Source organism: Bidens hawaiensis, unplaced genomic scaffold (assembly GCF_021521415.1).
Source record: "Bidens hawaiensis isolate Kalapana, Puna unplaced genomic scaffold, B.hawaiensis_p1.1 tig00001961_1, whole genome shotgun sequence".
Taxonomy (NCBI): domain Eukaryota; kingdom Viridiplantae; phylum Streptophyta; class Magnoliopsida; order Asterales; family Asteraceae; genus Bidens; species Bidens hawaiensis.
In genome coordinates this window covers 1,091,666-1,163,754 of record NW_027491109.1, presented here as the reverse complement: position 1 = coordinate 1,163,754, position 72,089 = coordinate 1,091,666, and the positions used below count along the sequence as shown (strand labels likewise).

Here is a 72,089-nt window from a genome sequence, read left to right as displayed (position 1 = left end):
CCTTTTATTGTACTTATTTGTACCTCTTAATTATAAGTATTTACACATGAATGGACTTACTCGTAATAATTTGCACGTACTAATGAATTAACAACGTTACAATATTATCCCGTAAACTATGCAGTTGATATCGCCGATATATCAGTGATATATCGGTTATCGGTCCTTGGCGATATATAAATCAGAATATCGGGTCAGAATATCGGTACCGATAATATCAATGATATTGACTGATATTTGACCGATATATCATCGATACTCCCGATATTAATGCTTTAAGTCTTAATTATCAACTTTTATTGTTCAATGTTAGTGTTTCAAGTCTTAATCAATTTTTACTTTGCTATGATTGTTAGCGTTTTGCAATTTGCAAAAGGTTAATTTGTTCATGATAGGAGACTATATTGAATTATTAGTGTTAAATTGCTATACATATATGAATTTTACATGATATTAAAATTAACGATATCCCACCGATATCTCACTGCGATAACCGATATCTCAGATATCGGTCCTTGACCGATATCTGATATTTTTCTGCATTAACTGCTTAGCCCGTAAGATCCCTTCACGTCCATGTCATAACACATGGGTTAAATACTAGTAGTTAGTTTTTATTATGGGAGTTAACGTACGTACCCTTGTTATATTTAATCGATAACTGTTGTCAACGCAACCTAAAACTTTTATACTGATATTGAACAAAAGTTGATAAAACGTTGTGACACTAGGACTCACCTGTTGATATAAGACAACTCGTGTTACGCCTTATTCTACTACCACCTATTTGTCACCAACAAAAATTCTATTTATATATGCATTTGAAGTTTTCGTAAAACAAAAAAAAAATAATAAAAATAACCTCATGAAGAAACACTAAGTGAACCCTGGGCAGATTATAGATAATCTGGGGGTTAAGTAATGTTTCCCACGAGGATGAGGTTCAGCAGAGAAGATTGTTCTTCAGATGACCTGCAAAACAGACACCGTAAGCTCGTCACTGAGAAGGGGGGGTTCCTCCTTGTGACCACCCTCCGGCGTGAGAATCAGACTACATTGCTCTGAATATAAGTGTATATTAAGAGATTGCTAGATAAGATGAGATATCAGATGATGTCCTTACCATTCCAAGGTGTTGGAGTATTTATAGCCGAAGGTAGGTTTCCTAGAAGGTACAGCCGGCTGAATAGTATTCCTGTTCCACCAACAGCGGACTACGCACAGGCCATGCTGGTTGGTGGATAGGCTACGGCCGACAGTAACAAGGTCGGCTGTACACTGTTCCTTTACTGCCGGCTACGCACTGTTCCACCAACTGTAGGCTGCGCACGTCCCATCGTAAGGGTTGGTGAGTAGGCAGCGGCTAATAGTGACAAACAGTACTAGATGGTGCTCCTCCTCGTACTGTTGTCGGTGAGCTGTCACCCTGTGATTGGTTCATGGGCTGTTCTGGTCAAATCGTCTGTTCTGCCCATACCTTAGTAGGTATAGTACAAAAGATCTTCCAGAAGCATACGGACTGGCTCATTTAGGCGGGAGTATTCCCGCCTTGCTCATTCCTTCATGTGACTACTGAAGTAGCTAGTGCCTTGTGCGTGTAGCTTTGCTGTTAGTGCGGGTAGCCTTCCCTGATGGCTTGTATCCGCAACTGCGGGAACAGGCGGGGTACTTCACCATTGTGAGGCTTTCCCTGCGGGTACAGCTGGCGTACTGCGCGTAAGGTTTTCTCTGAGCATGGTGGGTCCTGCGGGAGCAGTTGGTCGTTGCGCAGACGTCCCTGTTCAAGGTGAGTCTTGCGGATCCAACTGGGCTCTGCTGGGACCTACCTCTTCAAGTCCCCCCAGTCCAATGTTCTTCTCATGAATTATTAATAAGTGAGATGAACTTTTGGACTTAGCAAGGGGTTTTGAAAAGGGTTTAGTTTTTAGGTTTTCCGTGGTGATTCTTCCCGCGGAAGTCCTATGTCACGCAGAATTTCCCACTGTTCTGCTTGATCTTTGGGTATGATGCGGGTAGGTCTGTAACTTCCTCGCAAGTCAGGAGCGTTGAGTACCTCTTGTGTAGATTCTCCATGAGGTTTTGGTAGTTTTGAACATAGTGATCAATTATGTTAAAACCACCAATTCCATCTTGAAGCTTCATACAATCTAGTTCTCGACGTTCCCGCTATGCGGGGATGTTATTCCCGTTTGCGCAAGCATGGCCCAGAAGATCCTTCTTGGTTTCATTTCCCTGCGAAGTGCTAGGTATGTGAAGGGTTTTGCCTTGACACTGTACCCGCACTCGTCTTATAGTTACTTTACTTCCAAGGTATTCCTGGCGTCAATTCCCTGCGGGTGCTAAGTATGTGAAGGGTTTTGCCTTGACACTGTACCCGCACCCGTCTTATGGTTACTTGGTTGCCAAGGTAAGGGGTATTTTCCCGCTTACTTTTGAATCTTTTTGAATTTTGAAATTCGAAGAGTTGGTGAAAGGATAAGAACAGTCCAAACCTCTGAAACGTCGTGCGACGGTTTCTTCTGACTGTGTCTGGACGTGCAGGAAGTTATGGTGACGTGACAGTACCTGGTCATTCCAGACGCTTTTTCAGGCGCGTGGGCGCGATTTTTCAGGCGCGTGGCCGCGAAATTAATGGTACGCGTCCTTTCAACAGCTGTTGCCAGCTTGCTTTTTGCCACGTGTCATAGTTTCATTGCACCTTCGATTTCTCTCTCTTCCGCATTAAATTCATCGCATTAATTGCGATTAGTATATAAAGGGGGAGAGGGTGCTTTGCAATTCACACTTTCACTTCTCTCTTCATCTTTAACGATTTCCGGCGAATACTCACATTTTCTTAGTCGAGCATTCTCTTGAAATCGTTTTCTTCTTTCATCTGCAAGATGTCTTCTCACGATGTCGAAGCTACAGCCGATGACAAGAGTACTGCTGGTGAGTGCCAGTGTGCTCTGCCTGTCGATCTGTATCAGTACGTCGTCAGGAAGTTCATGCTCGAGTCTCTCGAGCCTGAGTTTCCTGAACCCCATCAGACGGTGTACGATGCCCCCAGAGGCAAGATCGGGGTATATGCTGCATTCTTTGTTTATGGGAATCTTAGGTTCCCATTGACAAAGTTTGTGTACCGTGTCCTGGAGAGGCACGGTGTGCACCTGACCGAGGTGCACCCGATGGCGATTGCCAAGATTCGGCACTTCGAGTGGGTGTGCCGGATTCTGGGCATTGAGCCCTTTGTCGACCGCCTGATGACCTTCTACTCTTGGAGGTGCATCCAGGGGTGGTATACCCTGATAACCCGGATAAAGGGTTTGAAGATTTGCGCAACCGAGCGCAGTCTTCGCGCGTGGAAGCGGGAGTTCTTCTTCATCTCCGCCCGTGCCATCCCCCTTGCCATGAAATTCAAAAATGGGCAAGCACTTCCCAGCCTTCACGCCTCCAACTACCAGGAGGCGGAATGGTTCTCGAGGATATCCCGAGTCCAATCTCCGGTTTACCGGTTTGCGGAGTCCGGGATGGTGATGCTCGGGATGAGCCGGGTGTGGAAGGATGCGGATGCGCGAAAGATCCCGATCATCCTCGAATATGGTTTGAACTCTATTCCTTATGGTATGCTATGTTTCTTTTTGTTGATTTAGAATCTCTTCTAACTTCTTTCCTGTTTATTTCAGAGGGGAACGACTTGCAGTCGCTCCTGTATCCGCGGGAGGCTGACGGTCCCGCTCGGATGGGTACTCGCGCTCTAGACGAGAACGAGTTGCCCATCCTAGAACAAACGGCGGATCGGTTCGTGGAGGTCTACCCGCTAGGCCACGAGATCCTGAGCGCCAGGCGGCCAGGTAAGGCGCTATTCAACCCTCGACCCCTCAATGTTGAAACCTCTGCTGGAATTCCTCTAATCTTATGTTCTGATGAGGAATCCGCAGATGGTCCTCCGTTGGTGCGGAAGAAGAAGGCTGCCGGCGGGAAGGGGAAGGAGAAGGTGGCCTCCACTGCCGATCCGGTGCCTCGGTCTGACTCCGAGGCCGAGAGCGAAGAGGTGGCGGGGAACCCCGATGGTGAGAAGACCACCGCTCCGGAGGCTGTGACGACTGTCACCTCCGGAGAGCCCCGGATGACGACGGTGAGCGGCGCAAAGAGGCCGGCTCCATCGGGTTCATCCCCGCCTGTCCGCACTTTCAGGCTCAAGAAAACCCGTAAGTACAAACTTTATTTTTAACTTCATAGTTTTCCATCTTTAATACTTTTCTTTGTGCAGGCGTGGATGTTGACGCATTTCAAGGTGGAGCGGGGAGGAGTACCCCTCCGCCCGTGACGGTAGGCTTGGTCAGCCTACCTGAGGCGACGACCCAGGCGGCTGCGCCTGCTTCCGCTGGTTCAGTTGCTCATTCCATTGAGCCGACTGTTCCAGCTGTGATGACGTCACCGCCGGCTGTGAGTGCCATTTTTACCGCATCTTTCACCGAGCCGGCGGTTACTTTTGCTGCGGACTCCGCAGCGGCGACCGCGGCGGACTTCACCATGCCTCCTCCGTCATCGGCCTCGACGGCCGATCCTTCAGGTATGCATGGGGCTTCTCGCCAACCTCTGCCTCCTTCCCATCTACCTGACCTCTTGGACGGATTTCCCTTGGGTTCAGGTGACGGGTTTGGCGGCTATCGGCCTGTTATTGACCCTACAGGTGCGTAGGGTTCTCTTGGCCTATTATTATATTTTTTTTTATTTTTTTTTATATCATCTTTTCCTAACTGCTTTTTGTTTTTTGCAGTGTCGGATTCCAATGAAGTGTAAGTTCCACGATGGAACATCCGCCGAGGAACAACCCTTCGCACCCCTGTGGAGTGCGTGGATTGGGCTCGTCACGCAGCTCCCAGTGGTGCGTTGGGGGAAGCCATGGCTAGCTACCAGGAGGGTAGGCTAACCAATGAGCTTCGGGTTCTCCTGGCCCGGATGCAGCCGCGCGTCGAGCTGCTTTGTCGTGAAAACGACAAGTTAAAAGCAGCTCGCATTCAAGAGGTTGCTCAGGCGCGGGCTGTCCGGGAGGAGAATAGGAGGCTCTCCGCCGCGGCTGCAGAGAAGGAGAAGGTGTTCAAGGCCCTTGAAGTTGAGGTTCAGGCCCGTCTCGAGGCCCGTTCCAAGGCTGCCCAAGCTGTTAACGAACAGCTTCGGCTGGCTAAGGAAACTGCTAGGAACGCAACTGAAAGGGCCACCAAGGCTGAAGCTGTTGCTGAGCCTCTACGCCTCGAGAATGAGGAACTTAAAGCTAAATTAGAGGCGCTTCAACAGGCTCATGATGCCTTGGCGATGGAGGACGCGAAGAAGCTCCAAGAGATCCTGGACCAGCGGGCCGTGCTTGACCACACTGAGCGGAAGCTAAAGGGCGTCAAAGAGGCTGCTGCAAAGGAAGTGTTGCTTGCCAACCTCAATAAAAGTGAAGCCGAACGCGCCTGTAACCAAGCTCAAGCCGCCCTCCAAGAAGCTCTGGTTGCCAAGGAATGGCTTCTTCGAGAAGCGTTGTCTCAGGTAAGCTTTTCATGTCTTTACGCTTTTCTTTGTAAATAGAAAAGGTTCTGATGTATTTTTTCTTTGTAGGTTGTGCATCGGGTCTTCTCAGAGACGTCTTATGACGATGCTATGAGCGCAGCCCTCAACGCTTCTCATGAGGATGGGGAAAAGGCCGGCTTCCTGCTTGGTCTAGGGTTCGTTGAGAAAGGCATCCCGCCTTCCAACTTCCCTTTGTATGATGTGGATACTGAAGCTGTTTATGACCAAGCAGTGAATCAGTATGCCGCCTTCCCGCATCCGGTGGTGGAGAAGGTGAACGAAGTCGCTGCTGCTGATGATGGGCTAGCTATCCTTAAAGCTTTTCTTGAACCACCACGCTCTACTGATGGAGCGGGTCCAAGTGGAAGTGGTCCTGAAGCTTGATTCTGAAGATCCCTTTCCACCATTAGCGTAGATTTTTGCTTTTGTATAGCTATCTTTGTAATATTTGAATTTGATGGAATAAAGATTGTGTTAGTTCTTTGCCTTGTTTATTTTACGCATGTTTTGATCTAACTTAGCAATTTCTTTAGTACTTAGATAAGTTAACTTTTTAACGTGGTAAATTATAAGTTTGTTTCGCTTCCTCTTTTATGATTGTGCGGGTATGACCGTCACTTACACTTAGTATGATGGCTTAACTTTACTTATATCTGACCTGCGTGGAAGTTTTCCTCATCTTTTCCTTTGAAATTTTCTAAGTGTTCAGAATAAGTTAACCTTTGAACGTGGTAGATGATAGGTTGAAGTTTTGCTTCCTTGTTCGTGATTGTGCGGGTAAGACCGTCACTTGCACTTACAAGGATGGCTAAACTTTACTTACATCTGACCTGCGTGTAGGTTTTCCTTAAAACTTGAGATTTCTAGCGTTGTGTTTATGCGGGTTTTGCCGCCTTCCACACGTAACGACTTACTTCTTCCCCCATTTATGCGGTGAATACCGGCACATCAGTGTGGGAAGTTCATAAGTATAAAGGTAAGGCTATCAACACATTGTGAAAGGAGAATCATTTCCATTAGAAGTGGCTCTAGGCCTTTTCTTTACAAGTTTGGAATTGATCTACATATAACATTTGCGTAATTGAGCTCCATTCCATGTTCTTGGGATGGGAGTGCCATCGAGCCTTTCGAGCCGGTATGCGCCCTTTCCCAGGACTTCTTTGATAATGTATGGCCCTTCCCAGACCGGGGCCAGCTTTCCCGGGCGTTCTTGGTTCGAAGCCTCGTTGTTACGCATTATGTAGTCTCCTACATTGAAGTTGCAGAGTTTTACCCGCGTGTTGTAGTACTTTTGCATTTGTCGCTTGTAGTTCTCTTCACGCACTGCGGCTAAGTCTCTGCGTTCCTCGGTTAGCATAAGGTCTAACCGTCTTTCCGCATCATTGTCTTCTGGCTGAATCAAGACCCTTGGTGAGGGTAAACCAATTTCGACCGGGACCATGGCTTCAGTGCCATAAGTGAGACTGAACGGGGTTTCTCCCGTACTGGCCTTCTTCAGCGTTCTGTTTGCCCAAAGGACGTGCGGAAGCTCGTCCACCCAGCCGGATCTGTGTTCCAAGAGTCTTTTCTTGATGCCTTCGAAGATGCTCTTATTTGCTCTTTCCACCTCACCATTACCTTGCGGGTGTGCCACTGAGGTAAAGGTGTGGGTGATTTGAAGTTCTTTCAGCCACTGTTGTAGCTTCTTGTCAGCAAAGTTGGTGCCGTTATCGCTCACCAAATTCTGTGGAAGTCCAAAACGACAAATAATAAATTCTCAAATAAATTTTTTGATATGTTTCGCGGTTGTTTGGGCTAAGGGTTTTGCTTCTATCCACTTGGTGAAGTAGTCGATGGCTACCACTAGGAACTGAACATTTCCTGCTGCTGTAGGAAATGGGCCTGTCACATCGATGGCCCACTTCTGAAATGGCCATGAAGAGGTGACTGGAACAAGTTCATTCTTCGGGCGGTGCGTGTTGGGTGCGTAGAGCTGGCAAGACCTACATTTTCTGATGTATGCCAGCGCATCCGTATGCATCCCCGGCCAAAAGTATCCCGCGTTGTTTAGCTTAGCTACAACAGCGCGGGGACCTGCGTGTACTCCACAGATGCCTTCGTGTACTTCCCTTAGGAGGTAGTCAGCATCTTGGTTGTCCACGCATCTTAAGAGTGGGCCAAGAAAGTTACGTCTGTAAAGGATGTCATCGATGAGTTGATAATTCAGTGCTTTACAGCGTAATTTTCTTGCCTGTGCTTTTGACTCTGGTAGTGTACCTGCCGCAAGGTATTTTATTATTGGTGTCATCCATGTTTCTGTGCCGGTTTGGATGACACAAATTTCCTTGTGCGGGACCGAAGGTGTCTCGAGGAGTTCAATGCGGATGTCCTTTCCTAAGTGGGTGAAGGCTAACGATGCAAGCTTGCTTAACGCATCTGCAGATTTTTTTTCACTTCGCTTGACGTGTATGACTTTGCAGTCGTTGAAATCGCGCATAAGGGATTTTGCTTGTGCGAGGTACAGGGCCATTGTGTCGTTCACGGCCGTGTACGTCCCGTTGATTTGATTGGCTACTAACATGGAATCCACGTGGGCTTCCAAGTGTTTCACTCCCATCTTGCGCGCAATTCTCAGCCCAGCCAAGAATGCCTCATACTCGGCTTCGTTATTCGTACTTGGAAAATCCAGTCGAATAGCGTAAGTGTATTCTTGGCCTGATGGGTTGGTTAATTTCAGCCCTGCGCCTGAACCCTCGTTACTGGCTGCTCCATCAGTGTAGAGTCGCCAGACATCATTGATGTCTTGTGCTGGAGAGGGTTGAGCCTCTTCCTGGCACTCTTTTTCCCGCGATGCAGGCACTTCTGCAATAAAGTCGGCAAAAACCTGGCCTTTTATGGCTGGTCTTGGCTTATACTTTATCGCGTACTCCCCCAACTCAATTGCCCATTTGGCTAGGCGTCCCGATAACTCGGGTTTGCCTAGAACGTTTGCAAGTTTGAAGTTGGAGAGAATGGTGATTGGGTGACCCTGGAAATATCGTCTTAACCTGCGTGAAGCGTGTATAAGTGCTAAGACTAATTTTTCGAGGGTAGAGTACAGGGTTTCTACGTCTGTTAGGATACGACTGACATAATAGATTGGCATCTGGATGCCTTTTCGCTCTACTAGCAGGACTGCCCCGGTTGCTCTATCTGTTGCGGAAAGGTATAGGATTAACTCCTCTCCCGCTTTTGGTGCTGTGAGCGTTGGGAGTTTGATCAAGCGTGACCGAATCTCCTGAAAAGCTGCTTCTGCTTCTGGTGTCCAGCGGAAGTGCGTTTTCTTTAAACAGTTTCTCAACGTTGACACGAAGGGAAACGACTTATCCGCGTGGTTTGCCAAAAAGCGATTAAGTGCCACTAGTCGTCCATTCAGTGTCTGAGCCTGTTTGATGGTAGTAGGTGATTCCATTTTGATAATGGCTTCGACCTTTTCAGGGTTCGCTCTGAAGCCATCTTTAGTAACGATGACCCCCAAGAACTTCCCTTCTTCCATTCCAAAGGCACACTTGCTCGGGTTGAGCTTCATGTTTATCTTCCTGAGCGTGTTGAAAGTTTCTTCGATGTCTTTCAACATCGCTTCTGGGTCAGGGCTTTTGATGACCAAGTCATCCATGTAGACTTCCAAGTTCCTCCCAATTTGGGCATGAAACTGGTTGTCCATCAGGCGTTGGTATGTGGACCCGGCATTCTTAAGTCCGAATGGCATCATTTGGTAACAAAATGTGCCATCGGGCGTCCGAAAAGCGGTTTTGTCCTGATCATCAACGGCCATGTGGATTTGATGGTACCCCTTATACGCGTCCAAAAAGCATTTAAGGCGGAACGATGCCAACGAATCCACCTTAAGATCAATTTCGGGTAACGGATAACAATCTTTGGGGCATGCTTTGTTCAAGTCCTTGAAATCTATGCACATGCGCCATTGTTTGTTATTCTTCGGTACCATAACGGGATTTGCAACCCAAGTTTGATATCTACTAACGCGTACGATGCCTGCGTCAAGGAGTTCCTTGACTTGGGTTCTACACGCGTTAGTTTGTTCTGGCCCCATTACTCTGCGCTTTTGTACGATTGGCGTAACAGCCGGATCGCATTTGAGTTTATGCTCTGCCTTACTTCGGGGTACACCAGTCATGTCAGCTGGTGTCCACGCGAAGATGTCAGCGTTTTTTTGTAATAAGCGCTTGAGTAAGGTGCGTGTGGGATCAACAACTGTTGGGCCAATGGAAACGGCCTGGTCAGGGTATTTGCCATTGAAGGCCCATCTTTCTGGTTCGGTGATGGTTGGTTTAGCCATCTTTGGTTTGGGTTTAGATGAGACAGATGCGATGCATACCTGGGGAATGCCGGTGATCATCGCTACACCCTCAGCTGTTGGCCATCCCATCATGCCGTGGACTGAGGATACCACGGCGTTGAATCTTGCCATCCCATCTCTTCCGAAGAGAATGTCGTATGTGTGGTGTGGCTTCCTCATTACGACAAAATCCACGTCTTCTGTGCGTGAGTGATTCCCGTCCGTAAGAGTGACGGGGAAAGATAGGATGCCCAGGGGGGTGTTTGTGCTGCCATCGAACCCTTCCATCGAGGCGCTGATCGTTTCCAGGCGCTCTTTGTCTTCGTCATCTAGCTTGTCGAAGAACTGCCTGTACATCACCGTTGACGAGGCGCCGTTGTCAGCAAGAGTGCGAGAAGTGATGTAGTGCCCCGGCTGGCTTTTGATGACGATAGGGCCTTCTTTGCTGGGTCCTCCTGGCACTCGCGGGAAGCGCACCTCAGCTTCCTTCCACGCGCATGGTTCTGTCGTTCGCCTTTTTCTTCCTCTGATCTTACCATGAACCATGTTGATGCTGATGTCAACGGGCTTTCGTCCGTTGCCTCGGTACCGGTTGTCGTTCCTTCCTCCCTTCTTGATTGATGCCACCAGGTTTGCCAGTCTTCCATCCTTGACGAATGCTTCAACAATATCCTTCAAGGATGTACACTCTTCCGTACTATGACCTTTTGTCCCGTGGAAGTCACAGGATTTACTCTGATCCGCATTAGGTCGCTGCCGGATCATTGGAGCTTTTGGCCATGGTAGCTTTTCAGTGGCAAATATCTCCGTGACGCTTTTGGTGAGTGGCGTCCACCGGTGTTTTTGGCTTGAAGGGTGTGTGTTATTTCTTCCGCCAATAAGAGGGTGAGAGCTGGATGAGGTGTCAAAGTTTACCCTTGACTGCCAGATACCTAGCTTCCTCTTTCTGTTCTGCCGGGCGATCCGAACATTGTTTTCTCTAGTCCTCTGCGTGTAGAGGTGTGTACTCTGGGGAAGATCCCTTCCCAGTTGCTTCTCCGTCTCGGCAAAGCGCTTGGCCGCCGTCATGATGGCATCCCATGTTGATGGCATGCCGTCCTTACCCGTCAATGTGCGGATAAGCTCTGGGTATTCGACGCCCTGGATGAAAGCGGCGCGAACAAGATCTTCACTTATGTTGCCGAGACTTAGCTTTTTGGAGTTGAAGCGAGTGATGAAGTCTAGTAAAGATTCATCCTCTTCTCTAACGCAGTTGAGGATCGTCCACTGTTGTTCAGTATATTTCCTTTGCTGGCTGAAGTGCTGGCTGAACTTGTTCTGAAAGTCCGCCCAATCATAAATATGGTGGACCGGTAAACGATCGAACCATGCCCTGGCCGCTCCAACCAGAGTCATCTAGAACATATAACACCACGTGGGTTCCGTCCAGTTACTGACGGTTGCCCCCGCAATGAATCTGTTCAAGTGGTCATCTGGGTCGGATAGACCATCATAAGTGCCGATGTTGGACATTTGTTTGGCACTTCTCGGGGCGATTGCTTCCGCAATGTCCCTTGCGAACTTAGACTTTCCTGCATTTGCAGCAGTTGGTCTAAAGGTTTTGGAGAAGTTACGCGGGTTTCTCTCCGCATTTGTTGGTTTAAAGGCTTCCCCAAAATTCCATGTCGGTTGGAAGTTCGTTTCCTTACGCTTCCCTTTTGCCTTATGGCGAGGGTTTGCGTCGGTATCGGATTCTTCCCGCTCATCGTCTGAGTACTCGCACTCACTGTTCATATTGAGATGTTGGCGAGTACTGCCGAATTCGTCAGCCTGTTGAACTGAACGCAAGCGTTCATCCAACTCAGCTTGGAACTCTTTCTGACGTGCTTCGGCTCACGCCTTAACTTGATCTAGTGTTCGGCGAGGGACCCTCGTTCGTTTCTCCAACTGGGCATCAGTGAACCCCAGTGGAATATTTACTGCACTTGCCCCGGCTTGGGTAACCGGGGTAGTGTTCGTAAGATTTGTATAACCGCCGATGTTCCCAGTTGCTGGGGTTGTGGTCACCGGGGTTTCCTGGTCACTTACTAGCCTTGGGACCGGAGTAACGTTAACCATTTCTTCAGAAATTTTGAAAAAACTAAGAATTAGTTCTAGCTTTTATGCACGGATGGCGCCAATGAAGAAACACTAAGTGAACCCTGGGCAGATTATAGATAATCTGGGGGTTAAGTAATGTTTCCCACGAGGATGAGGTTCAGCAGAGAAGATTGTTCTTCAGATGACCTGCAAAACAGACACCGTAAGCTCGTCACTGAGAAGGGGGGGTTCCTCCTTGTGACCACCCTCCGGCGTGAGAATCAGACTAGATTGCTCTGAATATAAGTGTATATTAAGAGATTGCTAGATAAGATGAGATATCAGATGATGTCCTTACCATTCCAAGGTGTTGGAGTATTTATAGCCGAATGTAGGTTTCCTAGAAGGTACAGCCGGCTGAATAGTATTCCTGTTCCACCAACAGCGGACTACGCACAGGCCATGCTGGTTGGTGGATAGGCTACGGCCGACAGTAACAAGGTCGGCTGTACACTGTTCCTTTATTGCCGGCTACGCACTGTTCCACCAACTGTAGGCTGCGCACGTCCCATCGTAAGGGTTGGTGAGTAGGCAGCGGCTAATAGTGACAAACAGTACTAGAGGGTGCTCCTCCTCGTAGTGTTGTCGGTGAGCTGTCACCCTGTGATTGGTTCATGGGCTGTTCTGGTCAAATCGTCTGTTCTGCCCATACCTTAGTAGGTATAGTACAAAAGATCTTCCAGAAGCATACGGACTGGCTCATTTAGGCGGGAGTATTCCCGCCTTGCTCATTCTTTCATGTGACTACTGAAGTAGCTAGTGCCTTGTGCGTGTAGCTTTGCTGTTAGTGCGGGTAGCCTTCCCTGATGGCTTGTATCCGCAACTGCGGGAACAGGCGGGGTACTTCACCATTGTGAGGCTTTCCCTGCGGGTACAGCTGGCGTACTGCGCGTAAGGTTTTCTCTGAGCATGGTGGGTCCTGCGGGAGCAGTTGGTCGTTGCGCAGACGTCCCTGTTCAAGGTGAGTCTTGCGGGTCCAACTGGGCTCTGCTGGGACCTACCTCTTCACCTCATAATCAAATTGCCTGAACCCATGACTGCCGAGACCAGCCCCCCTCACCCACCAACACCATCCAAACCCTTAAAATATGGGATAATATTTTTTTTCGTGTTATTTTTATTACTTCCATTTCTTAAAAACTCCTTTAAACTATATGACCTATAATATCTTAGTTTAGTTGAATGAGGTTAGCTACAAATTTGAATATATTATATATTAACTAATTAGATTTTTTATACATACATCACCAAACATTTGAAAGGGGTGACAGCGCAACTTATTGACCGCATATTCACCTTTATTGTAATTGGATCATTTTAAAAAAGTAATTAATGACTATTGTGTCAAAGCTTTGTTAAAACAAAAACATGCAATAACTATATATAAATTGTAGCTTGTATTTGTGGACGTTGATGGTTTGTTAGTTTCTAGCTTCTGTACTAGATCGATCGAATCGATTCAACCATCAATAGAACCGGTGTGCATATGCCAAATGTATATTTTTACATAATGATATACGTACTAAATTATTAGTATTGTGATTTTGAAATTATATCCTAACCCGTATTCCTGTATTAATGTTCAGGACTTCAGGCAACGTTGTTGTTGTTACTAATAAACAAAAAGTAGTTAGGCTTTATTTTGTCTTCTGAGGCTTTTAGTGTCACACTAGGGTCTCCCTAGCTTATTATCTTTTAATTTTGTTTATATCTATAAAACTCAATTGTTTATTGTAAATAAGAGAGTAAAACATAGAAAGATAAAATAAAATACTTAACCAGGTCTCTATGTTAACTTTCATGATTACAAACGCACCCACTATCACTTTACATGTTGGAGTAATATATTTTGAAATTTTATTTTATAACAACAGTTTTTAGGTTTCCCTTCCTTGAGTCCCTCTTTTATCAATTTATTCTCCAAAGCATAATCTAAATTATTTAAGAACCAACTATATATGAAATGCATATAGGGCTTATAAGAGCAAGAGCATGATAGATTGCCGTTAAACAAAAAAACTATATACGCAATGCAATTTTGTTAATAGCAGCAGCTCCCTATGTATTTTGTTTTTATTTTGATAGAATTATAGGTTTTTTTAGAGTATCTTTCAAGTTTTTTATTGTGTTTAAATACTAAATTATATTAATTATAAATTGTTTTAAAGTACGTCTTTAATTATAAGTTTGTTAATAGTTATTAACATGGGTGGTTTTTGATACTAAAGTAAGGGCTTTAGACCCTTATTTTCTTAGATTCTGAGATACTAAAAGAATTATGTATAGGTAATATGGATTTTTGATTGTTGATGGGTTTGTAGCCTAAATATGCATACAACACGTGTTTATGATAGCTCAAATCAAGTCGAATTTGTATTTGAGCTCAAGGTTAAATTGAAGCAAAAATAACTCGACATCCGCTACTTGAATCATTGGTGGTATGTTTGTGCAAAACAATAAGGCCTTGGAGTACACTTTAATGTCATGGGCGTGAAAGCTGATTTGGCAAAGGTTAACGAGTGTGATACCACTCCCTTCATGGATGAAAGTCTAAGGGACGTTAAAAGTAACTTGGGTTAATGTGTTAACGAGCTTTATAATCTTCCACACTCACACACAGTAATTTAATAATTGTTTTAAAACTAAAACCAAGGGGTTACGCATGGTCTTGAACAATTCAATTATGTAAGACATGGTAAAAACGGGTAAAATGAGTGATGTGACGTCAACGTAAGGTTAAAGTGCATGAATATACACACTATGGCCCGATATGAGCAAATAACAAACACCATATGTGTAAAAGATCACATTTACACACCAATAAATTTATAGTTTTTTTAACGGTTAACGAATCCTTTAAATGGGCTACTGACAAAATTCATCATATCGAGATATACTCATCTTTCGATCCGAAAAAACTGTCATCTAAAGCAAACGTTTGTGTACACTTGTCTGAAGGCACGACAATCCGCTGAGATAAAACTCGTTCAGTTCAATTATCCAACTAGTGAAATTCACATACTTGTCTAGTCTCACATTATCACCTTAGTGCCTCTAAAACTTAATGTTGGGGGCAAGAATCGAACTTGAGTAAATGAGTCACATGGAACATCTCAACCACCAGTTCATTGGCTAACTAAATTATTATTACGTCTCCGGTTCTTAAAAAATCCAGTTTATCAGTCCGACCAGTTAGATGTGTGCGTGGTGCGGTGTTTGGCTAAAACCAAAACTTCGGTTTTTGGAGTTTTTGAAACCGTTCAGCTTCGGTTTTTCGGTTTTCGTTTTGGTTTTTTCGGTTTTTGCCATTTGAGCTTGAAATTTTTAAGCTGAAAAAAAGTTGGCAAAAAATAATGAATTTAGGTATAAATGATTTTGTTAATTGTAAAGTAGTAGACTATTATACATTTGATAAAAAAAATATTTGAGTTACATATTTATTAAATTCTTAAGATCACTTAACATAAAATATAAAAAATAAAACAAAAATTTAGGAATTCGGTTCGGTTTTTTTACATGCAAAACCAAAACCAAACCGTTAGTGCGGGTTTTACAAAAACAGAAAATCAAACCATTGGTTTTTGTTTCAGTTCAGTTTTTTTAGTTTGAATCTTTCGGTCTTTTCAGTTTCGAATCGGTTTCTTGCACACACTACGACCATTAAACCGGTAAGAGTTTATTTTAGGGGAATCCAAAGCCATAGTATGCTTACTATTTAACCAAACCCCTTCCCGTCCCCACGTATTTACACTGTACGTACGCTTAGCTTAGCTTACCATCATCAGTTTAAAACAAAACAGACAGATTGAATTGAAATTCAACTGCCTGTATCATCTATATAATATATCACCTACTACTACTCATTTTGACTAAACAAATCTCCACCAATGGCGATACATCATTCAACTCATCTACGCCACCTTACGTCGTCGTTTCATCTAACAAACCGCTTCCGAAATCACTAATTAAGGTCCGTTTTTATTTGAATTCAATCGTAATTTGGGGATATTTCAGGAGTATTATAATTATTATTATCGATCGATCAATTTACTGAAATCATCATATGCGTATGCAATGCCGCTCCATTTCTTCATAATCATACTCATATTCTTCATTTTGTTCGTTACTTTTGTTTTCCGTCATATTATTATTAATTATGAATTAAAAGCTGATGATGATTCTCATTATTGAGAATGCAAATCGTTTTTAATTCATCTATTAAATGATATACATATATATAAATATCATAGCTGTAGCAAGCATATATATCTAACGATTTCAAGTCAATTTCTTTCACATAATATTACTCTATATTTCAATTAACATTTAACGATATAAATCTATAATAGTTGCAGGTAATATTAATTGTTGAGGATGGTGTTATTAGGTATGAGGTTGAGTTGTTGTACATGGAACAGAGAAATCAGCAACAGCAACCGAATGGAGTTCGATCAACCACCGGATAGTACGATTCCTTCCTTCTTTTACTTCTAATGATGTCATTCAGTTTCAGTACTACTCAATCAATACAAATCTTAATGAAATTTGAATTCAAACAACTACATTAGCATACTCGAGTTGAGTCTTATAGCCTAAAACTCGTTTAAATATCTTGACCGAGCTTGAGCCTTGTCGTGCCTTAACGAACCTAGTGTATTCTTAAGTATTAACATTTTTTTAGACTTCATCATCATCATCATCATCATCATCATCATCATCATCGTACTCAGTATATCCCACCAATAGCAAAGCTATGGTAGGGTCTGAGGAGGGTAAGATGTAGGCAGCCTTACCTCTACCCCATAGGGATAGAGAGGCTGCTTCCGGTGAGACCCGGCTCAATAGTAGTTTTGCATCAAGCCTTAGACATAAGGCACATAGCACTCAATCATCGGGACACCGGCTGATCGGTGCATGTACCCTTATCTTTCAGCTATCAACGCCACTACATGATGCCTGATTAACCGTCCGTCACTTTTAACGTTATTTTCACGAGATTAGTAAAATAACGTCAAAATTAGTGCAATTTCACTTTTGCCCACCCGAGGGTTCACACATATATACATCATATGTGCGCACCGCAAGCAGGGCTACATTTTTTTAGACTTGTATGTATTAATGTCACATTGCACAGCCGAGCTTTGGATCGTTACTAGCTCGAGTTGAGCTTAGGCTTTGTTAAGGTTCTCTCAAATTATATACAAGTTATTAAATATGCATTAAATTTGAAATAATAAATATGAAATGAGACAAGCTCGAGACTGAAAAGTTGATTTACCAACAAAGCTTGTGCTCTTGTAAGTTAAAACGAGCCAAGCTCTAGGCTAATCCAAGTCGAGCCAATTGGTCATGTAAAGCTTAACATGATGATTGCTGATATATAAAATTTGGCATGATATGGTCCATGACATAATCCATAGAAAATGGCAGGATTCTTGTTTTAGTTTAAAACTTTAAATTTGACCCGGACAAATATTGAGCCTTTATTGCGTTATGGTATGTTGTGTGACATGGTAGTACAAACATCCCAACCAATTCCATAAATGATGGTGGGGACATAAAAGTTAAATTGATAAAAAGGATATTTTATTAAAATATTATAACACTTTTTACGTCTTTTAATTAATTAAATATATACAAATAACATGTAGGCCAAATAGTATAATAACATGTTGTACCAACGTCTTGTAAATATGATTTTAACTTTGTCAAAGTTATGGTTCAATACTTCAATGGGCGTCATTTAGTGAGTGCATTATTTGTCAATTAAGCGTATCATTATTAACCTACTATGTATCTATTAGTCTAATAAAATAAAGCAATGCCAAAGGTTTTCAAGGTTAACATTTACGAGCAAGGGTGAGTCTGGCCCGGCACCTACAAGACCCCAATTATTAAATGTTATTATTTTTATTTTATTTTTTTTTGGGGGGGGGGGGGACGGTGAAAGGGGCATTTTAATATCATTTAAATTGCGAAATAGTCGAAACAAATATATTGCTTGTCTTCCTCACCAGTGCTGCAGATCCAACATGCATAACACATTAAAAAAATTCTTAAACACACAGATCTCTAACCGCTTTCAGATCCAACAGGTTAATAAGAGACATAAAATACATTAAATATGAAACCAAGTATCTTTAAGTAGATATTTAAGATGTGGCAAACAATTTAAAATGCTCAAACTTAGCATATAATTATTAGTTGACCAACATTAGGCTCAGGTTGCAAGGAGCCGTTTAGAAAACATAATATATATAAATATTGGTTCATTCGCTATTTTTTTCATGACAACTGATATTTACCTGATTTTAATTTTAGTTTAATGTTTAATAGATAGATCAACATATAGAAAAAATGAGTACAAGATTGTTTATGGGTGTTTTTAATAAAAATGACTATGTTTAACGTTCAGGAATTATGACATATGACGGGCTTGAAAGCTGCATTAATAATGCTAATAACAACTCTCATGAAGACGAAAGTGTTGTGAGTAAATTAGGAGATGGATGTCCAACTGAGTCACCCTCTAGTTGTTGTTCTAGCAACAATCCTTCTGGTTCCTTTTTTTCTCAGTGGAGTATGACGAAAAGAGATGAACATGAACATGAATGGGATAGTTTAGATGACAGTGTCATAATAAAATTCTCAGATGTTGATGTAATGAAGGAAAAATATGCAAAGCTTTTGTTAGGTGAAGATACTACAGGAGGACGTAATGGAGTTTCCCCTGCTTTGGCCTTGTCCAATGCCATAACAAATCTTGCTGGTATTTTTTCAACAATATTTATAATTGTTTGGATTATCAGAATTTGCACCCTTTTAACCTATTTTAGACACTTTTTCTAAGTTTATATTATTTTATACACAAAACTGTCATTTGGTTGTTAACAGTGATTGTAATTTCACATGATAACAAAAAAAATTAGGCTTTGGATTGTCGTATATAACTTGAATTCATATCCCTTTAATTAGACGAGTCATGTTGACCTATTTAACTCGTTTAAGCTAACAGGTTGACCCGTCAACCCGTTTAAAACTAGATAAAAAATTTTCAAGTTTATACTGCCAACCTGTTTTAAGATCCATTTAACTCGTTTATTAGTTAGTACAAGTGTACAATGGCTCAACCCGTTTATGAACCATTGAACCAGTTTACCACTTGGTTACAACCCGTTGAAAAGTTTGAATTGTTTAGATAATTGGTTACACGAGTCAAATTTGGGTTTTAAGTGCATCTGGTTTTGGGTTGATGTGTTTGACTCCCGGCACGATTGCCACCTCTGATCATTATCTATTAGTTCATCAAATCAGAATTTTCCAAATAGCAAAATGTTATTAATTAATATTTTTATTATTATTACAATTAAAAGATATTTTGCACGTGAATGTAGGAAACGTTTTTGGAGAGCTATGGAAACTTGAACCTCTGCCTGAGGAAAAAAAGAGCAAATGGAGAAGAGAGATGGAGTGGTTACTTTCTCCAACCAACTACATGGTTCAGTTAGTTCCAGCTAAGCAACGCGGGTCCGATGGCAGGACAATAGAGGTAATGACACCAAAGGCTCGTGGAGATGTTCATTTGAATCTTCCAGCACTACAGAAGTTAAGACTCAATGCTACTTGTAGGTGATCTCGTCACTCTCATTAAAAACCATTTCAACAAAATGCGGTTATTTGTTCAAAGTTATTTAGTGTGCATAAACAACATTATGACAGGAAATACTGGATTCAATGATCAAGAAGGAATTTTCGTATGATGAAGGTGGCAGCCGAGCAGAAGGAAGAAGCAAAAGATGGTGGCTTCCGGCCCCACAAGTGCCGGTTGGTGGTCTTTCAGAAGGTCAAAGAAAGAAACTGCTTAATCAGGCCAAATTGGTTCTTCAAATATTTAAAGCTGCCAAATCAATTAATGAGGATATCTTGCTTGAAATGCCGATACCAAAAGTCATCAGTGACGCGATACCAAAGGTAAATCCATAACATCATGTTTTTCCTTTCTCTGTTCTTCGATTATGATAGGGTTGAAATGGTCATACAGCCATATAACTCTGCCGCTAGGTTGTGCTTTCACAACAGTCATATCTGTTGATATGCAGGAAATGGAAATAACAGAAATGCAACCAATATAACCGAACACAACCAAAACCAACGGTTTGGTTTTATGTTGTTTTTTCCCAAAAACAGAATTTCCAGTTTGGTTTTGGTTTTGCATGTACCGAGAATCGTAAAAAAAAACGAAGCAAGCCAGTAAATTAAAAAAAAAAAGGAATTTTGTTATTCAGTTTATGGACTATATTTTTTCATAATTGAATGCTAGGTAACTTGGGAAAAAATAATAAATGGTATGGTCCTAAAAATTTAAGGTTCAAATGTGTAAAAATCAATTAATAAAAACAAATAGGCCCAAAGTTCAGGACCATATTTATTATTTTGGGACATTTTCTCAAGCCAAAAAGTTCAAGCCCAAATGGTAAATATGGAAAAACCGAAGCTAAACTGAACCCATTGTGAAAACCAAAGAAACCGCACGGTTTTCAAAATTCCAAAAACCGAGTTATTGGTTTTTGGTTCGATTTGCCCAAAACCAACCCATGCGCACCCCCTGGGTGAAACATTATAACCTTCCTTATTTTGAGTAATAAATAATAAGCATTATTGGTTCATTGTTTTTCACTTTTGCAGTCAGGAAAGGAAGGCCTGGGTGAGGATCTGTACAGGATACTAAACAAAGGCACCTTATCAGCAAGTGACATGCTCAAATCACTAAGTTTAAAATCTGAAAACAGTGCCCTGGATGCCATTAACAGACTAGAAGCAGCAATATATGCATGGAAAGACAAGATTGAGGAACATGACAGTGGTAAGTCACCAGCAAGAACATCATGGTCATGCACTGATTACGTTTCTGAACTTGACAAGACCGAGGTGTTAATAAACCGAGCTAAAAACCTTGCGCGGGAAATTAGAATCCAGTATCCAGACCTCCCTCTAAAGTTTCTTGATGCCATGAAAATCCAATGTGGCAAGGTGAGTTAAATCTTAAAATCTATATTTGTTCTGCATTCAGGTAGTTAATATTTGGTTATTTCAGGATGTTGCACATGCAATCATAGAAGCTTATTCTCGGGTTCTTGGAAACTTGGCATTCAGCATATTAACAAGAATCGGGGACATCTCTCAAGAAGACGTCTTAAGCGATCCGGATTCCCCATTGGCAACAAATATCACTCCAGGGGTCTCGAATGTATCTAGAATGAATATAAAGGCAGGACACACTAACTGATAAAATTGATGGCATATTGGTACAGAGGGCAAGTTGAGTTTATTAAGAACAGAAGCTTTTTTTACAGAAGATCGGTGACAGCAATACCAGGTAGAAGCTGTGGATGTTGTCTTGGCAAAGAGGCTTATTTTTGGTCCCCAATGGACACCCCTTGATCATTATAACATCAAAGTAAAATCAGTTGTAAATGTTATACGCTTTTAACTAGTCATGCAAAACGGGTGGGTTTAGGTCACGGTTTAAAGAGGGTTTGGATTATAGACAAGTTCAACTTGGTTCAGGCGAAAAACAAATAGCTTCAAAAGATATCAAGTGAAGTGATCAAATTATAATTGGAAATTGTTAAAATCGGACATCTGAAAATTGCAACAAAAATGTTCAACTTCGTCAGCATATTAGAAACTTCTGACAGCAACCAATTGTCAAAAATTGTAACTTGATAGAATTTGACAACCATTTTATTTGTTATTTCAAGATGGTTGTCAAGAACTCCTTTCAATAATAATACAGTTTGTTATATTGTAGCTTCAACTAGTGAGTATGAGTAAATTCTCATTATAATTTAACCTTGATTAGCACCTATCTTCTTCAAAGGTACAACTAATCTCGGAACTGTACATAGTTAAGAGTAATGATCTAATGAGTGGTGAACTGATGATGAAAACTTGAGAGAAGACCCTAAAACGAACACGTTCTTTTTTTCATATAGCTCAACTTGGCTAGTTGAGTATATTATCTAACCCAAAGTCTCCCATAACGATTTAATAAAAGTCTAAACTGACAGATGTTTAAACCTTTGGGTTAGGATTGTTACTAAACTTTTAATGGATTAAATCATAGCTGGATTTAGTCAACTATCAGTTAGATAAACTAGAAGTATGGATGTAATCATGTACATGAACTGAGACGTTATAAACTGAAAATTGGACTGTTATGGGCCTCAGTTGACACTATTAGTTAGCCGAAGCTAGGGAGTTTAGACTTCCCTTAAATCTCAACTAAGCCTGGAAAACACAAATGGCCGGTTCGATCAGCTAATGAGCCAAATCAAATGAAGTATAGTGGCTGGCAATTTAATTTATAACATGTAGATTTACGTGTGTGACAACTTCCAAGTTAATATTCACACAACTTGGCTGAAGCTACTTAAGTTCAATCTTTCTAAACATTAGCACTTACAATTACTAACTGATGCTGCTAAACCAGCCTGCAATGGTTCTGGCCATGACTTTGGTCTCGTTTAGTGAAAGATTCTTAAGTCCTTGTGCAATCGCGTCTGCTGGTGTGTACACATCACCCACTTGCAGTTTTGGTTCCTGATCATGCACAAATTATCAGTACATGATAATAATAGTACCTTAATAGACCATGTAAAAATCAATGCACAAATATGCTGACCTGGATGCATGGTGTAATATGGTTACCACTTAATGAAACTTTTTCAAGTGTTCCTCCAATAGCTTCCACACGAGGCCTCAAAGTCTCCTCAAGAAGATCCGTCTCATCAATGGCATCAGTATTGAACTTCACCTGAAACAAAGAATTATATCTATTTTATAACACAAGGATACATGTAAATTTTTTTTCTTATAAGTTATAACCCATGAGAAGCAGTAAAGGTACCAGGAGTGTTTTCTTGACATTATACGAGTTCTTGCAACATTCACGGTTCTCGGTTGGTGTTGGCTTGAATTCTGATATTCCTTGAGCAACCTTAAAGGTTGGATAAAACCATAATATTAATTTGCAAAAGTAATAACAGATAACAATTAGCCACGTGCAATCATACCTGATTAAAAACTGAAGGCAACTGATCAACAAATTTGTTCAATGAAACCCTAGCTTCAGGATCATAATTAGGCGTCATTGATTCCGCTGTATCAAGCAGTGCTTTCCATGAGTCTTCATTAAAAGAGGACAAACAAGATGAAAACCAAACTAATAATACCAAAATATCAATATCTTTATAATCACATGTGATACCAAAACAGTATCAATTATGCATTCATGAGAAGGATAAAAAACAGAGTGTGGCTACCTGCAGCACCCTTAGCCATGGAAGATACTGGAGACACTTCCACAACAGGCATCAACTGACTTACTAGAGGACCTAACTGCACAAGTGAAAAATTAAATAATGAGTTATTATTATTATTATATATATACTTTGTTTATAGTTCATAGTTGAAGCAATCACATTACCTGCTCAAAGTAGGGTACCGCCTCTGTTGCAGGCCTGTTGTTGTATGATATTATGGCATTAGCCTTCCACAATACAAGAAAATTTACATCAATTTCCAAGAAAATTTCATATTTTTTTGACAAAATCTTAAAGAACAAAGAACGCATCAAACAAACCTTTGGTAGCTTATCTGAAAAATAGCTCCCGGTGAGTACTTGAAGTAGGGCACCATTGCTGCACATTTTCACATAAATGCAAAATACTGGTGAGAATGTGTGACATTATATAAAAACCTAAATATAGAGCATAAACACCATTTTATAAATAAAAAGCTCAAAATGAACCTATGCATACCTATGACCAACAGAATAAAGAGGAAGATCAACAAGCTCGGATGCTAACAGGCCATCATCGGGCAATCCTGATGTTAGTATTGAATTTAAGCAAGAATGAAACTTCTCAAAGACTTCTCTAGTAGCTTGTGAGTGATCAAACGTCACATTATACGGTACAGAAATAATAAGATATCCTTCATTTGCCAATAGTCCAAGAAGATAGCTGCATATAAAGACCAGATTTTATTAATCCAAATTAAAAACCTATATATTAAAATAAAGAATTAAAACAACTCACCTATAAGTAACTTCAGGAACCGCACCTATAAAGGCGCCACCAAGGAACTTAATAATGGCTTTTGGCTTCTTGCCTTTCGGTGGAGGAATAATCAAACAAGTATCAAGCCTCCTATATATCTTATCATCATTATCCTTCTTGATTCTGTAAGTGTTCCTTCCAACATAATCATTTGTAATCATCATTCTCACTGAGCATGCGGAACGATTGAATTTACCTATATATTCACGAGAAGAACCAAACCACCGAGGCGGCTTCTGCTGCAGCCACTGGGAACTCAAAGTTTTCATATAAGCACAGTTGTGTCTGGGACTGAATGAAGATGGAGCTAGTTCCATTGAGCCACAAGTACCGATTGTAGTAGATGCTATAACCATTTTTTACTGTGGTTGAAGACACGTCTTATTGTTGGATCATTGGATAATACAACAATCAATCTAATCTCATAATAATGTCTAGGGCTGTAAACGAACCAGATGTTCAGTGAACTGTTCGGCAGGAAGTTCAATTATGTTCGGTCATTTATAAATGAAGGAACATGAACAAGGAATTTTTGTTTGATCACCTAAATGAACGGACACGAACAGAGGCCATATTCTTTCAAATATGTTTGTAAAAATGTTTGATAATGTGTTTCGCTTACGTCTGTTTGTGTTCGTTAATGTTTGTTTGTTCATTAAAGATTTTAATTTAATGACTTTTCTAATCTTATCATATATATTTGAGCAAAATTATTAACTATAAAGCAATGTGATTAATTTATATGCAAAATGAACATATGAAATTATGAATTAATAAAAAACACCAACACAAACTTGTGTTCATTTGTGTTTGTGAAGCGTTCACAACAAGTTCATCGAACACAAACAAAGAAACGTCGATCAAAGCTATTAGTGAACCATTTGCTTGTCCGGTCAAAGCTTAACAAAACGAACATGAACAAGGCCTAGTTCGGTTCGTTTACAGACGACCTAGTCAATGTCAAAACCCAAAGTCTGACCTAAAATTCAAATTGATCTAAATTAGCACTAGTTAGCTTGCTAATTTTAGTGAAGAGGAGAGTAATTTGAGAACTAACGTTGAGATTAAAGTGAGAATTAACCCTAGGTCTGCAAACATCGGTAATTAAAAGGGAATTGATACCTATAAACAGTATAATAACAATAATAATAATAATAATAATATGTTGCCAAATGACGAAAAAAATCAACTTATGGATGGATGGAGCAGGTATATAATTCGATTGGAGATTGGTTTACAGAAAATTATTATTACCTGAAGCAGTTGAGTTGATGGTGAGTATGTATGTATGTGTGGAGCCACAGCCACACACAGAGGTTGAATACCTCAACGAGACACGGAGGCAGTCTGTACTTGTATACTTGTATTGTATGGTAATGGTGTGTGCAAATTTAGACATTTTGCAATTAAGCCGCAGAGCGTAACGACAAAGCTTAAACAAGTACAATCTCATTGCTAAAATTAAGTAAAACTTTTATTTACTAGTTTATGTTTATAACTCAAGTATGACATGTTTGACACGTTAGCTGAATGTGTTAAAACGGTTTGTATTCAAGTTCATATTTCACTTTGTGTGTGGGTTAGAGTTTGAAGGTTTTGACACTAATAAAAATGCGGGTTGTCGGGTTGTAGTCAACCGGATAGTTTGTAAGTAAAGTCAATAACGATATTATTTTTTTTATATTTTCTTTTTGTTATACATGAAAATGAATAATTTATGATTTTTTAAACACCTTCAGTTATACTAAACAACGACGTTTTTCTTGATAACTCATGACTTCAAAGAAATTGTTGGCTGCGTTATGCATTTCTGATTTCCTCTATTCAAAAAAAAAAAGAAATTTGATGAGATGAAATCTAAGGTTCTAATAATAAATACATAAATATGATATATTCTACTAGTAAATAAGAATATATTTTAAAAATACATGTAATAAAATTAACCTATTGATAAGTTTTGTGTTAAATTTATCTTTTTAATGCTATTAAATAAACAAAAAAAATAAGAGATACTTAAAATGAGTAACGCTAAACTAACGTCTTATTATTTCGGAACGACAGTTCACACACATAACTATAGTATTCAATTACACATTTAATGATAGCGACGATAAAAATAATGTTTTATAACAAAATAGCAATATCTTTATAATCACCAAAACAATTTTGTTTAAAATCAGTTTCAAATTCACGAAAGTTTTATGTAGAAACCGTTTGTTGGACAACTTGTTAGAACTAGTTTATTTTACATAATTGTGTGTTCCTGATAATTTGGGTCATTCTTTTATGTTGCCAAATGTGTTGATTTATGCAAATCCTCGTCTTGTTAGCTTATCCAATCTAGTTCGGCCATGTGTATAGGTATGCAGAGCCGAGCCTCCGCTTAACTTATTTGGACTTACGAGAGCTCGAGCTTAGCTCCTGAGTTGTTTTATCAAGTTCGTGCTCCGCTCGTTTATTGTTTACTAATTAATTTATACATGATGTTATTATAAAATTTTGAGAAAACCCATAAATGATTTAAGTGTGTGGCACGAGCTCAATTGTGTAGTGTGAAATTAATATCTAAATGACCAAAAGAGGAAAAAGACTTAAAAATACAAGGCTCGACGGACATAAACGAGTTTCCACACAGGGTTCAAATTTAGGCTTAATAATCAAACAAGTTTTATATGAAGTTTGGGCTCAGCTCGACTTGTTATGAAACGGAAAATCGACTCGTTTACACCCTAACTTATGTAGGGTAATTAATAAGTGGATTAACCTTGATGCTTTTGAAACTACATCAAAATGACAACCTCTTGCTTGACTATGTTGAATTCAATTTCATAACTATACACAAGCATTTTTAAACAAAGCAACAAGAAAATCAATCAGGCCTTCTATTCACCTAAGGATCACCACCAACAACCGAAAGCAAACCGCCTTCGGCCGCCTCTTGTTCATCCAAAAACAAGTCATCAACACCCCTAAACGCAGCATGAAGCCCCACAACAACCGCCGCAATACTCACCGACACCACCACATTCAACCACACATTACTAAACCCCAACATTACCACCGTTACCAAACTTAAACATATTAACACCACACGGTCATCAACCACACGGTTAAAGATCATTACAGGACTATACACATCACGATTAAAGTAAAGATAAAACCATGCAATGAATAGTACTAAAAATATTATCATGGAAACCGGGTGGTATATAAGGCTTAGGAATATTATTAGTAACATCACCATGGCGTAGTTGACTCTGAAGTAGTTTAAATTTTGTCTGATTCTTGCTATGGTGTCTTGGAAAGTTGGTGGTATAGATATGGTGGAGTAGTCGAAGAAGTGTCGCCACGGGCGGCGCATGGCGGTGGCGGTGATTTTGGACATTGTTAGGGTGAAATGAAACGCTAGATATTGGGAAATTAAGAGAGCAGTGTGACACGAGGCAAGTGTTTGTGATGATGTGTTATAAAGATTGTAAGTTGGGATAGAGTACAAAGTATGTCGGCATGAACATGAATAATGGAGGACCAAAGACAACGGATTGAGTTTGGAAATACACGTATACTAGTTTATAAATACGAGATAATTAAAGTTGCAACAATTTGTATTGACTAATATTATAAAGTCTTACGATGATCCACGATGATGAAAAGCTACGTACGACGCTAATTTTGTTTTTTTTTCTATTTGTAACATTACTACTTTTATTGTAATTAAAAGTTTTAGTTTATCTATACTTTTAACCCTTAATAATACAACATACAAATGTCTATGTATAAACATTGGATTTCAAATACGGCCCAACCATGGATAAATATTATCTTTGAATCTTGTTTATGATCATTGTAAAATACACCACTAGTGAAAACTCTTTTTTCTTTTAATTTAAAAAAATCTTCTTGTTAGAAGGTGCGAAAGTAGCAATAAAACCCTTCGATATGGGCGTCAAAGAGGAGGACAAAGGGGTGGTAACCCCTTGGAACACTGCCGAAGGGCGGTTTCAAATGAGCAGCATGGATGGGACGATGAACGGTGTGGCTAGGCCGGGCGACATAGGTGATTTGTTAGGGGGCATGTTCCAACTTCTCTCTCTCTCTCATACACACACATACATAAATATGTATATATATAATGGGACGGTAAATGTCACACCCCACTTTAGGGCCTAGGAGTGTGACCAATATTTGGTATCTGTTTTGTAAAAATATCATAGTTGAGGGTTTTATATCAGCGGAAGTCTTTAATAAAATATTATTACTTTGAAAACTTATTAGCGGAAGTCTTTAGTAAAATCATATTGAAAACTTATTATTAAAAACTCGGGTTTAAATACCCGTTTGATATTTCAAATACCTTTCTTTTAAAAATCATAACTCTTTATAATATTTTTGAAATAAAATATCTGAGCCATCAGATAGCATCTAATGACTATAACTCCAATCCTCTATTTCTTCTTGCTTATATTTTCTAACCCCTTCTTTGTTTTCCTGTAAAATGGGGAAAATACGTCAGCACAAAGCTGGTGAATAACGCTGACTCTAAAATCTCTTATCAATACCTTTGTGAAACCAACAATAATACCTTTGTGACTACCCATTAGGCACCCAACTAAATTGGGATCAAATTACCCTAAGTACCATGTACAATTAATTATATACACAATATCATTTCTCTGAATAGTCCCGTAGACCTTCAGAGGCATGTTGATGATTTGCATGGCCTCGGGGAAATGCCGAGTCACCATGTATGTTTGGATCCAGACACATGTATACTCTTAATTAGAGTGTCCGTTTCTTATTATTGTACACAAAGTTTTCAAGGATTCGTAAATCCTATGCAAACATTCAGACTCATTATAAAAGGTTTGGGGGCGTATTCACCTTTTCTGTTTGGGATCGGCTTCAACACCGTCCGAGGGTCTTTCCCTTGATATCTCGCACCTATAGTACGAGTATAGCCTTCTCTTTTGGATCAACTTCAATACACTGTCCGAGGGTCTTTCCCTCTTCATTTGTTATCTCGCACCTATAATACGAGTATAACTTTTCTATAAATAACCAGATCAACGATCTAGCTTCAGACCTTTAGTCCGTGTTGTATAGCTTTAACCTTGCTAAAAGCATTTGTTTATTCAAAACATTTGGACTTTTAGTCCCTTTGTTTGTTTATCATTTACACACGATGTTTCTTCTTCAAGAAGAAACATTACTTTATAATATTATATTTCTTAACAATAAAGAAATACTATTTAATTATATTCCTTGAATAAACTTGCTTTACGTTTCTTAATCAAAAGAAACTATATTTAAACTATAACCTTTGCTTAAGAAAAGTTATTTTATTCTTAATCGTAATCAAGGTTTGGCTATAACTTTGACTGTGGTCTAAGCCATTTATAATATAATAATAACTTAGGTAGAACTCCTTACCTCGCACGGGTATTTGGAGTTAGATATTCCTAAGTTTATACGGGTAGCACTTCTACTCTATGCACGTTTATCGAGACGTTCTTGATCAACTCTTCTTGGCACGCAAATCGAGGCAACGTTAGTTCGCTGGGTCGTGCACGTACTTTGAGACGGGATGTCGGTTTACTTTTTGGGTGGCATGCACTTCGAGGTAACACCGGGTACTTGACACGGATTACGAGGTGATATTTTCGGGTCGGTGGCACGCAAAACGGTGTTCGGCACGCAAACCGAGGTAGAGAGAGTAAAAAAACTAGAGAGAGAGTATGGCATTGCGTACCGTGATGCCCTCTTTCATCAGATTACGCCACGTGTCGCCACGTGGCCTGACACGTTTTGCCACGTGATCTGACACGTTCTGCCACGTGTCATGTCGGGCTGCCACGCGTCACCAGAGTGTGACACGTGTTGATGCGTCATCACGGCCCATCGCGATACGGGATGGCCGTCTCCTTGGACTCATCGCGTAAAGTGATGGGTTCCTGGATATTATTTTTCACTTTTAGTCCTTCATCTTTTGTAGCCTGTCACTTCAAGTCTAATTCTAAAGTTCGCCATCAAAGCGCCACATTGCGCCCAACGCCCTTCAACGTCGCCCTCGCCCGAGCCCGAGCGCGTGCGCGTCGGGTGCTACGCACCCTCCGCTAGGACCACTTGGTGCATGATATTCATAAAAGAATATAACTATGGAAATTCTATCTTTTATAAAGAGCTTCCATTTCTTTACCACTTTCAATGTGGGATGGATTTCATTTTCCTTATTTATACCTTAGTGGAATACTTCCACTTTCTTTCATCTTCCAATGTGAGATGGAGTTTCTTTTCATGTAAGTAAACTTTAACTTAGGAAATATTTTTATTTCCTTATTTTAATTATAATTCCTTATTAAATATTTTCTCATGTCTTGTCTTGATATTATTTTTGATCCCTCAACTTTCCTAAGTTGTCAAATTTGGATCGAAATTTTGGGGATGTTACATCCTCCCCACCTTAGAATGAATCTCGTCCTCGAGATTCGTTGTGTTAAGTGTAAATGGCTCTTACCTTCGGTTTTTTATTAGATTCTATCTAATCGGGTTCTTGTTGTTGCAATCTGTATGTAGAATGACTAGGGTCTTTATTTTGTTGTTAACTTACATCCTTGAATGATGTAACCAGTCCATAATTCAGAATATCATTAGTAAATATAAATTGCTAAACACATTGATCAGTTGTGTTTAACTATTTACCTCACCGTTATGTATTCTAAACATTTACTGATGTTAACTACATTATTGTTTTGATTCAATCTGTAGAATCTATTCCACTAAGTTGTTGTTTAGATTCAGTCTATCGAATCCATTCTATACTTGATCTTGATCAATGATGTTTGCTATATTTTAACAGTACCCCTGTACTTTGACTTTAATCACATTTGCTATACTTTATATTGTCCTTGCATATTTAGATATCATCTAATGTTTGATATATCATTCTCCTAGATGATAAATTTTCTCAACGTCTTCTTTGTTCTAAGTTTCGCATGAACTTTGCAATAATTGAACCTCTTGATTGTTCTTTAGAGGTAATGAATATAAGCATTTTGTAAGGCCCCGAACCCGGTAGCCCTACTTTAGCGTCGGATTTACTCATAAACACAGTTCTAAATATCAGAGTTAATTAAAAACTTTACGCGGAATATAAAACTTTCATAAAACATTACATATCAATTCATAATCATGTCTTAAAACATTCCTCTTGTCTTTCAAAATCAAAACATAACTTATAAAACATATCAGATCTTCAGATGCCAGGCTTTAGTCTTCTGCCATGTGTCCTCCACTCAAGCCAGCTGTCTCATCCTACTCACCTGCGTGCATACTAAAAGTCAGCTACGCTGAGTGAGTTCTAGTTAATCATACAATACCATACAATACCTTATTACATACATACGTACTTAACCTCATAACTTTCTTTCATACACACATAAGTACTCATACCTTCATTCTTACTTACATACTTTCTTTCTTACTTACATACTTTCTTTACATTCATAATCATACGTTTTAAAGAGCCTTTCGCCCTATAACCTCACAGATATTATAAGGGTCTGGTCCCTAACATCACAGATATTATAAGGGTCTGGTCCCTAACATCACAGATATTATGAGGGTCTGGTCTCTATCCTCACAGATATTGTAAGGGTATGGTCCCTAACATCACAGATATTATAAGGGTCTGGTCCCTAACATCACAGATATTATAAGGGTCTGGTCCCTAACATCACAGATATTATAAGAGTCCCTTGTTTTCGAATATTAGTAGGGTTCGATTCCCTCTTCGTTACCATACAACCATACATCATACCTCGAGTATTATTAGGGCTCGGTACCCTTTTCATAACCATACAACCATACAACCGTCATTTCCTTCTTTTATTAACTTTATTACGTTCATACACATAAACATACATATCATACTTACCATATTTATAACGTTACAACCTGACAGTACGTGCAATATCCGAAGATCGTTCACGTACCATCAAGCAATCATTCATACATAACACATATATCACATATGGCATACACTTATCACTTAGGATAAATGTATTAACAACACATCAAGTATGCACACAGCCCCGAAAACATAACAAGGAATGGGGCTAGAAACTCACCTGAACTCTGCTTCTTTTTCTGATAGCTGTAAATCCCTTCTTTAACTGAGCTCGGCTAACTGTACAAGTTACACGTATCAATACTCGTCTGATCTAATCTGGTGGCCTAGTATTAGCTTACTTTAACTTATCGCTTTAATTTATTTTCTAAACGAACTTCACTTCAGGCGAAGTTAAACCTTAGGCGAACTTGGCTTCAGGCGAAGTTGAACCTTAGGCGAACTTGGCTTCAGGCGAAGTTGAACCTTAGGCGAACTTGGCTTCAGGCGAAGTTAAACCTTAGGCGAACTTGGCTTCAGGCGAAGTTATCCTTAGGCGAACTTGGCTTCAGGCGAAGTTATCCTTAGGCGAACTTGGCCGTAGGCGAAGTTATCCTTAGGCGAAGTTACGCTTGAAGGCGAAGTTACGCTTGAAGGCGAAGTTCATCAGGCGAACTTAATCTTGCAGGCGAAGTTATCGCGCTGCAGATCTGTTTGCCCATAACTCCTTCGTTTCTTAGCCAAATAACTCGATTTTGGTACCCACGGAATCGTATGATCGGCGCCTACAAATCCCAACCATCAAATCGGCCTAAAATCGACGTTTTAGGGGTCCGATTTGGGCAGTTTGGGTTTCGGGTCCGGTTAACCCATCCAATCCTAACCATTTTCAGTAATATTAGCTTTGTTGGATTTGTTCTTACCTTACCAACTCCAATCTATCAACAAAATCTCGGGTCTCGGCTTCGAATCTTGATCGGTTAGAATGTGGGTGTATGTGTGTGTTAGGAGTTTTAGGGTGTAGGGTGAGAATGAAGATATTTTGGGTTTAGGGGATATTTATATCCCTTAAATCCCATTCTCATTTAACCCATCTCAAATAATCCAAGTCCACAACCCGCATCCATTACCCAACACTAGCCCGATTCATACCAACTCCTATTCTGTTATTTATTTCCTGATAACCCGAGTAAACTTTCCATCCATTATTAAGTAATATAATTAATATCATTTTGGAAATTTCGGGATGTTACACATTTTTGTGTATTAACACGATTATATGCTAATATTTCATTTATAACTTAGGGAATTAAATACCCTTCTTTGATTACAAAACTTCTCGTTTAAGAACGAGTTACAATTAATATACAAAAGTTAGCTAGCCTATCTTGACATTTCCTTGATGTGATCTTGTCATTCATTAATCTTGACTAGCTTTTCTTTTCGGGCGTTCAGTCTTAAAGTGACCCGTTTCTCCACACGTAAAACATACTCCTAGCTTCTTACGACATTCTTCTATTGTGTGTCCTGCTCTCTTGCAGTATGCACAATTGTTTGAATTTTCTAGTCGACACTTCCCAGTATGTTTCTTTCCACAAGTCTTACAGGCTGACTTGGGAGTACTTTCTTCTTTTCCTAACTTCTCGGAATCTTTAGCTTTCTTAGTTTCTTGGTTTTCATTCTTTTCTTCTTCTTGATTCCTTATCATACTGTTGATTAAGTATCCGGCCAATTCCATAGCCGAATCAACTGTTTCTGGCATATGGGATCGTACCATGTCTCTTATTTCTCTTGGTAACCCATATATATAACGAGTTACTTTATTATAGTCCGGAATTACTAGATGTGGAACCAATCGGCAGTACTCTAGGAATTTAGTGTTATATCCCCTAAGATTTGTGCCAATAACCTTGTGATTCCATAACTCGATTTGAATTCGATCCATCTCATGAGTTGGGCAAAATTTCTTTAATATGAGACCTTTGAATGTTTCCCAACTTAAGTTTTACATTGTTTCTCGACCCTTGTTTTGAATTAGGGTGTTCCACCATTCAAGAGCTTCTCCCTTGAACATTTGTGAAGAATACTGGATAGCTTCCTCACCAGTACATTTGCTTATGGTGACGATTGATTCTTGTTCTTCGTGCCATCTCATAGCGGCTATACCATTCGAGCCTCCATGAAATATTTTAGGATTGTAAACTTTAAAGTTCTTAAAGTTACATCCTTTTTGAATTTTTCGCTTCTTTCTTTTCTTGTTCCTTGGGTTATTATTAGCTGTAGAGCTATCACAAGTTTCTTCCTTTCTTGAAGAAACAGATTTACTTCGACTCCTTTTGTTAGATTTTGATTGACTTTGACTTGTAGAAAATTTCTTCATAGCTTCCTTAATCATCTTTTGAATTTCTTCTTTATATTGGGCGGGAATTTTATTATCTTTATTATTAATGTTTTCTTTGTTTCCCGATTTCTTGGGAGGACTGTTGTGAGAGTTTGCACTTTCTTCTCTTGACATACTACAATAAAATTTTAAAAGATAAGTCCAATATTCGAAGAACTTAAAACATATCTTTTATTCATCTTATTATAGTTACAAGAGTGCATATTATTTGTTACAATTATACTCTCTACATTTACTAAGGTTCTATTTCTTCCAACGGATGATAAATTTCTTAATCTTGCTATCTTTCTTGATAGTCTCCTTTTCTTTTTCTTCCACCTCTATTTCCTTCATTGTTTCTTCATTTTGAATGTGAACAAAGTAAGGATCTTGAGTTGCTGGAAAATATCCTTGTTCGCAAGGATATTCTTTCGGATACGCCATTACTTCTTTTTCCTTTGGCATCATTGGTTTCTTGGATCTACTTGATACGTCTCTATACGTATTTTGATTTTGAATAATCCGAGCTAGTGGAATGTTAGAATCAAATGAATCTGAATCTTCCTCCATTTATGTTTGGCATGTACTTTCATCGCTAGATATAGGAATTTGGAGAAAAGACGTTCCCATAATTCCTTTTCCTTTGCCAAATCGAGGCTGACATGATCCTTGGCTAGATTGACAATCGGACATCTGCGCGAAGTTAGATTTTAAGGATAGGAAGACGCTCCTATCTTATTTGTATTATTCATTTCTTATCTGTATCAGTTTTGGATAATTTGTTGATACTTTCCAACTAAGTATCTTGTTTGCTTGAATCAATATTCGTATAATAAGTTTTCAAAACTTATCCTTAATCAAAGCCTAGGTATAATTAAATACCTAATTCGCTAAGATTGATGGCTCTGATACCAACCTGTCACACTCCACGTTAGGGCCTAGGAGTGTGACCAATAGTTGGTACTTGTTTTGTAAAAATATCAGAGTTGCGGGTTTTATATCAGCGGAAGTCTTTAATAAAATATTATTACTTTGAAAACTTATTAGCGGAAGTCTTTAGTAAAATCATATTGAAAACTTATTATTAAAAACTCGGGTTTAAATACCCGTTTGATATTTCAAATACCTTTCTTTTAAAAATCATAACTCTTTATAATATTTTTGAAATAAAATATCTGAGCCATCAGATAGCATCTAATGACTATAACTCCAATCCTCTATTTCTTCTTGCTTATATTTTCTAACCCCTTCTTTGTTTTCCTGTAACATGGGGAAAAATACGTCAGCACAAAGCTGGTGAATAACGCTGACTCTAAAATCTCTTATCAATACCTTTGTGAAACCAACAATAATACCTTTGTGACTACTCATTAGGCACCCAACTAAATTGGGATCAAATTACCCTAAGTACCATGTACAATTAATTATATACACAAAATCATTTCTCTGAATAGTCCCGTAGACCTTCAGAGGCATGTTGATGATTTGCATGGCCTCGGGGAAATGCCGAGTCACCATGTATGTTTGGATCCAGACACATGTATACTCTTAATCAGAGTGTCCGTTTCTTATTATTGTACACAAAGTTTTTAAGGATTCGTAAATCCTATGCAAACATTCAGACTCATTATAAAAGGTTTGGGGGCGTATTCACCTTTTCTGTTTGGGATCGGCTTCAACACCGTCCGAGGGTCTTTCCCTTGATATCTCGCACCTATAGTACGAGTATAGCCTTCTCTTTTGGATCAACTTCAGTACACTGTCCGAGGGTCTTTCCCTCTTCATTTGTTATCTCGCACCTATAATACGAGTATAACTTTTCTATAAATAACCAGATCAACGATCTAGCTTCAGACCTTTAGTCCGTGTTGTATAGCTTTAACCTTGCTAAAAGCATTTGTTTATTCAAAACATTTGGACTTTTAGTCCCTTTGTTTGTTTATCATTTACACACGATGTTTCTTCTTCAAGAAGAAACATTACTTTATAATATTATATTTCTTAACAATAAAGAAATACTATTTAATTATATTCCTTGAATAAACTTGCTTTACGTTTCTTAATCAAAAGAAACTATATTTAAACTATAACCTTTGCTTAAGAAAAGTTATTTTATTCTTAATCGTAATCAAGGTTTGGCTATAACTTTGACTGTGGTCTAAGCCATTTATAATATAATAATAACTTAGGTAGAACTCCTTACCTCGCACGGGTATTTGGAGTTAGATATTCCTAAGTTTATACGGGCAGCACTTCTACTTTATGCACGTTTATCGAGACGTTCTTGATCAACTCTTCTTTGCACGCAAATCGAGGCAACGTTCGGTCGCTGGGTTGTGCACGTACTTTGAGACGGGATGTCGGGTTACTTTTTGGGTGGCACGCACTTCGAGGTAACACCGGGTACTTGACACGGATTACGAGGTGATATTTTCGGGTCGGTGGCACGTAAAACGGTGTTTGGCACGCAAACCGAGGTAGAGAGAGTAAAAAAAACTAGAGAGAGTATGGGAGTGTGTGTGAGAAATGCCGCAACCCTTCATATTTATAGCAAATTTTGGATCCTATCTTTCTCTGGCATCGCGTAGCGCGATGCTTTCTTTCATCAGATTACGCCACATGTCGCCACGTGGCCTGACACGTTTTGCCACGTGTCGCCACGTGGTCTGACACGTTTTGCCACGTGTCATGTCGGGCTACCATGTGTAACTAGAGTGTGATACGTGTTGATGCGTCATCACGGCCTATCGCGATACGTGAGTGCAAAGTGCGCCATCAAAGCGTCACATTGCGCCCAACGCCCTTCGCCGTCGCCGTCGCCTTCGCCATCGCCATCGCCATGAGCGCGTGCGCGTCGGGTGCTACGCACCCTTTGCTAGGACCACTTGGTGCATGATATTCATAAAAGAATATAACTATGGAAATTCTATCTCTTATAAAGAGATTCCATTTCTTTACCACTTTCAATGTGGGATGGATTTCATTTCCCTTATTTATACCTTAGTGGAATGCTTCCACTTTCTTTCATCTTCCAATCTGGGATGGAGTTTCTTTTTATGTAAGTAAACTTTAACTTAGGAAATATTTTTATTTCCTTATTTGAATTATAATTCCTTATTAAATATTTCTCATGTCTTGTCTTGGTATTATTTTTGATCCCTCAACTTTCCTAAGTTGTCAAATTTGGATCTAAATTTTGGAAATGTTACAGTAAAATGGATTTAAACCACAGTGGAGCGTTATGGTCTTATGAAGAGGGGTCTTGAAGCCTCATTTCCTACATAACGATGATGTGAAAGGGCGACGGAGCCCCTCCACAAAGAACAGTCTAATGCCGCCAAATATGATTTTTGCCTTTTATATATGATTACCAAAAGAAATCACTTGTCAATTGTTATTTATGAATTATTTTGTTTAGTAAATGTGCTTATCATGTTACTTGAGTATTTTAACTCCATGGTGACGTACTAATGTAGATTTAGTTATAAGTAAATGGATGTGATTCGGTACAAATAAATTAACATATAAATAATTACAGTATTTATAATTTTGAATTAGAGTAATTATATTATGAAAAATAAAATAGTATAATAATAATTACTCTAGTTTAAAAGTTAAAGTATAATAATAACTACTCTAACTATTTGTATACTCCTATAATTAAATCTATTGGTTTCGTGAGTTACTTTAAATAATTTTTATATCCAAATTGAAGTAGTTGATGTCATAACTATGGATATAAGGATATTAATTTTTTTGGTCTTTTGCCGTTGCCTCATTAGGGCACCGGTGTTCACACCTCTCCCGTACGTGTATGATACGCGTCATGACTCAAGAAAGTCCAACTCTACTTAGTATACGTATAGAGTCATTAATTAGTGAAATAAAAGTCATTTTCTCATAATATTTTCTCTACTAAATCCTAACATCCAGGGGTGTACATGGACCAGACGAGAGTCTGTCCGTTAAGTTTTTGACAGACAAACGGACAGTTCACGATTAATCTACCGAACGAAAATTCATATCCGTGTCCGTCCATTAAGAAATTGAGTTTGTCTGCGCCCATCTATTAAAAAATTGAGTTTGTCCATGTCTGTCCGTTATTATTGTAACCGGACATTAACAGGCAATAATGGATAAACGGACAATGGGGATTAATGTACAAACGAACATGTGAGCATAAATGGACAGCGGACACTAATGGACAAACATAAACAATTACATATTAATTTCAAACAACTTCATATACAAATTTGGAATTACATTATATAATATCTAAATATACTTAACATATATTAAATATTATCATTAAGTGGATCAATATAAGATATATCAAACATATGTAGTAATACAAAAGTAAGATTAATAACATTATAAACTCCACAATTAAATTACAATACTGGATAGATCTAAACACTTACAATACCGGACGTAATCAGACGAACATTACCGGACGTTCACAAACACTATCAAATGAACTTGGTGGTCCGTGTCCGTCTGATAAGCTTACCGAACGAAGTTTTTTTGTCCATGTCCAGTTCATTTATTATACGGATGAACATAAACGAACTTCTTGTCAAACGGACGACCGAGAGTCAGGTTCGCTTACAGCTATATTAAGAATAGTTTAGAGTAGATCAGATTTCTTTTGCAAATAAACTTACACTCAAAAAAAGAAAGAAAAGATAAACGAATTTGTGTGGTCACTTGACCTATGTAAATGGGCTACCGGCTACGTATATGACCCTACTTGAGGCATGGTGTAACGTTAACACCATCTCTATTATTAATGATCAGAATACCTTTATGTGTAACGAACATGATGGCCCTTCCCGTTAAATGTTGATGAAAGTTAATGATAGGCTAAAAAAATTTAACAAGATGAGAGCTACAAATTTCAAGCACCCAACTTTTTAAAATAAATCGTTAAAAAAATGTTATTTTGTCAAACCAATTGAACTATTTATGAGAGATAAGTTTATGAAATACTAGTTTGATCCTCCCGTGTTATGGAAGTTTATTTAAGTTTTTGTTTTTAATCGGTTTGCTATTTTATGATGATTTATTTTATTTTTTTAACGTAGTTTATTTTAACTTAATACATATATATTAGCTTGTTATTATATTTTTTTTGCATTTGGGTATTATCAGTTGAGATGTGTAGGTTTTTTGGATTTTTAACAAACAAAAATACACAAACATGTTGATTTTTTTAAATGAACAAACATGAACACTAATATTTGTCTAATGAAAAATGGCACATTGATGTAGTTGACTATGGCGGGTAGTATCGGAAGTTAACCGACGATGGAGATGATAGACCAGCAATGGAGAACATGTAAAGAAGATAAATTAAATTAGGGTTTGAGGATGAAAGTATTTACCAATAAATAAGATCTTATAACCCATTTGAGAGCTATTAGGGTTTGGTAAGACTTATAACCCGTGGAAATTATTCTTTGATGATTAAGGGTTTATTTCACAAATAAATGAGATGTTATAACCCATGAAGGGTTATCCGGGTTTGGTGAGACCCATGACCTGCGTAAATTATTCTTTGATTATGAAAGAGTTTCACAAATAAATAAGATGTTATAACCCATTTAAAGACTATCTGGCTTTGGTAAGACCCATACCCGCGATTTCGGGTCAAATGCATGAGAAACCTCCATTTAGAAATCAAGCAATCTGGTGGCTCTAGAGAATTGGGGGGGGGGGGGGGGGGGGGGGGACCTGAGAGCGACACGTAGGATTTCATGGTAGCCAATTATATAGATACTTAGATAAGGGTATATTACACAAATGATTCATGTCTTAAGTTAAAGCTTTACACCTAATTCTAATATGTAAAAAGTTAGTAAATTGTGGTTTTCGTTACTGTGCTTTGTCCAAATCGAGAGTTTTAGTCTAATAGTTTCAAATCTGTGATTTTCGTTCATGTGGTTTCATTTCACTTGCAGTTAAACCCGGTCTCACTAACCTCATTAAGTCTGATCGTTAAACCCATCAACGTGCCCTCATGTGATAGTCAATTTTGTCCTGTTTTCCCCAAATACACCTTAGCCCCTCACGTGAGAGGGCTTGCGAATTAGGGTTGAGGTTTATTTGGGGAGAAAATGGACAAAACTGTCACGTGAGCTGATGGGTTTAACGACTAGACTTATCAGGGTTAGTGGGATCGGATTTAATTGCAAGTAAAATGAAACCACATAAATGAAAATCACATATTTGAAACTATTGGGCTGAAACCACTGATTTGAAAAAAAAAACACTTGAACAAAAACCGTAGTTTACTCAAAAAATTATTTATTTGATCTCAAGTTCTCTCTTTGGTGCCTTGGGCGCCATATGAATATTCGGAGACATTTTATTGTTTGCATCGTACATTTGGATCTTGAATTTTGTAATTTTCACTAATAAACCATTTCAGTGCTTAGAATATGCAATTTTGTTGTAGACTTTTGGAGGTACCGACAAAAAGGAAAGCTTGTATTTTTCACTATAAACTACAAACCATTTCAGTGCTTAGAATATGCCATTTTGTTGTACACTTTTGGATGTACCGACCAAAAGAAAAGGAAAGGAAACAAGGAAAAATAAAATATTAATAAACTTCAGTTACATTAATGAAAAAACTTTGTTGATGTCATTAATTGTTGCCTTTTCAATCTCTCTCGTGTGTTCCTCCATTTAGTAAGTCATTTTTTTTGTAATTAAGATCCAATATGATGATTAGTTGCTTAAAACATATAGTGATGATCTCTAATTCTCTAGATTCTTATAGCATTTTAGGATGTGAATTTATGACACCGCCTGGAAATATAAAAAGAACCAAACATGAAATTTTTGTGTTTGAGCTTAATCTAAACATATCTAGATTAGTTTCAAGTAAAAATTGTGAACACCTTTAGATAAAGGAGTCACGTTTGGATAATGGATCAACATGACATGACCAATTTATTTTCTTATAATATTTTTCTTTATAAATACATTAATAAGTTACAATTTAGACCGATTTTTTTTTCTGAAGGTATAATTTAGACCGAATAACTTAAAGAGAAAAAATAAATAAACATAGAGTTTTATAGTATAAACATAATTATTTTATGCACATTTGTATTTTTGAAGAACAATGTACTTTAGTGCATTATCATGCAATTTTTTTTGGGTTAAAACGGTCTTCTTGTTAACTCACAAATACTTAAGTCGTGTTCTGGTTCATGTCACTGACACGATTCTTTGGTTCGTGCCGTGTTAAATTTCGGTGTCTTAGTTCTACTGTCTACCAAGTTGCAACTCATGAGATATATTGATTTTTTTTTCAATTCGTTTTAGGACAAAGCTATTATACCTTTTCCAAATGATGTTAACTACAACTAACAAAGACAAGAATACGCAACCCCATGGTTTATCTCCTGTGGTACAATGTCGTCGTTTTTCATTTTCGAAGCTTAAAGCAGCAACATGTAACTTTGACGAGAAATGGTGCATTGGCCATGGGGGATTTGGGAAGGTGTATCAAGGAGTGATCGTTGATGGGCCGACTAGTTATAACGTATGTGCTATCAAGCGGTTGCATTCCATGTCCGAACAAGGAGCGTCTGAGTTTTGGGCTGAAGTCGAGATGCTTTCAAGGCTGCGGCATTGTAACCTTGTATCTTTAATAGGTTATTGAAATGAAGGAAATGAGATGGCCCTTGTTTATGAATACATGAAGAAAGGAACCCTTTATGACCATCTACATATAAAAGGTACACATTTCACTTGGTCTCAACGACTCAAGATATGCATAGGAGCTGCACGTGGATTGGACTACCTTCACACCGGCACTGGCACTGTACATGGAGTCATACATCGTGATGTGAAAAGCTCTAACATTTTATTGGATAAAAATTATGCAGCCAAGATTTCGGACTTTGGGTTGGCAAAAATATGTCCGACAAATGGGACGCTTACATGTGTCAACACAGGAGTTAAGGGCACATTTGGGTATATGGATCTAAATTATGTCCACACAGGCAGGCTGACAAGAAAAACAGATGTTTATGCATTTGGAGTCGTACTGATTGAGGTGTCGTGTCGTAGGTCTGCTTTCGACAGGAGTCTGGATGAGGGTTTAGCGACATGGGCTCAAAACCATATCAAACAAGGGAGGCTAACTCAAATTATTGATGTTAGTTTGAGGGATCACATTTCGAAGACTTCATTAAAGGAATTTTCTCGTATTACAAGTCGATGTTTGCTTAGTGATCCAAATCGACGCCCTACAATGAGCGATGTTTTGAGCCGTCTTGAATTAGCATTGTCATTTCAAGAAAGAAAGGATTCTTGTGCAAACAAATCACGGCAACCATTTCATTTGTTTGGTTCATTCTCAATCTAATAATGTTTGTGGTTTGATCAAGAATATGAAATTACAAGTATTGTATGTCTTTAATACATGAAACTCTAAGATGAAACATGGAATGACTTTGTAAGCTCCATCCATCGTTATTACTTTCATAGTCCATATAAAAGGTTGAGAATGTCGTGATTTAAGGACACCCTTCGCTCATGTTCTGGTTGCGACCAAGGAAGCACGTCGATTCAAAGGACACGCAACCTTATTTGTAACTAAGACAAGACTTTGATTTGACATTAGAACCCCCCCCCCCCCCCCAATTCTTCACATATGTATCAAGCTACTTACAATCTTGTTTCATTGTATCTTTGAAGTGATTTTAAATGACATTCTACGCACAATGTTTAAAGGAATACTGGATACAAAACTGTGTTAAAAAATATAGAATAATCAACGTTAACAATAGTAGTAAACTTTAATTGCCGTTTCAAACATACACATTTCCTTTTTGTTTCTTCGGAACGACAACATTCGTACTCTTTAATGGCCTTTAAATGAAAGAATTGACCACAACCTCAGTCATTATCCGGTGTTGATTTAGTTACTAAGCATCGAGCTACAATGAAGATAACTCCTTTAAAAAACTATTCGATGAGTCATCTCAAACTAAAATAGATATTTGGCTAAGTTTTACCCTAAAGACATAAACAGCAAAACTGGATCCATATACCCAAAAGTGCCTTCGATTGCGGTATAACTTAGCTAATGCATCGCATCAAAGAGACCATTGAAGTTCATATTTAGCATAACTAACAAATAATTTGACGCGATTGTAACCATCTGTAATGTTGGAAAAGTGTCAAAAGTCAATTGTTACAAAATTCTGCAAAACTAATAGAAATCGCAATTAACATAAGACTTGAAAACCAGTATTGTTTACAAAGATCAGTCGAGTAACTTCCAACTTCCAAAGTCAGCCAAATAACTAACACGTTTTATCAAGTCAAAGGAGCATTGACTTTCCAACATCTACCTTTTAAGAAGTTGGGGGGGCTCTGTATAAATTTTGGAGCAGAGGTAATAAGAAGTCCTTTGTGTGCAAAGCATTTGAAACTGTTGCCTTGTCGTCCATATTTATCCGACGCTACAACTTCTATGTCAATGAAGGTACCCTTGTCATCAAACGAAACGGTATATGTCGGGCCAGTTGTACCTTCTATGTATCTATAAGATCCATCTTTGAAATGTTGAACCCATTGAAAGTGATTATGGTTATAAAGTATCGATCAATTATTATTTATAAACAATGACCCTATATACAGGGAAGAATACAACCAAGAAATAAGGAAAGGATATACACAATGAATACAGTGATTATCTCTAAATAACTAACTATAATCTATTCCTAATATACATAATAATTGGCTGGCTAAGACACCCCCTCAGTTTGAGCGGGCGGAGGACAAACGCTCAAGCTGGACCGAAATGATTGGAATAGTTCACGAGATAATCCTTTGGTAAATATATCCGCATACTGCATAGAGGATGGGACGTGAAGAACTTTAATGTGCCCAAGACGAACCTTCTCTCTGACGAAGTGTATGTCAATCTCTATGTGTTTTGTCCTTTGATGTTGAACCGGATTATTGGACAAATAGACCGCTGAAACATTGTCACAAAAAACTACTGATGCGCGCGTTAAAGGAGTGTGAAGTTCGAGCAGCAGATTTTTAATCCAAGTCGTTTCTGCAACCGCATTTGCAACTCCCCTATACTCAGCTTCCGCACTGGATCGTGAGACAGTAGGCTGACGTTTAGCAGACCAAGATATAAGATTGTCACCAAGGAAGACACAATAACCCGATGTCGAGCGTCTCGAATCTGGGCAACCGCCCCAATCAGCATCAGAATAGGCAACCAAGTCATGTGAATCAGATCTCATGATCCGTATACCATAGTTAATTGTTCCTTGCAAATAACGGATGATACGCTTCATAAAGGCAAAGTGAGGATCTCGAGGCTCATGCATGAAGAGACACACCTGTTGAACTGCATATGACAAATCTGGACGAGTAAAAGTTAAATATTGCAATGCACCCGCCAGACTCCGATATAATGTCGGATCCGAAAATAGAGCTCCATCTGTAGCACTTAATTTAGATAAAAGATCAACCGGTGTTGAACAAGGTTTGCACGAGGACATGGAAGCGCGGGTGATTATGTCTTTGGCATATTGGGTATGTGACAAGAAAATACCATTATTTTGCTGAATAACCCTGATTACGAACACTTACGTGTGTTCGGCTGTGCGTGTTACCCTAACACATCAGCTACTCAGCCTCATAAACTTCACCATCGGATAACCTACTCTGATTACGAACATTAACTTCACCACGGATAACCTAACACATCAGGTTCAGTTCACCGGCTTCCCTCCGGCCACCGGTTACTCTCCGGCTCCGTTTGCTCCACCCGGATTCAACCAGCCCATGTATAACCCCCTCTGCCCAACTGATTTGAATGCTGCAATGGCTAATATGCAGGTTAATTCTCCTAATATGGCTTGGAACTCAGATGTTATGGATACAGGGGCCGAGTCTCACGTCACTAAAGACCAAGGTAAAATCGTTATCCCTGATTCTACTCCTGTATGTCGTCATATTTTGGTAGGTAATGGTATGCTTTTACCAATTAAAGGATCAGGTACCGGCTTTCACCATTTACCAAACCGAACTTATATACTCCCAAACATCCTTTATAGCCCTCAAATAATTATAAAAACCTTATTTCTGTTAGATGTTTTACTTGTGATAATCAAGTGTCTGTTGAATTTGACCCGTTTGGTTTTTCTTGGAAGGACCTCAAAACTAAGAAGACACTATCTCGCCACAACAGTACCGGGAATCTTTATACGTTCACGCCGCCTCAACTGCTGCCTCAAGCCACCTTTATTGCTTTCCACCACTTACCTTGGTATGATCGTCTAGGACATCCCGGGGCGCAAGTTCTAGATATTTTAAATCGTAGTTTTAATTTTCAATGTAATAAGGACAAAAGTCACAATCTTTGCAATTCTTGTCAACTTTCAAATAGTAAAAGATTGCCTTTTTATTCGTCTAATACATTTGCTTTTGCTCCTTTTGATATTATTCATTGCGATTTATGGACTTCGCCAATCACGAGTAAAACAGGATACAAATATTATATGGTGCCAGTTGACAATTTCTCACACTTCGTGTGGGTTTACCCCCTAAAATATAAATCCGAAACCTTTCCCACTTTTTCCAGATTCCATCAATTAATCTTCACCCAATTTAACCGTAAAATAAAAACTTTTCAATGCGACTTAGGGGGTGAATTTGACAATTTAGCGTTTAAAACTTTTGCCCAACAAAACGGTTTGCTTTTCCGTTTTTCTTGCCCTCAAACATCCTCTCAAAATGGAAGGGCAGAACGTATGATTCGCCGCCTGAACGACATTATACGGGCTCTCTTAATTCATGCGAATCTACCTCCTTCGTTTTGGGTTGAAGCCCTACACACCGCCACTTATCTTCACAATATATTACCAACCAAACGCCTAAATTTTTACACACCTACATTTGCTCTGATACCATGAAAGTGATTATGGTTGTAAAGTATCAATCGATTATTATTGATAAACAATGACCCTATATATAGGGAAGAATACAACCAAGAAATAAGGAAAGGATATACACAATGAATACAATGATTATCTCTAAATAACTAACCATAATCTATTCCTAATAGACATAATAATTGGCTGGCTAAGACCCATTTGAACATGCAAGAAACCGCACCATTGATAGAGTAGCCACACACTTGTAACTTCCCTCCAGGAAACGCATCGCCCGTGATACAAAGGCCCTCTATTGCAGGAAGCAGTTCGTTATTATTATCATCATCATTTTCAGTTAGAATAACGGGAAGTAGTGTGCTACCATTCTCATTTATAGCTTTGACACCACTCGTTACTTTACTTTCAAACGGGCCTTTAAATGAAAACATTGACCACACATTCTTTATAGTGATCCTTACTTGTGTGGAAGAATGGTTTCTTTCTTGAAATGACAGTGCCTGGTCAAGGCTACCGATAACCTCACTCATTGTTGGGCGCTCATTTGGATGACTAAGCAAGCGACGAAATGCAATGCGAGAGAACTCCTTCAAAGAACTCTTGGAAATATGGTCTCTCACACGTAAGTCAACTATCTGGACGAGTTTTCCTCGTTTGATACGGTCTTCAGCCCATATTGCTAAGCCCTCGTCAAGACTCTCGTCCAAAGCGGGCCTACCACATAACACCTCAAGCAATACGACCCCAAATGCATAAACATCAGATTTTATTGTCAGTCTGCCCGTGTAAAAATAATTAGGATCCATATACCCAAAGGAGCCTTTGACTGCGGTGCTAACATGTGTGCGAGCCTGATTTGTTGGTCCTATTTTAGCTAATCCAAAGTCTACAATCTTGGCTGCATAATTTTCGTCCAACAAAATGTTGGAACTTTACACATTACGATGTATGACGCCATGTTTTGTGCCGGTGCCAGTGTGAAGGTAGTCTAAACCGCGTGCGGCTCCTATGCATATCTTGAGCCGTTGTGAGTTGTGACCAAGTCACAAGCGTACCTTTCTTGTGAAGATGATCAAAAAGGGTTCCGTTATGCATGTACTCATAAACAAGCGCCATCTCTTTTCTTTCATTGCAATAACCAATCAAAGACACGAGGTTACAATGGCGCAGCCTTGAGAGCAACTTGACTTCAACCCAAAACTCAGGTGCTCCTTGATTGGACAAGAAATTCAATCGCTTAATGGCGTAGATATTATTAGTTGGTCCATTAGAGATCATTCCTTTGTAAACCTCACCGAATCCCCCACGGCCAATGCACCATGTTTTGTCAAAGTTATTTGTTGCTGAACTGAGCTCAGCAAATGAAAAACACCTGCAAGGCTGTGGTACGGGCGGGGATAATATCTTCTCGTCTTTGGTAGTTCTAGTTAACATCATATTGAATAGATACACACAGTGAAGAAATTTGCTCTGTTTATCCCAAAGTACTCAAGATTTTTTTTACCTTAGCTTTGTCCTAAAATACATAAGCGAAAAGACTTGAAACACCATACACATCACAAAATGAATGAAATAATATATATGATACATGTAAATAGTTACTTCAATCATCTTCTGATGACTCAAAACAGTACAAATGATCGAAAAGAAAGATCAATCATAAGTTCGAGTAATATTTCCATTTAATCATGTAAAACTAGGCCTGTAAACAAACGGAACGTTCAGCGAACTTTTCGTGAGTCGTTCACCATGAAGTTCATTTATGTCCTAATCGCTTATTTAATAAACGAACGAACATGAACAAAAAAATTTGTTCGTTTAATTAAACAAATGGACATAACGCATGCTTTGTTTGGTCATTTATGTTCGTGAAATTTCGTTTGTTCGTTTAGATTCTAATAGAAAATAATTAAATATAATTTACATTCGTTTGCTTATGTAGTATATTTGTTCGTTTGTGTTCTTTTTAGTGTGTTCATTTATGTTTGTTTGTGTTCATTTACGTTTGTTCGTATATGTTTGTTCAATTATGTTCGTGAACTATTCATTTAGATTTTAACGAACGAACACGAACATGTTCATTTTTTAAAAGACTGAACATGAACACACATATTTGTTCGATTAACTCTTCGTGTTTGTTTAAAGTTAAATGAACGAACACGAACATGCCCTTGTTCATGTTCGTTCAGTTCGTTTACAAGCCTATCTGAAACATGTCTAGATTTTTGACGTACAGATCATCAAACTAAACAGTAAACAAGGTTACAATAATAAGATGATCGCTAATAGTTTTAAGTTTTTAAAAGGAACAAATAAAGTGACAAAACTGAACCCAAACTACATGATAGTAAATAATTGAGTTGATTTCTATAAACTCAACAAATTAAGCAATACTTGAGTTGATTTGGTGAGTGCATCGTAAGTGGGACTATTTAAGTTCAAACTAAACTAGCATACTTAATTAATAATTTAACGTCAACATATAAGTAACTATAATGATCGAAAAATATGTACCGATTTGTGGATGATGAACAGATAGATCAAGAAGAATATGGAAGCAGTTGTTTTTGAGAGTTAACAAAGGAATAAATCGTCAACAGGTTCACATTGTTTGGGTGAGGATAGATTTAGACATGTAATTATTTTTGTTGTTGGAAGGCTGACCATGACTTCCTGACAACTTCTGATTATTTTATTTATTTTTTGAAAACATGCATTAAACCATAGTGCTACGGCCTTAACCCACAACGAATAACCCAATAATCAAGACTTAAGAGGATAATTATTTTCCCCCCTTTTTTATCTTGTTTTATAAATAACTAGCTTTAGAACCCGTGTATTATACGGGCGTAATCATAAAAAAAAATACCATCGATGTTTCACTTATGTTCTTTTTAATAACTAAATTATGTATTACATTAAATAATGAAAAATGAAAATTACAACCAACGTTTTGGAATAATGAATAATATATTCATATATCTCAAAAACATTTCTTGTGACTAAACTTAATGAATATTTTTCTTTTTCTGAACACTTTCTTTCAATAAAATGGTTCACACACTTAATGAACATCAACGCTATTTTACTATAACCATACTCGAGTCCTTGAAAGTTGTTTAAGTCATGAACAAATAGTATTTTTAGTCAATTCAATAAATGAATATGACAAATAATTGTTACCTCAACTCCAGACTCAAATGACTTATCAATATGAACCGAATCTTGGGTAGCAATGTCGCATTATGATTAAAATTGCATAACTCTCAAAATAATGATAAATGATTGTTACCTCAACTCCAGATTAACGCAACTTATCAATATTGATCAAATCTTGTGTCGCAATATCGCATTATGATTAGATTGCAGAACTCTCAAAATACATATAGACCATGACTATCACATAAAGAAACTCTTCATGAGACAAGACAACAGGTCAGCGATAATGCTGATAAGGCTCTGTACCATAACCACCATACAATACCCGATCAGCTGATGCAAATATTTAATGTGTGTGAATCATTTTTTAACATCAACCTTTAATCATTTTCAGAGTTGACAAGGTACATTCTCTCATGTGTTTTTTTGTTTCCATCAAGGCATTGACATAATTCCCTGAAATAAAAGCCAAAAACATTTATAAATGTTAGAATCAATTGGTCTGTAAAGACCAAACTTTTTTATACAAAGATGCAGATAAGTGTATCTCTAGACCTTGTTGAACTTCTCTATTGCAGGTCCCATAGCAAATGCAAGACCACTAATAGAAGAAAAAGTAGCCATGATTAAGTTACCGTTGCTGTCATATAATTGAGCTCCAAGAGTTCCGGACAATTCAACAAAAAAAATGGCATAAAACAATTAAAAATACAAATACGAAATAAAAATCGAGTAGGCTGAATAACTTTAACTGCAGCAAAAATCCACATCAGGCCCTCACTAAGATCATTATAATTCTTGTGGTCCTTCATGATCTCAAACATCTACAAATTTGAGTTGAATAGTCTTTAAATTTTTTATACAACATTAGTTAAAGATTACAAAACTTAAAGAGCACTAATTAGGGTAATCGACCAAACTCACTCTTTCAAAAATTCAACACTAATAACAAAATTATAGTTAACAACACATTAACAAAAAAAAAAATGAGTCCCAATCTCCAAAGCCATCTAATGTCTAAAATCTAAATAAATAAATTCCAAAATTTTCAATTCAATTCAGATAGAATATAATTTGAATTATCATAGGCATAAGAGTACCAATTAAAGAATTTTCAATCATCTTTATATGATCCATTTTGATCAATCTATAAAGCATTTGCTTCTTCAAACATTATTTGCATCATTAGTTATGTGCAATCCTTTAGAATCCAAATATTGACCCATAATCAAGTCACAATTCGAACACAATGCTATTTGATAGCCCAAAAATCAAATCCCTAACCTGCAGCTTAAATATATTATGTGCTAACATATATACCTAAATAATTGAAGTTAAAACATCCATTATCATAATTACAACATACAAATTAATCAAATATAATAACAAACAGAAGCAACTACAGTAAGTGCGGTTCAAAATAATCACCACCCAACGGACATATGAATGAGCATATGAGCATCAATGGTGCTCAAGAACAATCAAATTTATAAAAGAATCAAAAATCAATATAAAAAATACATGTAAAATACCTTGTTGATAGCATAAAGATCTAAGATATTACACACCTACACAGAATTTCAGATGAAATCTATTAGAGAACAGAATCATTGAAGATAAATAACAGATGGTTGATGAATATTAAGACAAATCTAGTTGAGTTAGGGTTTGGCTTTAGGAAGAGAAAGATGGAGGCGTCGTAGGGTTTTGGTATATGAATTTAGTCGAGTTAGGGTTTAGGAAAAGGTTTGAGCGGGAAAATCATCCCAAGACGTAATGAGACACTGACACGTGGAGTAGGATAGGATTGGTTTAAATAAATAAATATTTATACAAGTAGTTTTAGATATAAGTATGAATTTAAACAATATAATTGTAACTAATTATGAACGTAAGTGACATTGCTTCAAAATAAAATATATACTATTAGTAGGGTAGTCTCCAAGCATCCCAATAATAACTGTGTTTTTTGGCAATTGGCATGCATCAAGGCAGCTTGCGAACCCGGAAAATACTTTATTTTGAATATAATTGGGTTTCAACAATATTTATTACATTTGGTGAAATTAAGAAAACAAATGTAAAATAATTATATGATTTTAAGTCAAAAGTGGTACATGATTATCCCGGGTAGCTGGGTGGGATTCATTTCCGTTGGTACCGAGAGGGCTAGAGGGTTCCCGTAGTCCGTAGGTGCCAAGCCCTTCCAGGCCCATTACGTGCCCGTGTTGCCCATGGGCGGATCTAGGTAATCGGGTGTGGGTCATGAGAACCCATAAGCTTCGGATTTTATATAGAATGCCATAAAAATTGTGAGTAAACCCATAAGCAAAGTTGAACAATGGTCTAATGGTAAACACTTTGCTTTGTCATTGTGAGAACCCGGGTTCGATTACCTCTGATTGCTTTGTATTACATGGAGTATAAGATAAGAAAGAGAGATAGGCTAGCCTTTTCTAATAGAACGATTTGGTCATTATTTTGAGGAAACAAAGACAATCTTGTGTAAAATCTTAGTCTTGGTACACTGACTCGACCCAAACCATCGAAGCGATCCAAACAATTAGAACGACCCGAATCGTAAGACCAACCCGAACAATGATTGAAAAATATTCCTGAATCCACCACTGGTGCCGTCCGCCCTTAAGTTTTGAGGATTTTCAAGTGATCAGGACCTTTCTCCGGTCACTTTCGCATATATCAAATTGCCAACTACGGTTAGATTTTAAGTACTTTGTTTGATTTCTCTTTCTTTGCCATATTTGGTTTGGTTTTCTAAACCGAACATTCCTCTTGAAAATTATCACCATCTTTCTCATTTAAACTTCAATAGAAGTTAACAAGTTCTTGCAAAAATGGTTAAAATGGTTCAAACCGCTAAAATCAAACAATTTGGTTTGGCATCTAGATTTCTGAAGCTACCGCTAGCGGTTTTGCTCAAAATATAATGAAAATCAACTAAACAAATAGTGACTTTTGTTGCCTAAACACCAGACCTCATCATTCTGAATTAATCCAATAACTTGACAATAAATACAAATATTAAGCAATTTATATGTCTAAAAATGCGATGAACAATGATTTAAACTTGTGAATAACTTGTCCATTTTAATCTTCAAAAAACTTGTATGAAATCATCAAAACTATCATGAATCATTCATACATCTATTGTTATTATTATTACTTCAACTTATTATCCAATCTATCGGACGTACAATTTAAAACCGACAGAGAATCAGAAGAGAGGCATAGATAAAAGTCAAAATCAAGACAGCTTCCAAAATCAAAGTCAAAACAGATAACAGGCAGAGCCAAGCAATCAAATTGGCCTCTCAAATGAATCCCACAATACACTTAGAAGAGCAAAAAGAGTATAACAATTGATAACATTCCTTCTATGACTTAAAACTTAAAACTCCATTACTCAGCTTTCGCATCATGAGAGCAGCAACCGCCACCATGGTGGTGGTGATGATGGTGTTGGTGCTGCTGTGGCGGCTTTCCCTTCAATTCTTTCCTCATATCGTATGCATCCTCTCCATCTGCATAATACTTAGCCTCCATGTCATGGATCTTGTAACCTAGCGTCTCAGTGTATAAATTGAATGCAGCCCTGTTACTCTTCCTCACATGCAGTGAAACATACTCTGCCCCAAACACCTAAATTTTATACCAAGAGATCAAAATTCAAATTGCATAAACATCAACTTCTACACATAATTAAAATTTCAACACACTAGTATGCCCCTATTTAAAGAGCCTCCAATTCAATTAGAATTCTAGGATTTTGTGTTTTTCTATAAATCATATAAAAAATACGTGTATCATCTATGATGTGCATGAAACCAAAAAACAGATTCATAACTGACAAGGCCAAAATAGCTGAAGCAAAATAACTAAACCCAAACAAAAACCGATGGTTTGGTTATATGTTTTCTTTAAAACCGAACTTTCGGTTCGGTTTCGACTTTTTGTGTAATTTTATGTTCAACTTTTTAGTAATTTATGGTGTAACCCAAATATTTTAGCCCAAACGTATAACAATCATCTAATTATTAACTAAGAAAAAAAAATTGGGCCCCAATTCATTATATTGGTTCAATTTTTTTTCCGTGCAAAACTTCTGAGCGCAAATAATAAAACTGAACCCAAAACAAATGAAAAGCCTAAACAGAACCGTTTTCATAAACACAAAAACCAAATTTTCAGATTTTGGTTAAATTTGAGCCCAAAACACACCCATAGACACACCTATTTCTTCAAATTGTAAGTAGGCTTGCAAACGAACCAAAAGAACACAAACAAGGGCATGTTCTTTTTCGTTCATTTAACTTTAAACGAGCACGAACATTAACAACTAACAAAAAAATATTTGTGTTCATGTTTATTCATTTAAAAAAAAGTTCGTGTTCGTTTAAGCTCATTTGTTATCAATCTAAGCGAACAGTTCACGAATAATTGAACAAAAAATAATAAACATAAATAAACACACTTAAATTAACACAAACAACCAAATATAAAACATAAACAAAACACAAATAGTAATTAAACGAGCACCAATGTTCACTAACATAAACGACCTTGTTCGCGAACATAAATAAACAAACATAACAATTCCTCAACAGTTTACCGAACTAGAGGCCGAACTGTAAGCAAATTAAACATCTTGTATACATTTAAGAGCTCCAAATTTAGAACTTTAACTCCAAAACAGAACAATAACAGATTTTCCTCCCAATCAGTTAATAACATAACAGGATACATCAACAGTTATAGCATCTAAACCTACAGTCCACAATATTTAAACAAACACAAATGACCGAACATAAACTAATGTGTTCACATTCATAAATAAACAAACCAAGCACATTTAATAAATAAACATCACCGCTCACCGAACATTCAGTTCATCAAGAGGCCTAATTGTAAGCAAATTAAACATATTTTTTACAAAAAAAGCACGAATTTTAAAAGTTTAACTCCCAAACAAAACATTAACAGATTTTTCTCCCTGATATAATAAACAAAACAAACATGAACTAATGTATCTAAAATACAAATAATAGTTAAAACTAGCATAAATAAACGAACATAATGTACGAGCACGCTTTTTAAATAAAAAAAATAACGGTTAACAGTTCACCGAATGTTCAGTTAGTCAAGATGCCTAATTGTAAGCAAACTAAACATCTATTTTTTTCAGAAAGAGCTCGGATTTTAAAACTTTTAACTCCATAACAAAGCAATAACAGATTTTCCTCCCAATTAGATAATAACAAAACACAATCCATCAATTATTACATAATAAAAATAATAATAACAACAGACCTGTTCCATGGCGTTCTGAGCAGCAACCATGAGCTTAGTCGCAAGCCCTAGCTTCCTATGCGTACGAAGCACAGCAAGCGACGTAATATGACCGTGACACTCAGTGGTCTCTTCTTCCATCTTCGCAAGCACATACCCAACAATCTTGCCGCCGTAATCTTCGGCCACGTAGAGAAGGTGCGGCCACGAGAGGATGTGGTAGAAATAATATTTCATCTGGTAGTTTTCAGGCAAGCAGAAGAGGTTACAGGCTTGCATCGCAAGCAGGTCATCGATTGTTGCCTTGCGTATACACACCATTGTTTGTTGAAAGAGAGAGGGGCTAGGGTTTGATTTGGGGGTGGAAGATAGAATATAATAGAATGGAGTTTATAGAGAAGTAAATAAATTATTATATATTGGTAATATTTTTTTATATATTTTTATGTTATATATTGGGAATCAAATATATAGTTAGGTTAAACAATATTATTTTTTTATTTAAAGAGAAAATATTGATCATTTTATATATAATACAAACCGAACTACATCCGGATAATGGGTAAGCGAGCAACAAGCTGCGCCGCTATCCCTTTTTGAATCGCAAAGCCTATTCTATTAAATATAAATCCTTGGTTCCTCGGGCTCTGCGAGTCACTGTGGACCATCTTCTGCACCCGCTCCAAGAAGCGAACCGCCTCGGGAGCTAGGGATCCAAAAGTGTCGAAGGCAAATGGAATGAACACGTGTTGATTCTCCAAACACGATGTCTCATGCTTAGCAACCTTCCTAGACTCATGCTTAACAATATTTAGTTTTAGGATTTCAAAATTTGTTTACGGGTTTGAATTTAACTATCGATGATTGGTCGACTTAACGTGGCTTATTGGGTATGGCAGAATTATTTAAAAATTTTGTTTTTCTGTGAGTTATATGGTAGTTGGTGAACTATGTTTAACGTGTAACAAATATGACACGATTGATGAAAACAAGATTACAAAAATATTTTGACGAGATTGCAAGTATCAAATATAGAACTGAGACGCTCTTGAAATTGTAAAACACAAGAGGAATGCGCGGAGTGAAATAAAACACACACGTGATATGGATATGAATAATCGTGCTGATAATTGAATGATTACAACATCGAAGGAGTATACGTACGTCTATTCTATCAAGTCGGATACTACCTAAGGTGAGCTCCCGTTGCCCGTTGGGGGAGGGGGGTGTCACTACAAACACATATGTTAAAATTAACATTCAAGGTCACTATTTATAATGAATAAAAGTTTAAGTTCTTGTGTTCGGTGAAGTTCTTGCAACTAGTAGTTTTCACTTAGCCTTAAATCTCGTGTTCTTGAAGTGATTACATCACAAAGTAATCGTCTAAACCCCTATGCGATAACTTTAAGTAAACACTTAACCCTTGCAATTCTTTAAGTTATGGCCATTTGATGTCGCACGTCACTGTAAGTCCTTTCAACCTCCACCCCCATCCTTCGAACTTATGATAATGATATCAACTTTCGTTTGACTTCGTCACACATCTTCATGATTCGTGAATCACCCAATTTCTTAAGACCTTTCATTTTAATTCTCTCTCCTCAAAGTAAGATCCTTCTAAATGAATCGTTCAAGTCTTCTAAGCCAATCTGTAGGATATAAATGTTTTAGGCATTTGATAAGGATTTGAACATCCATTAATCGATCCTAAACAATCCAATTCTTCAATCCGATGAGAAACTCATGATTGTGTAAATCAAATTCCTCCATGTTCCCCTCCCCCGCCCCAAAATAAATAAATAAAGTATCCCCAATACTCGTAGCCCACATTTTTAGATTTGAAAACTTAAATACTTTGATTCTTCATTTAATTTCAACTTAATATCGGTATTATTAAAATCGGTCCGGGTACTTGTTTTTATGGTTTGCGTTTGATGTAAAACACATATCTATAAAAAAGGTTGTATTTAAAGTAGAGTATTTTTTTGGTATCTTAAGCTAAACGAGTGCTAGTATCGAACCAATATCATGACGAACCAAACCAATTCCGATAGAACACATTGGTACCTCTATCGGTATCATCTGAACGGGCACTGGCATTCGTTTTGTGATTTTCAATGAATGTAAAAACACGTGTCGCGATCTTTTTGAGCATATACCAACTTTGTTTTTTGGATTTATCTTTCAATTAACAAATACCAGTACCATAACAAACCAAACTGACACTGACTGAATTCTCGCTACATCATGCGTGGAAACTTGATTGGTTAATCTTATATAAATAAGATGTTTGACCTTGATGTGTCATGAGATTAAAAATATATAGTAATTATTTTTTTAAGACACCTGGAAACAAAGAAAGAATATATATGCTTGATGCTTGTTCTTGGTAAGTTCTTAATTTCCAACCATTGGGTTAAGCTTAACTAAATAGTGAGCTTTTTGAACCATATACAAGCACAAAGTATGCTATCCAGTGGGGCATCCCCCTTGAAAATAAGGGAGGAAACATCCAACCAGATGAATTGAAAGAAAAATATCTTAAAACTCTTGAAATATTACATATTCCAGTAGGGCCGACCCCTTGAGGATAAGCTGGGGTGAAAGTATTCAACATGATGAATTGAAAAAAAAAAATCTTAATCGCACCTTCCAGGAACTTGTAAACAAGTATTTGACTTGATAAATATATATGTTGCCTCATTCTCGATTAAGTTAAGCACAACCTTTGTTTATCCTTGTCTAGCACAATGATTTTCGAATCTCCTAAGGACGCCATGCCATGGGTAGGCTTATATACAGCCATTGCATCTTTGATCTGCATCCTTGCAATGGCCGCAGACGTCATCCAAGCTTTTAGGCAATGGAAGCTCTGGTTTCCAAACAAATTCTTCACTCTCAATGCTGCCCACCATCACACTTATTGCAATAGCTATGAAACTACCAATGGATCTAACCAGTGGAATGCACACGCATCCAAACGATAAAGCACTTAATGATGAACTTTTTCTCACAAAGACGGCTGGCTTGTATTTCTTGATCACTATGTTAGCCAATCTTCTCCCTTCTTTAGGGCTCATGGATGATAGAGAGCTTCTAGCGAACATTGTGGCCTTGGGTATCCTCGTGATCACCATTGTTGTAAATGTTTTTATCCAAATTGATAGTTTTTGTTTTGTCCTAGAACTTTTGATACTTTCTACTGTATGGCCGTCTTCAGTTGCTTTGACAGTTTCAGCAACTAGAAAAAAGTTAGAACATCGGTACAAGGAGTCACAACAATTGGTTTCATGTCATCATCAAAAATGGTTTTCTTTCAAGGAACATAAACATTGTCTTAAAAGTAATTGGATGATGACAGAAACTCGTAACCCCCAATTTGTAATTGCCTACTCACCGATTTCTTTTGCTTTTGGGGTTTTTTGCTCAGTCCTTGCTTTATCTACATTTTATATACTATTTGACTTTATAAGTGAGAGTTCATATGAAGATTTTGGTAATTATACAGATTATAAATGGTCAATGAAGATAATTTTGATTGTGCAGTTAATAGGAGTTATAGTAGGTAGTATTGCACCAATTTTTAGATGTTTTACGTCCATCGGCCATTACAACCTCTCCAAAAAGTGGAGCAAGAACCAATTAAATGTGTTTCGAGTCGAGAAACATTGGATCCAAACCCTTAAGAACTGGAAAAGTAACCATGTTCATTCACACATTTCAGGGCGTCAAAGCAAGATAATTTTTCACTACACAAAAAACACACTCTTGAACTTTTGTATGGCAATACATATCGTGGTTTTGGTCATATGCAAGATAATATGTCTCATTCCGAGAACATTTTTAATCTTACTCTCCTGTTGTTGGTTTTTCTTCAAGTCATTTTGGAAAAGGTTTAAGAAGATAGAAGATGCATCTACTAGCAATTTGAGCTCAGAATTAGAAGAATATACAATGTATGTTGTACAGATTGAAGAGGCAAAGCTTTCAAACAGAACATTAAGAAATACACTCCGTTCCATAACTCAACTCCTTGATGAGTCTGTACAGAAAGAGCCACATGATCTTATCAAGCTTCTAGATAGATCTAATTGTTTCAACGGAGTAGTGAAGTTCGACAATAACCAAGTCCCACCTTTATATCTAGAAGAACCACCTATTTGTTGGAGCCTTGTAGTAGTAACTTTGACTTCAATTGCCATTGCACTTCCTAACATTGCAAAAGGTCATTTTAAGGAATTACTTGTTGGCATGAAGTAAGGCCTCCAAATTGTTAGACATATCGAAAAATGTCTTAATGTGGATGGTGACTCAATAAAGGCAAGAAAATCAGCAAGACGTTTGTGGACAGAAATTGAAGTGTATCGCAATCAATCAATCAATCAATCATGCCCAGTGAAATCCCACCGTCAGCAAAGCTATAAGTAGGGTCTGGGGAGGGCGGGATGTAGGCACACCGTACCTCTATCCAAAGGAATAAAGAGGTGGCTTCCAGAGAGACCCTCGGCTCTAAGTACATGTGTATGAAGCAAAATAAAGGAAATCAAAGTTTAACAGTTATATAAAAACTACTACTAATTATACATGTGTATTGAAGTGTATTGCACATGGCTTCAAATTGGACTTCAAAAGAAGGCTCATAAAGGAAAAACTCTAAAGGAGATTCTTAATTGGTTAGGAGATGAAGCAGCAAAAATTGTGATACAAAGTAAGAGCAGCAAAAAGGCAAGTATAGATTACTCACCTTTTAAGTTTATAGTTGCAAGTTCCATGTACCGAATCAGTCAGACTATATTACTACAATGCAATGAACAAGAAAATTTATCAAATGATATGGAACTCTTTGAATGGATATTAACCACAATTGCGGATATACTATCTGCTTGTTTTACCAACTTACCACGTGTCATACAATTGAGCTGTCATCACCATGCAGTTGAGAAAAGAGGAGACGACATCCAGAATGCAGCTCAACTTCTTGGTAAATCCAAAAAGATCCTTAAGATGCTTAAAACACGTCAACTTCCTAACATAGATCAAGACTCGATGGCATACATTGATAAGTGGCGTGTACTAACTTTGAGTCAACTGCCTAATGGTAGCAATAGCGGTTCTTCTACAAGTGAGATTCAACAAGATTCTTCAACTTCTAATGGATCACTTACAATAACTATTATGTAATAAGTGCAGATGCACCAATGTTTCCATAATCTTATCATGTGTCTTAATAATTCTATCCGTGATTGTCGTGGTTGCTAGTTGCTAGTTGCTAGTTGCTAGTTATGTATAAAATCGTTGTGTGATTTTTTTCTAATATCATTCATGGACGGACTTAGATAGTTATCGACTAGCCCTTCTAGATATCAACTTGTTAGATAGTTATGTTATGTGGTCTCATCATAGATGTAACAATTGGCCCCACAACAACTTGCCCGGTCTACAAATCTATGGCTCTATGGCCGCACAAGTGAACATGCAATCCAACTTTGCAATAAAGCAGGCCACCAACAAAGGATGAAGAATGAAACAGGCAGAAAGAAAGTTACAGTTTTCACACTAAAATTTGAATACATATAATCATATATATAACACATTATACATCAAGATAGCTCCATTAAAGCTTCTAAGACAGAAGCCGATTCAAGCCGCTTATTCTCTATTAAACAATTCCGGCAACGAAACACTTGGCATGAAAAATTCCATACTTATAAACAATACTTGTCAAACCGAATCAAGAAACTCTGCCACAAACCAATTACCCAATAGAAAAAAAGCCTGAACATAAAGGTCAAGATTTTGACTTTTTATCTCACCCCTAATGTAGGCTGCAGCATCTCAAGTTCCAAGCCTGATACTATGAGTCCACCAAAAAGTTACAACTGTGAACTCTCAGCATGTGATGAGCCAGCTTTACATATATCACCACGACATAAGGGGCAACTTCGGTGAGTTAGGTAACAGGTCAAAACAGGACATTTCTGGTGCAAGCAAATCATTTTTTTTACTTCCAATTTTGTAACAATTCATGCAATACTATTACAATAACGGTTTAATCTTTTTTGCAACAGAAACAATATAACAATTTAACCAATCTTTTCAAGATATGTTTGATATTTATTTGTCATAACATGGTTTCAGCACCCATACACAATTCAGTAGTCCCAAGATCAAGTAGCTCAAGAAAGCCTTTGATCAAGTAGCCTAAAATTTGAACAACCCTGTTATATTGACTACTTCCAACATTAAATAACTTCTGCCTAATATTAAAATAAAAAAAGTTTCCTAATACATTCTATCCATGAGTCAAAGGCTTGCACGATTATTTCTTTTACTTGCTTAAATAAAAGATAATGTGGCATCTCATGTCATCAACCCATAAGAAAGGATCACACATGTTGTAGGCTGATTTCCTTCAATCATGTGAAGATTAAACAATAAAAAGCATCCATCAGTTCCTAATTATATTACACTAACGAAAGAACTGAGCAACGCAACCAAATGATCAACGTGAATACAGTAAAATTGTCAAATGCCAAGTACCGGAAGTGTAACACAACGGATGTAAAACACAGCCCAAAACAAACTGAATGTGCCAAAATATTTTTAAATTTTAAAACATATGCATAAATTAACAACAAAAAATTGTCAAATCAAATCGATTCCGATCGAACAACATCGATACTGGTATTGGTATTGGTATTATCAGCTACAGTCTAGGCACTCATTTTTATGGTTTTCGTTCGATGTAAAACGCGTTTCGATAAATAAAGTTCTATTCTAAATATAGTCTTTTTTTGTTTTTCTTCTTTTTTGTATGTTAGCTAAATAATGAATTAAATACATGTTGAACCATATCCACAAATTAGTATATCCAGTAGGGCCAGCTCCTTAATAATAATAATAAGGGGGACTAATTATCATTCTAACATCTCTGTGAACTTCATTTGATATATACTTGTGTATCGTAGCAGAAACTCTAAATTTCCAACCATTTGTTTACTTTGGGTCAACCATAGCTAAATAATGAATTTAATTAATACGTGTTGAAACAAATACACAAATTATTATAGTAGGGCCAACCCCTTGAGGAAGTATTCAACATGATGAATTGAAAAAATATCTAGATCACACTTTCCTGGAACATGTAAACACATATCATTGTGAGCTTCATTTGTGTAAGTATTTAAATGAGCCTCATTCTCAATAAAGTTAAGCACGACCTTCGTTTATCCTTTGTCTAGCACAATGATTTTTGAATCTCCCAAGGACGCCATGCCAGGGGTAGGCTTATATACCGCCATTGCATCTTTGATCTGCACCATTGCAATGGCTGCTGACGTCATCCAAGCTTTTAGGCAATGGAAGCTCTGGTTTCCAAACAAATTTTTCACTCTCAATGCTGCCACCATCACACTCATCGCAATAGCTATGAAACTACCTGTGGATCTGACTAGTGAAATGCCTCATAAAGAGTATGACTATTATGTGGATGTACTTTATGAAACAAAGGCATCCGGTGTGTATTTCTTGGTCACTATGTTAGCCAATCTTCTCCCTTCCTTAGGGCTTATGGATGATAGAGAGCTTCTAACAAATATCTTAGCCTTGGGTATCCTAGTGATCACTGTCGATGTTAATGTTTTTATCCAAATTGATGATGATATTTCAGATAACGAAATTTTGATATTTTCCACTTTATGGTTGTTTTCAGTTTCTTTGACAGTTTCAACAACCAGAAAAAAGTTAGAACATTGGTACAACAAGTCACAACAATTGGTTTCATGTCATCAACAAAAATTGTTTTCTTTCAAGGAACATAAGCGTCAGGTTAAAAGGTATTGGATGATGACAGAAACGCGTAACCCACAATTTGTAATTGCAAACTCACCAGTGTCTGATGCTTACGGGGTTTTATGCTTAATCATGGCTTCAATTTCATTTTATAGTCTTTCATTCATTATAAGTAAGATTATGCATGGAAATCCAGATTTAGGTAAAACATATTATAAATGGTCAATGAAGATAATTTTAATTGTGCAACGGATAGGGGTTATAGTAGGTAGTATTGCACCAGTTTTTAGATGTTTGACATCTATCGGCCATTACAACCTCACCAAAAAATGGAGCCAGAACCAATTAAATGTGTTTCGAATCGAGAAACACTGGATTCAAACCCTTAAGAATTGGAAAACTAGCCATGTTCATTCACATATACCAGGGTGACATAGCAAAATAGTTTTCATTACACAAAAAACACCTTTTTAAACTTTTGTATAGCAATTCATATTGCGATATTGGTTATATGTAAGATTATATGTCTCGTTCCGAGAACATTTTTAACCTTACTCTCTTGTTGTTGGTTTTTTTTCAAGTCATTTTGGAAATGGTTTAAGAAGATAGCAAATGCATCTACTAGCAATTTGAGCTCAGAGTTAGAAGAATATACAATGTATGTTGTACAGATCGAAGAGGAGGCAAAGCTTTCAAACAGAACATTAAGAAATACACTTCGTTCTATAACTCAACTCCTTGATGAGTCAGTAAAGAATGAGCCGCGTAACCTTATCAAGCTTCTAGACAGATCTAATTGTTTCAATGGAGTAGTGAAGTTCAACAATATTGAAGTCCCGCCTTTACATCCAGAAGAACCCCATAATTGTTGGAGCCTTGTAGTAGTAACTTTGACTTCAATTGCCATTGCACTTCCTAACATTGAAAAGGACCATTTTAAGGAATTACTTGCTAGCATGAAGGAAGGCCTCCGAATTGTCACGCATATCGAAGAATGTCTTAATGTAGATGGTGACTCGATAAAGGCAAGAAAATCAGCAAGACGTTTGTGGACAGAAGTTGAAGTGTATCGCACATGGCTTCAAATTGGACTTCAAAAGAAGGCTCGCAAAGTAAAAACTTCAAAGGAGATTCTTAATTGGTTAGGTGATGAAGCGGCAAAAATTGTGATACAAAGTAAGAGCAGCAAAAAGGCAAGTATAGATCACTCACCTTTTAAGTTTATAGTTGCAAGTTCCATGTACCGAATAAGTCAGACTATATTACTACAATGCAATGAACAGGAAAATTTGTCGAATGATATGGAACTTTTTGAATGGATATCAATCACGATTGCGGATTCACTATCTGCTTGCTTTACCAACTTACCACGTGTCATACAATTGAGCTGTCATCACCATGCAATTGAGAAAAGAGGAGACAACATCCAGAATGCAGCTCGACTTCTTGGTAAATCAAAAAAGATCCTTAAGATGCTTAAAACACGTCAACTTCCTAACATAGATCTAGACTCGATGGCATACATTGATAAGTGGCGTGTACTAACTATGAGTCAAATGCCCAGTGGTAGCAATAGTGGTGCTTCTGCGCGTGAGATTCCACAAGATTCTTCAACTTCTAGTGGATCGCTTACAATGACTATTATGTAATAAGTGCAGACACATTGATGTTTCCATACTTTTATCATGTGTCAAAATAAATCTATTAGTGATTGTCGTGATTGCTACTTATGTATGAAACCATTATAGTGGTGAATCACCCATAGATAGATTTAGCTAGTTATTAGGTAGCCCTGCTATGAATCAACTTGATTGCTATAGTATAATACTATAATTTCTTTATAATAACCAATATAATGTTTGTGTTGCAAATTACTTCAACCGATTGATATTCTATCTTTATTCTTGCATCACACTTCAACAATATCTATTTTTCCTGAAGAATATAAGACATAACTGTGCAAATTGATCAGCTAGCGAATTTTAGTTGTAAAACAGCATATAAAACTACTTCAATACTTGTATGTTTGCAAAACGATTTGAAATATATAGTTTCTTTTATTGATTACAAATATAGAGAAATGATAGAATACAATAATTGCTTAACGTACGTTAGGTACAAGAATACTTATACTCATGAAATCGATCCATGAAATCACATCACAAGATCTTGAAATAGTCAATACATATCCAATTAATCATTGGTTTACCGAATTTAATTTTTTTTTTACTTTTCTTCACGAAAATCGTTTTTGAGCGTTTTAGGTTTTGGCTGAGCGTTTTAGGTTTTTGGCTGAGCGTTAAGTTTTTGGCTAAGCGTTTTAGTATTTTTACCTTTGAGTGTTTTTGTTTTTGCCTTTGAGCGTGTCGCGTACCTATCATACGCTAAACATTTATTGTACAGTAACCTCACCCTACAAATATAATAGTCGTCATATATTATTATTAATAAATTATTCCCCAGGTATACACCAAACATTACTGTTTGGCAATCTTGTAATGATTTATTAAGATGTATGACTTGCTAAGAAGCTACCTAACATACTCCAAGGTAGCCTCCATCTTAATGGATTAAGAAGCTACCAAACAACCTCTAAATAATCTAAGAAATATATAATGTTGAAGCTATAAATGTACCGAGTACATTACAAAATGTTACATTGGTTTCAAACTTCTTTAAAAGTGGAAGGTTTGTATGACACTACATGACCATAAAATAATCATATTATATTGAATCCTAAGATACATCCACACGTCATTAAAAAAAAATCAAAATACTCTCCTTTAAGCATATAATTATGAACCACAACTGGATCGAGCTTTCCTAGACTGCTCATATTATCATAGATGTTATGCGATTGGCCCCCAACAACTTGTCCTATCTACAAATCCAAGGTTTTATAGTTGTGAAAGTGAACAGACAATCTAACTTGTTGCTATCCAACAAAGGCCGTGGCGAAGCTTATTGCTCGTTTGTCATTGTAAATATAACTTTTTAATGGACCACTTTATTGGGTCCTAAAAAATCATAAAATCCTCATAACTGAAGAAACACGGTTCCAATCCTCTAAGGGTTTATATCAATGAGTCCACAGGGTACGGGTCAAATGATTACCAAACAAACAATACAAGTCCAATCTCTCAAGTCCAATGACGAAAAGCTACAAAACAACCACCGTGAGCTCGTTACGGGAAGGACAAGAGGGGAGGTCTTCCCGTAACCACCCTCCGGCGTGAGAATAAGTACTCGTTCCGATTGGGAGTAAAGTACAAAGTATTGAGAGTAGGAGTGAAGTGTGAATGAATACCTCATGGAGATGATAAAGGTATTTATAGCTGAAGGGTAAGGGAATGTGATTGGTCCAACTGTCCCTTTCCAGAAAATGATTTCATAATAACCTGGACACGTGTCCGCATATGATAGGACTAGCCATTTCAGCTATGTGCATGGTTATAACAAACTCGCCACCTATCTGATTCTCATTGGTTGTTACGTCACGTGCTTCACAAGGAAAGATCTTCGTAAATCTTCTAGAAGGAAGTTAGTTAATTATAGCTATCCTCTGACGTCACCTTCTGGTCATCCGCGCGGGTGAGAACAGTACCCTGCGGATGCCTTGCGCTGGATCCTCCCGCGTACAATATTTGGATTTTGTTATTGTTTTTCCTATATCTTGAGTTATGCGGGTGATTAATATGTTCTACCGATGACTTATGAGGGAGTCCTCTTCCACCCGCGGGTGATCTTTAGGGGTTTTTGGGTCTTTTTAGTACCCTACTTCTATAAGTCCCATAGTCCATTGTTTTTTCCGCGTGAAGTTTTATGCGGGCGAAATTTTGGACTTAAGATATGTTTTGGGGATTTTTTGAATCTCTTGCGTCTGGTGGAGATAATTTATGTTTGTGAGGATAACTATGAAAAAGGACGATGGGGTGGTCTACAGTGGCTGCACCAGTTAAAGCGACGTTTATGCCGGCTGTCAACTGTACCCGACTTTACACTTTTTCGCTTTCTCAGTTTTCCCGCGTGACGTGGCGTATTCCCATTGGACCCTCGATTTCTCTCTCCACTGTCAACCTCCCATCGCATTAATTGTGATGGGTATAAATATGGTTGTTTCCCTTCATTTTAAACCTTACATTGCCTTCGTTTTCTTCCTTTCTTCTTCAAGCAGATCTGAGCTCTTATATTATCCACCATAGCTCGCTGTCTTCCATTACCGACGGAAATTATGGCGAAGAAAGGAAACCCGTCAATAGACAAGATTGTCGTCAGTTGGAAATAAAGGGACTATGAAGACATCGTCAACGTATACGGGCTGGCCTCGGAGTGGGAGCCGGAATTTCCGGTTGCAGGTTCAACCGCCAATAAGTAACCGAAGGGAAAAATGGCTCTATATGTCGAATATTTCACGACCGGGAATCTTCGATTCCCCATAACGAAGTTCCTTGGGAGCGTTCTAACCAGTTATGGGGTTCATCTATCCCAGATTCATCCGTTAGGCTTAATGAGAATCCGTCATTTCGAGTTATGCTTCCATGCCAACAACTTGGTGCCATCTGTTGATAAGTTTGTCGTTTTCTACAAGATGGCAAGTCGTGGCGGGTGGTTCAATTGGTCAACCACGGGCAGGGGTGTCGTCGGGACCGAGCCACCACAGAGTGCGTATGAATGGCGCACCAGGTTTTTCTGGATTCGGGAAGATGTCATTCCCTTTCCGATGGTTCGCCGTTCCTCAAACGAGAGGCTACCGGAAATACACACTGCCGCATATGCAAACCTCTCATGGTTTGTTACCAGACCCACATGCCAACTCCAATGCGTGTGATAAACGAGGGTGCTCTAGTGCGTGCTGGCATGAGCCGCTTGTGGCCGTTCCCGGATGAAGAGTCATTCTACCAGAAGCCTGATGAGGGTATGTTTGTCTTTATTTCTTGTGGACTTTGTTTGTGTGCTAACTGTTTAATTGTACAGGTGAGTGATCAATTTTGTGCGTCTTGCTAGATCGCGTGTCGGGGCTTATAGCACGTCGCCCTCGCGACAATTTCTTGTTTTCTACTGCTTTCGGAGCCTGTTGTATACGAGGCCATGTTCGCCAAAGGTGAGGGAGTCTTGAACCCTCGCCCTTTATCAGCGCTCACTTCTAGCAGGGTGATCGTGCTTCTGACTTCTAGTGATGAGTCATCACCCTGTGAAGAAAAAGAAGAGTCATCTGTTGATACTACTGATGCTGAGAGTATCATGAATGCTATTGCAGGTCTAAGCCGGAAGAGGAAACAACATCCTTCCTCGGGCAAGGCGACGGACGAGGTCAAGAGTACCTATGAGACTCTGACAAGTGAGGATGAACAACCTATCTCTGATCCAGATGTTGTTGATGTTGATGCCCCAAAGCCAACTGGGAAAAGATAAAATCATTTAATATTTTTACCTTTTTGTGTCAGAGAACAAAATATATCACTTTCCCAAATTCATATTTAAAATTTAAAATTCCGATAATACAAGTTAACAATTTGTATGATAACCAAAGTTTCTGAAGAATCAAATAATTTATTACCGAACTTAGATGTCAAAATAAAAAATATTGACCCAAAGATAAAAAAACAAATAATAGAAAGAAAGTTACACTTTTTACACTAAGATTTGAATAAATATAATCACATAACACATTATACAACAAGATCTCCATTAAAGCTAGCTTCTAAGAAAGAAGCCGATTCAAACCTCGTTTTCTCTATCATTCTACAAGAATTCTGGCAGTGAAACGCTTGCAATAAAAAGCTCCAGACTTTACTACACTACTCATCAAACCGAGTCAAGAAACTCAACCGCAAACTAATTATTCAATAAAAAAGGACTAAACTCTAAATGACTTCCCATTCTTTGCAACGCATGTATCTACCACATAGAAAGATTATCAAAACATGTGTCGATAATTCGATGTCCATTTGAGCATAACCTTACCTTTTGGTTTATCTTTCGGCTGCTACAACAAACTCCTGTACCGTAACAAACCAAACTGATACGGACCGAATTCTCAGTGTCTCAGTGCATCGCGCGAGGAAATTTTACTGGTTAATCTTTTATAAATAAGATGTCTGACTTTGATGTGTCATGAAATGAAAGATAAATAGTAATTATTTTTTTTACACCTGGAATCCAAGAAAGAATATATTCTTGATGCTTATTCTTGCAATAGCAAAAGTTCTTAATTTCCAACCATATGTTTACTTTGGGTTAAGCTTAGATAAATAATGCATTTAATACATTCCAAATAACCATATGCACGAATTATTATATCCAATAGGGCCGGCCCATAAGAATAAGGGAAAGGAAACATCCAAGAGGATGGATTGAAAAACATGTCTTGATCACTCCTTCTAGGAACAAGTAAACAAATATCATTGTTAGCTTCATTTGACATATATACTGCCTCATTCTCAATTTAGTTAAGCACAACCTTCGTTTATCCCTTGTCTAGCACGATGATTTTTGAATCTCCTAACGACGCCATGCCATGGGTAGGCATATATACCGCCATTGCATCGTTGATCTGCACCCTTGCAATGGCGGCCGATGTCATCCAAGCTTTTAGGCAATGGAAGCTCTGGTTTCCAAACAAATTTTTCACTCTCAATGCTGCCACCATCACATTTATTGCAATAGTTATGAAACTACCTGTGGATCTCACTAGTGATCAAATGTATCCGCAACCCAAAAGTGAAGTGCTTATAGATGAACTTCTTCTCACAAAGATGTTCGGCATGGTTTTCATAGTCACCATGTTAGCCAATCTTCTCCCTTCTTTAGGGCTAATGAATGATAGAGAGCTTCTAACGAACATCGTGGCTTTGGGTATCCTCGTGATCACCATTGATGTTAATGTTTTTATCCAAATTGATGGTAATTCTTTGTACACCCAAATTTTGATATTTTCTACTTTATGGTTATTTTCGGTTGCTTTGACAGTTTCAACAACTAGAAAAAAGTTAGAACATTTGTACAAGGAGTCACAACTATTGGTTTCATGTCATCAACATATATGGTTTTCTTCCAAGGAACATAAACGTCATGTTAAAAAGTACTGGATGATGACAGAAACTCGTAACCCCCAATTTGTAATTGCATACTCACCGGTTTCTTCTGCTTTTGGGGTCATATGCTCATTCCTTGCTTTAAAATCATTTTCAACACTTTTAGTCATTATAAGTGAGAGTATATATAGAGATTTAGGTTATACAGATTATAAATGGTCAATAAAGATAATTTTAGTTGTGCAATTAATTGGGGTTATAGTAGGTAGTATTGCACCAATTTTTAGATGTTATACATCTATCGGCCATTACAACCTCTCCAGAAAATGGAGCCAGAACCAATTAAATGTGTTTCGAATCGAGAAACATTGGATTCAAACCCTTAAGAAGTGGAAAACTAGCCACGTTCATCCACATATTCCAGGGAGACATAGCAAAATAGTTTTTCACTACACAAAAGACACATTTTTGAACTTGTGTATAGCAATTCATATTGCGGTTTTGGTTTCATGTAAGATTATATGCCTCGTTCCGAGAACATTTTTAATTTTACTCTCTTGTTGTTGGTTGTTCAAAAAGTCATTTTGGAAAAGGTTTATAAAGGTATCAAATGCATCTACTAGCAATTTGAGCTCAGAATTAGAAGAATACACAATGTATGTTGTACAGATCGAAGAGGAGGCAAAGCTTTCAAACCAAACATTAAGAAATACACTCTGTTCCATAACTCAACTCCTTGATGAGTCTGTAAAGAAAGAACCAGGTAATCTTATCAAGCTTCTAGACAGATCTAATTGTTTCAATGGAGTAGTGAAGTTCAACAATAACCAAGTCTCGCATTTACATCCAGAAGAACCCCATAACTGTTGGAGCCTTGTAGTAGTAACTTTGACTTCAATTGCCATTGCACTTCCTAACATTGAAAATGACCATTTTAAGGAATTACTTGATGGCATGAAGGAAGGCCTCCTAATTGTCAGGCATATAGAAGAATGTCTTAATGTAGATGGTGACTCGATAAAGGCAAGAAAATCAGCAAGACGTTTGTGGACAGAAGTTGAAGTGTATCGCACATGGCTTCAAATTGGACTTCAAAAGAAGGCTCGTAAATGAAAAACTTCAAAGGAGATTCTTACTTGGTTGGGAGATGAAGCAGCAAAAATTGTGATACAAAGTAAGAGTAACAAAAGGGCAAGTATAGATCACTCACCTTTTAAGTTTATAGTTGCAGGTTCAATGTACCGAATCAGTCAGACTGTATTACTACAATGCAATGAACAAGAAAATTTATCAAATGATATGGAACTCTTTGAATGGATATCAACTACCATTGTGGATATACTATCTGCTTGTTTTACCAACTTACCACGTGTTATACAATTGATCTGTCATCACCATGCAATTGAGAAAGAGGAGACAACATCCAGAATGCAGCTCTACTTCTTGGTAAATCGAAAAGGGTCCTTAAGATGCTTAAAACACGTCAACTTCCTACCATAGATCTAGACTCGATGGCATACATTGATAAGTGGTGTGCACTAACTATGAGTCAAATCTCCAATGTTAGCCATAGTGGTGCTTCTACATGCGATATTCGACAAGATTCTTCAACTTCTAATGGATCGCTTACAATAAGTATTAATATAACAAGTGCAGATACACCAGCTATTAATGTGTCTAAATAATTCTATTTGTGAATGTCATGGTTGCTACTTATGTTTTAATCGTTATTGTGGTGTTTTTTTTTCCTAATATCATTCATGGACAAACTTAGGGGGTGTTTGTTTGGGTCTGAATGGACCCATTCAGAGGTGAAGGTCTGACTCAGTAAGTGATAGACGTGTTTGGTTGTGAAAATTGAACATCTAAATGCTTCAGCCACCTCTTAATCATTCAGTCTCAAACTCATCGTTGAATCATTCAGCATACACATATACCCTTCTTCACCTCCCCACCATCTCCTCCCCGTCCCCTCTTCACCACAAATCACCAAACACCTCTCTTCTCTTCCGCATCGTCTACCACCACCATCACCGCCACCGCCACCGGACCCAAACACCAATTTTATTGCTGCTCCATCGATTCTATCCTTTAAGGCCCCGAACCCGGTAGCCCTACTTTAACGTCGGATTTACTCATAAACACAGTTCTACAAATCAGAGTTAATTTTAACTTTCGCGGAAACGTTAACTTTAATCATTTGATACATAACATTTAATCTTTCTTGGAAAACATAACGTAAAACATTATATTTAAAACATCATTTCTTCCATCTTCAGATGCCAGCCGTTCAATCCATGCCATGTGCCATCCTCATGCTAGCTTTTTAGTCTGATCACCTGCGTGCATACTAAAAGTAAGCTACGCTGAGTGAGTTCTAGTTAATCAAACAACTTATCATACAACCACTACATGCATTATATACGTATCCGAAGACACATAGCCCACTATCTAACCTGCTCACCTTACCACTTAACCTCTTATTTACCCCTACA

At 37.9% G+C, this 72,089-nt stretch overlaps 2 protein-coding genes and 3 pseudogenes across 3 annotated transcripts; 2 read left to right on the top strand and 3 right to left on the bottom strand.

The window, feature by feature from the left end:
- The first annotated feature begins 16,342 nt into the window (after positions 1 to 16,342).
- Positions 16,343 to 19,968, top strand: LOC143602860 (rop guanine nucleotide exchange factor 14-like; annotated as a pseudogene). The gene is made up of 4 exons (XR_013147931.1): positions 16,343 to 16,439; positions 18,390 to 18,743; positions 19,369 to 19,599; positions 19,694 to 19,968. The product of XR_013147931.1 is annotated as a rop guanine nucleotide exchange factor 14-like (transcript).
- Positions 19,969 to 22,321: 2,353 nt separating this feature from the next.
- LOC143602851 (uncharacterized) lies at positions 22,322 to 25,538 on the bottom strand. The gene is made up of 10 exons (XM_077079833.1): positions 25,351 to 25,538; positions 24,076 to 24,458; positions 23,797 to 24,000; positions 23,619 to 23,676; positions 23,463 to 23,525; positions 23,299 to 23,374; positions 23,050 to 23,162; positions 22,884 to 22,973; positions 22,659 to 22,790; positions 22,322 to 22,576 (listed from the first exon to the last, which is right to left on the bottom strand). The coding sequence occupies exons 2-10, from the start codon at positions 24,450 to 24,452 to the stop codon at positions 22,445 to 22,447; spliced, it is 1,245 nt and encodes a 414-aa protein (XP_076935948.1). The 5' UTR covers positions 24,453 to 24,458; positions 25,351 to 25,538; the 3' UTR covers positions 22,322 to 22,444.
- Positions 25,539 to 41,630: 16,092 nt separating this feature from the next.
- LOC143604208 (putative receptor-like protein kinase At5g39000 pseudogene) lies at positions 41,631 to 42,744 on the top strand (annotated as a pseudogene).
- Positions 42,745 to 46,449: 3,705 nt separating this feature from the next.
- On the bottom strand, positions 46,450 to 47,744 carry LOC143604198 (putative receptor-like protein kinase At5g39000 pseudogene; annotated as a pseudogene).
- A 4,859-nt stretch (positions 47,745 to 52,603) lies between these two features.
- On the bottom strand, positions 52,604 to 55,156 carry LOC143602840 (N-terminal acetyltransferase A complex catalytic subunit NAA10-like). The gene is made up of 2 exons (XM_077079825.1): positions 54,788 to 55,156; positions 52,604 to 53,119 (listed from the first exon to the last, which is right to left on the bottom strand). The coding sequence occupies exons 1-2, from the start codon at positions 55,085 to 55,087 to the stop codon at positions 52,880 to 52,882; spliced, it is 540 nt and encodes a 179-aa protein (XP_076935940.1). The 5' UTR covers positions 55,088 to 55,156; the 3' UTR covers positions 52,604 to 52,879.
- Positions 55,157 to 72,089: the final 16,933 nt, after the last annotated feature.

Bases quoted from the DNA above. Each gene is read 5' to 3' on its own strand.
- LOC143602851 (XM_077079833.1), bottom strand. From the start codon at position 24,452: ATGGTTATAGCATCTACTACAATCGGTACTTGTGGCTCAATGGAACTA. The intron at 22,791-22,883 runs GTACCTTTACTG...TCTTTGTTTCAG, and splicing joins ATGTCAAGAAAACACTCCTG to GTGAAGTTCAATACTGATGC. The intron at 22,577-22,658 runs GTCAGCATATTT...GTGCATGATCAG, and splicing joins ATATTACACCATGCATCCAG to GAACCAAAACTGCAAGTGGG.
- LOC143602840 (XM_077079825.1), bottom strand. From the start codon at position 55,087: ATGGTGTGTATACGCAAGGCAACAATCGATGACCTGCTTGCGATGCAA. The intron at 53,120-54,787 runs GTCTGTTGTTAT...TATAAAATTTAG, and splicing joins CTCAGAACGCCATGGAACAG to GTGTTTGGGGCAGAGTATGT.